This window comes from Canis lupus, chromosome 7 (genome assembly GCF_003254725.2).
Source record: "Canis lupus dingo isolate Sandy chromosome 7, ASM325472v2, whole genome shotgun sequence".
NCBI lineage: Eukaryota > Metazoa > Chordata > Mammalia > Carnivora > Canidae > Canis > Canis lupus.
Window position 1 is genome coordinate 25,545,420 of NC_064249.1, and position 66,679 is coordinate 25,612,098.

A 66,679-nucleotide genomic window follows, 5' to 3' on the forward strand; every position below is an offset into this window, starting at 1 on the left:
TCCAAGGGATCCCTGGGTGGCGCAGCGGTTTGGCGCCTGCCTTTGGCCCAGGGCGCGATCCTGGAGACCCGGGATCGAATCCCACGTCGGGCTCCCGGTGCATGGAGCCTGCTTCTCCCTCTCTCTGCCTGTGTCTCTGCCTCTCTCTCTCTCTGTAACTATCATAAATAAATAAAAATTAAAAAAAAAGATTTAGTATCCAAAATATACAAGGAAGTTGTACAACTCAACACCCCCAAAAAACAAATAATCCAATTAAAAAATGGGCAGAAGACATGAGCAGACATTTCTCCAAAGAAAATAGATGGCCAAAAAAAAAAAAAAAAAAAAAAACACATGAAAAGATGGGCAACATCACTTATCATCAGAGAAATGCAAATAACAAGCACAATGAATATCACCTCACACCTATCAGAATGAACAGCACAATCAACACACAAGAAAATCAACAACACAAGAAACAACAGGTGTTGGCAAAGATGTGGAAAAGCAGGAGTCCTCTTTTACTGTTGGTAGGATTGCAAACTGGGGCAGCCACTCCAGAGAATAGTATGGAGGTTCCTCAGGGAGTTAAAAAAAGAATTGCCCTTTGATCCAGTAATTAATTGCACTCCTGGGTATTTACCCAAAAATAAAAAAACACTAAATCAAGGGGATACATGCACACCTATGTTTATTGCAACATTATTTATAATAGCCAAACTATGAAAGCAGCCCAAGTGTCCACTGATTGATGAATGGATAAAGAAGATGTGGTATAATATATATATATATATATATATATATATATATATATATATATAATGGAATATTAGTCAACTCTAAAAAAGAATGAAATCTTGCCATTTGCAACAACGTGATGGAGCTAGACAGTATAATACTAAGCAAAATAAGTCAGGCAGAGAAAGACACATACTGTATGATTTCACTCATATGTAGAATTTAAGAAACAAAACAAAGGATCAAAGGAAAAAAAAAAGAGAGAGAGAGACAAACCAAGAAACAGACTCCTAATTGTAAAGAACAAACTAATTGTTACCAGAAGGGAGGGTTGGGATGGGTGAACTAGGTGATGGGGATTAAGGAACGCATTTGTGATGAACACCAGGTGATGCATGGAAGTGTTGAATCACTATATTGTATACCTGAAACTAATGTAACACTAAATGTTAATTGTTCTGGAATTAAGATTAAAAAAAGAATTTGCTATTTTGTTTGTAATAAATTAAACATTATGAATGATGAGGAGAGCAAGTAAATCCAGAATAATCTTTCCAAAAGCAAAGATTATCTCTATGAGAAATGAGATACTATGCAAAATAATAAATAATAAAAATCATCAACACTATAGATGAGAAGCTTTATTCATCACCTCGTTCAGTGACTTCAAAACTTTTTAAAGGAAAGCTAATCTCTGTTTCTGTTTTTGCTTTTTAAATGAAGCATCATGTCAAAGCTAAATAGAAAGTTAAAAGCAAAGCTATTTTGATTGAAGTGGAGTGGGACCCTCTTGTTTCCTCTTCCCCTCCTCTGCGGGAATTGAGAACTCTTCAGAATTTGAACTACTATTCTAATATAACCCATCATCATACAGATAAAATATGATCATGCTAGTTTTATCTTACTATATCAGATGCCCTTCTAAAATAGTACAGGCAAGAAAAAAATCCAGTTAGGCAGGAACAGAACTAAGAAGTAATACATTTTATAAGCATGTAGTACTTACACATACACACACGTGATATAGACACACCTGCAGAAAGATAGCGCATGCGTATCAACAAAGTAACAAACATGCGTATATATATCCAAATGCCACCTGTGCAGGTGGGGTCACTTTGACCCTTATGGAAAATTGCATGTGCTTTCAAGACTTTTATTGATTTCTAAGCTTGTGTTTTCATAGTTGTCTCTATTTCAAAGTTCGTGCTTCAATGGGATTAGCTAGACTTATCAACTGTTGCACTGTCTAGCCGATACCACCCCTCCTTCCTACCATGTAACACCAGATATGAGACTCGGCCCTAAGACATAACAAATAATCCACTTCATTTGATTTTTTTAAGAGTTTTAAATTTTATTTATGAGAGACAGAGAGAGGCAGAGACATAGGCAGAAGGAGAGGCAGGTTCCATGCAGGGAGGCCGATATGGTACTTGATTCTGGGACTCCAGGATCATATCTTGAGCCGAAGGCAGACGCTAAACCACTGAGCCACCCAGCTGTCCTAATCCACTTCATTTAAAATGTTTTTATCTAATTGTAGTATTACAAGTCCTGAAATGACAGGCTTAATTTTATTCTGCCAAATACATCGTTTTTATAGTTTGAACTTTATGTTTTAAATGTTTAATATTTCCTCCTTAATATGTAAACACTTGTATGATCAGTGGAAGAAAGAGTGGCTTCAACAGGATCTATAAAAAGATTAGTGCACAGACATAATTTTGAAATGACGAATGACCACTTCCAGTTCTGGAAAACTTGCAATGATTTATCAAGACAAATTTTGCCCTGTCTATTCCAAGGAGGGAGGGAGAGAGAGAGAGAGAGAGAGAGAGAGAGAGAGAGAGAGAGAGAGAGATGATTAAAACTGTTGTGGAATAGAAGGGGATAAACCTAAAAGCAGAGACATAAAAGAGAGGACTGTAAGATAGCCTTACCACAAATGAGTGGAATGGTGAAGACCTGGACATGGAAAGCATGGGCAGGTCTGTGTGTGTCCTAGAACATGGGATCAAAGGAGAGAAGAGATGGAGATGCCACCACTGTGAGCTGATAAGTGAGATGTGAGAATGTGGTGGGAGAGGGCAGACAGGAGAGTGATGATATAAAAGGGGAAGTCATAAGGAAATGGAAAGATTTTTATCTTTGACTTTTCATGTTCTGTTTTGGGGATGGCTACATGTCTTTTATTTTCAGACTTGCCAAAATTAGAAATATGTATTAGTTTTCTATTGCTGGTCACAAACTTAATGACTTAAAACAACACAATTTCATTATTTTATAATGCTGTATGTCAGAAGTCTGATATGGATCTCACTAGGCTATAAAATCAAGGTATCAGCAGGACTGTATTTCTTGAGTTCTAGGAAAGAATCCACTTCTTTGCCTTTTCCAGCTTCTAGAGGCAGCCTCCCTTCATCGGCTCATGAATCTCTTCCTCCATCTTCAAGGCCAGCAATATTATGCCTCTCTAACTTTTCTTCCATAGTCACATCCCTCTTTGTGGAAAGTTCCTATGCTTCTCAGAACTCATATGATTAAACTGGGTTCACTTGGATATTTCGTTATAATCTCTCAAAGTCCTTGATTAAATCACAACTGCAGAATTCCTTTGCCATGTTAGATATTATTTTCAGGTCATTATTCTGCCTACTACAGGATAATTCCCTTTCTAGCCTACTCTAGATCTTTTAATCAAAATGAAACAAGGACACTAATATAAGCCAAAGGAATTCTATTCTCTATTTCTTGTAAAATTCATTGTCAAGCAATGCTCAGCTATAATCTTTGTTTCTTCTGCCCACTTAAACATGAGAGTCTCAAAATATCTGAATGGTGCAGGGTCTCAGGCCTGGCTGAGTTTCTTGGTGTCTAAAGTGTGAATTACAAAGCAGAAGTAATTGTGACTAGTAAGCAGACTTCTGTCAGCATAACCAAATTATTCTAAAAAGAGAAAGACTATTTGAACACTTTCATTTTTGCCCCAGGGAAAGCATAGTGGTCTGTAGTGCCATCCAAAGTCTTATCTCATTTTTGACCATGAGGGCCATGTTTTTTTCCTTTCTTAAATTTAAAATCAAGCAAGCATAATTAGTAGAGAAAAAGGACCTCTAATGGTAAAACTGTAAGCATTACATATTTTACGACTTAAAATGTTAAATGCTGCTTTGACATCTTTGAGCCTCAAAGGACCCCGGAAGCCTCACCATGAGTTTTCCTGCTCTTGCCAGATATGCCTCCAACCTAGTGGGAAGGTTCCTAACTGGTTAGTTCCCATATCAGCCAGATCTGCCGCAACTTACCTAGTCCTCAACCTAATGGGCTTTACCTTCCTGCCAGTTCATACAATTTTTCAAACAAGCAAATCATATTCTCCCACAGGAACCAGGGATCATCCCGCTCTCTCATTATTCCAAAACCTGCCTCCCGTAGTCTCTGCTGGTTCACTCTGCTCCTGAGTGCTATCCCCATGTGGCCCTGTGTGGTATGTGGTATATGCTCTCTCCTGGGCTGTGAGTATATGTGACTAAAACACTGCTGCCAATCTCATCTGTCCAGTGTCAGGTTCTGTCATTTTGTCTACTTAGAGTGGGAAACTCCTCCTTCATCAATGGTATAAATAGGAAGTGATCAGAGCATGTTAGCTTTTCTTGTTGCAAAATATTTGGTCTATGAACGAAAAAGAGATACGTGAATGCTTCAGGTCCTTTAATAAGAATCATAGGTCTAGTCTTCCTCATTGGAAAGGGAGAAAAGGTCAATATATGATGCTATTATGTATCCCTGGGATTTTTCTAGGGGGTTCCAGTAACACTGCTGAAATGTGGCAGAGGATAGAACACAAAATTGGTTTCACATGCAGCTCACTAGCTTCTTTGGGTGCGTCATGACCTTTCAGACACCAAATTAATAGACGCTGGAATGTGTTGAGGGGGAAGAGGTTCTTGGCAAGACAAGGTTGCATTCCATCTTATTTTCTCATGAAAGCATTTTGTTTTGACTTTTGTAGAAATAGGAAATATGTAATAGTAAGATCTGAACTTAGATTGATATCCAGAATATAAAAAGAACTACAAATCAAGAAGACAGAAAATTTAATAGAAAAAATAGATAAAGATGAGGCTAGGTAATTGACAGAAAGGAAAATCCTGGTGGTTAATAAATATTTAAAGAGATACCAATTCTCACCAATAATCAAGGAAATGCAAGTTAAAATAACAATACTTCTTTATGCTCATCATCTGGCAAAAAATGGAAAGTCAGATAATATCAAAGGCTGGTAAAGATGTGGGAGAAACCTCATGAACTGTTTGTTGTGAGCATTATAAACTGGTGTAGCTAACTCCAGATCACAATCTGACATATAATAGTGAAATTAAGCATGCCCATACCTATGACTAGCACTGTTGCTTCCAGGCATATAACCCAGAGATAAAAGTCCTCAAGAGATGTTTATGAGGGTGCTCACCCAAGTGGTATGTATGGTAGCAAAGAATTGGAAGCAAACTACATGACCATTGATTTTCAAGGCAGTGGACAAATAAAATGTGATGTGAAGATCAGATTCTCAGCATTAGCCAAACACAATAGTTTAGATTTACATTTAGCAATACTGTTAGGTCTAAAAAACAGAATATTGAATAAAAACTAACCCAAGAAACAGGATGACACTTATGCAATCCTTTTTATTTAAATTAAACCAAACACAAAACATGCCATATGCTTTAAAAATACATATATCTTTAAGTAATTGTGTGAAAAAAATGGATTAGAAAGAGAGTGTCTGGCTATAGAACAGGGGAAGGAAATGGAATTATGAATGGGGGACAAAGATGAAAAAAATAATAGATTAAGATACCACAAATGAAGGGACCCAACTCTAACTGATAATAATAGTATACCACAAATGGGAGCTATGATTAACTTGGTTCTGTGTACCTGATTCCAAAGAAATAGGAAGGAGGAAGAAAGGGAGGAAGGAAGGAGGGAGGAAGGTAAGGAGGAAGGGATGAAGGAAAGGGGGAGAGAGGATAAAAGGAAGGGAGGAAGGGGGAGAATGTGTATTGGGTGAAGATTATGGAACCCTGGCTTGTGGAGAGTGCATTTCCAACCCCTGAGCCCATTCTCTTTGTAGGCACTTTGGACTCCCAGTGAGGACAAATAGATAAGAAGGCACCCTGGGCTAGTAGACAGGAATTTGGAATGCAAGACAAGAGATGTGCACTTTTCTTTCATCTTTATCACAAGCTGGTTGAATAATCTTTGGTAGGTCACAGATACCTCTGTGAAATGGACCTGCTCTGTGTACCCTGCAGGATCCTTGTGAGGATGAAGTTAGGGGAAAGTGTGGCAGAAAATATCAGCTTTGCATAAATATCAGATGACGTATCTGTTGCAAGACTTGGGGTAGACAAATGATTCTAGTCAAGAAAAGGAGAGTAGAACTAAGTTTCCTATGCCCTGAACTTGCCTGGCCCTTTGATCTCCTGGAAAAGTGAGCGGACAAAAACCAAATCTAAGGGAGATTCTTTCTTTCAAAAAAAATTACAGGGGCGCCTGGGTGGCTCAGTCGGTTAAGTAGCTAACTTGATTTCAGTTCATGTCATGGTCTCAGGGTCCTGGGACTGAGCCCTGCACTCAGTAGAGAGTCTGCTTCAGGATTCTTTCTCCCTCTGCCCCTCCCCCTGCTTTCTCTCTCTCTCTCTTTCTCTCTCTCTCAAATAAATATTTTTAAGAAATCACAGTATATTTTTATATTTGTTTGATTTTATTATTACTTATTGTTATTAACTTATTATTGTGCCTAATTTATAGATTAAATTTTACTGTAGGTATGTATGTATAGGGAAAAGTCATAGTAAATATAGGATTTGGTACTATCTGCAATTTCAGGCACTGGGGGTCTTGGAACATATTTCCTGTGGAATAAGGCAGGGTAGACTACTCTAGTTTGGTACTGTTATGATCTCCCCCAAACCTCTAAATATTCTCCTTTTATTTCTTGTTTTACTGATTCTCTTAGTTTGACCTTGGTCACATTATTATAATTAGAAATGTCCCTGGATCTGATTGTCTCCAGGTGTTTCTTTGTTAGCCTATTGGATTGGATTCTCATATCTTATGGTTGGAAAATATTAGAGAGAATATTATGTACCAACTTTCAGCGATATGACAAACTTTTAATTCTCTGATCTCTCAGAAGTTAGAAAAAATTAATAAAAATCCACAGAGGTAAAGAAGATGCCTTTTGCTGCAAGAACTATGAGTCCTTTTCTACTGGATGCTGAGAATGATTCTCAGAAATCCTTAGGACCCCAGGAAAGCTCCTCTGCTCTAGGCCTGTGGACAATTCAAGTGCCAAGAAACTTTAAGGGATATTCTCTTAACTGCCCTCCCACACTGGTTTATTTCCTCCCCCCTTTCCTTTGAAGTTAATGCTGTTAATTTTGGGTGTCAACAGCTAGATCTTTTGGGTCAGCTTATCTCTGTTTGGCTACCCATGAGGGCATATTTGACTACTGAGCAAATTTGGTCAGGAATTAGTTTCCAGGAATGGATCACTGATGAAGGAAAGAAGAGGATATTGCATTTCCTGAGTGCCAAGAATTGATATTGGAGACATCATTTAATTATGCAATAGTCCAGTGATGTAGTGATCATTGCCTTCATTGGAGAGAAAAATGACAAGCTCAGGGAGACTTGAAATGTTTTCAGTGGACACACAGTGTCACACACAAAGTGACAGAATTGTGCATCTGACTGATGACAAAGCCATTATTCTGTGCCATACTCCTATGAGGTCTTGGAGATCATCTAGCACATTTCTTTTCCCCAAACACCTCCCCTGCATTTTCAGATGAGAAAACTGAGGTCCTCAGAGATAGCCTGTGTTGACGTAGGTCATATGGTAGTTAAAAGCAAAACTAGGTTTGGAACTTGGGTGCGTTGGACCCCACTATTTGCCACTTTGTCCTTCCATAGTTACAAAATTAGATTATATATAATATAGTTTACAAAATTAGATTATATATAATATGGTCAAAAATCATGTGATACTGTCTTTGCTTGCAGATATTTCTTAATGTTTTTCTTTCCAGCTTTTCTGCCTCCTGTTTCACCACCACAGCCTGCCGTATGCCCTCTTTTGGGAAATATCTGCTGCTGTATAGAGAGAACTTCAGGAGGTACATGTGGCTGGAAATTTCTAGGCATCCAACCTAGAAATATGAAGAAACTAATGACCAGAAGCTGGATTTGAAGGTACATAAGGAAGGCATTTCTTACAAAGTAATCCATGGATGGAATTATTCTCCAGGTAGGTGATGAGCCTTTGTTGAAGCTGAGACTGAAACACTTGGTAGGAACACTTAAAGGTGACTCAAATACAAATAAAAAGTGGAGGATAGACATTTAGCCAGAGATTGAATCAACATGGCTTTTAATTTGCCTACTTTGAGCTTAAATTATGTAGGAAAGGAATGGCTCTTCAGTAGAAAAAAATAAATGTATCAACAGCACCTACAAGTCCCAAGGAACTACTCTGCATTTTATTTTTTTTATTTTTATTTTTTAATTTTTATTTATTTATGATAGTCACAGAGAGAGAGAGAGGCGCAGAGACACAGGCAGAGGGAGAAGCAGGCTCCATGCACCGGGAGCCTGACGTGGGATTCGATCCTGGGTCTCCAGGATCGCGCCCTGGGCCAAAGGCAGGCGCCAAACCACTGCGCCACCCAGGGATCCCTACTCTGCATTTTATGTAAATCTTGTTTCCTTTAAAAGGGCTTCGAAGTACTAACAGGCAATGGATGATTGTTCTTTGCCTCTTAACCCAAGGAGGTAGACACTGCTACAGTAGAGGAGGCCTGAAGTTATCCATCTCATTCTTCCTTTCCCCCTTACTCCCGGCTCTTATTTCAGGATCACATGAGACTTATGTAAAAATCTGCTGGCCTCCCTAATCAGGGAAAACAGTTGAGTTACAAGTTCTTGGGGGGTGGAAGCTGCTCTTGAGCAGAAGAGAATATGTGGGTGATCTGGGAAACAGAATGTGGGTATGAGACAAATCATTCATTTTCAGGAAGGATGGAATAATTATTAGAGAGCAAGGTACATGGATGAAAGCATGCAGAAGAAGGATCAACATAGAAAGCTCTGTGGCCAGGCCCTGGGTTGGAAGAGGGACATAGGATGGAGATAGCTGTACACATTCAGGAAAGGCAACTTACTGGGAGGGAGATAATCAATGTTTGGCCTTTGTACCTGGGGACTGCCTGGTAGGGCTGCATATGGCCCAAAGTAAGTCTGTAATATGCATCAGATTTCAGCAGATTGGTTCTGAAATTACTGATTAAAGTTAAGCCTCTGAATAGCCCTTTGTGGAGGGGTGGTGGTAGAGTTGATGGATGTGGGTGAATTCCAATGATGTATATCACAGGAAAAAGTTCTTTCTGGACATGAAATGATATGATTCTCTGACTATAAAAGTTAAAAAGCAAGCAAGAGTATTGAAGCCCTCTACTAGCCCTGTTCTAGTCAAAGAAATAAGTACAATCTCATCCCTACTTTTGTATTCATTCTGTATTCTTTTCAATAATAACGTTTCTCAAAAAGATGGCTTTTGCTGGTCAGTTTTGACTCTCAAAGTCCCAAGGGCTGGAACAAATTCTCGTTCATCCATGTCTCATAAATTATACCTAGAAATTCTGTTCAATAAAAGGTCCTTCTACAGGCTTCCTCTATAGTCCAATCTGGAAAAGCTTTCTTCACTTTTAATCAGACACCCTTAAAGCCACTTTTCCTAGATTGCTGTTTTCAGTAAAGATGGAGTATAATTTTATTTTCTGAAGATATTTTGAGATTTTTTATCCTCACAGCCTATTCCATAGAGATAAATTAAGTGCACCTCTATTTTCTGAGCATAATAGAAGGACACAAACTTTGCATGTGAGATAGACCTGATTTTAAATCCTAGTTCCACTACTTAATGGCCATGTTTCTGACTCAAAAATGCTCTACTTGCTGTTTCTTCTCTCCATATCATTGACTGGATCTCTTTTTTATATCATGTAGGTATCTGTTTATCCCCATTGCTTCCTACCCTGTTTAGTTTTATTCATAGTTTTTATAATACATAAATATTACTTGTTTGTTTGATTTTTTTGTTTGTTTTCTTTTATTGTCTGTTCCTCCACCAAAATAATATCTGCCATAGAGCACACACTCAATAAATATTTATTAAATAGATGACTAAATGAGTGAATTAGTGACCTTGGGCAATTTAGTAATTTTCTCCAAGCCTCAGTCTCTTTTTCCTATTAAACAAAGGTTATTAAATCTCACTCAAAGGATTGCAGTGAAGATTAGATGACATAATGCAACATACCTAGCAGTGTCACCTCAAATGTATTCAGGACTTCTTATTTTTTTCTTTCCCTAGTGAAAAATCATTTCCTTATAATGTTTACCTAATGGATACCTAAGGATCTATACCACTGAGAGATAATTACCTTGATATCTGATGATCAAAGGACAAAACAAAAAACAAAAAAATGCAACACTCAAAAATCTCAGTGCTTTCGGTGGGTTATCTGACAATAGGAAGAAACATGAAAATCGACAAGAACATTTTGTAAGACATGGGCTCTGGGAGAGAAAATCTTGGAATCTTTGGTTTTCTCATTTCCTTCTGTTGTGACTAAGACACTATTGGCACAGGGAAGTTAGGTTACTTGCCAGGTAACTAGTAGCAGAGCTGGCTCTGGAACCTACATGCTTGAGACTTGATTTGTGCTCCTGCCTCCTACACTTCACTTTCCTCTAAATGTGAATTGGTTCAAACTAGTTTCAGAGTTTAGAGACTCTGCAGATGGAAAATGTTAATCATTTTGGTTTCAGATTCTTGGCTGATTCCAGCTTTCTAACTCTTTAGTTATAAACATGTTCTTAACTTTCATCATAATAAGCACCTTAATAACAATGAAGATTAGGAGATTATTTTCTCTGTTATTGAATTAGGTGACCTCTTCAAAATTTGCTTTGTTTGTAGGACCTAAAATCATATTGTATAAAGTAATTGAAAGAAGTCATATAAGAATAAAGGAAACACATGCAAAATGGAAATAACAGAATATAATGCTGGAAATAAGATCAAGCTTAGTATCAAATCAGATATTGGCAGTCGGAAATCAGTAAATGATGTGAAATGATGCAATAAAGCTATGAACACATTCTGAAACTGTGGTAGAAAAGAAGTTCAATAATAAAGTATGATTTAAGATCTCACTTTCCTTTTTTTAGAAATAGGCAATCCTCTATGATATTTGATTTGTCTACAATAAAAGCTTTAAAGCTTTCAAATAATTAGACATGCTTTGTGCTAAATTAGCTTTACAGAAATATTGAAAATGAAGTATACATTAGACAATCACAGTTTCCATCTAGCTTATTCTGGGTAGAATCAGAATAGATACGTTTTAAAAACTTAGTTCCTAAAAAATGAGCTAAATTTGTTTCTAACGGGCTCCTAATAACTTTGCTGGTTCAGGTTAAATTTTGATGAGGCTTAGTCATTAGTGGCTTCCCTCTCACATGCCCCATCATGCCCTTACTTTGCCCTCCTCTCTCACATCTCCCTCCTTTCACATCCCCCCTTAATTCTTTCTTCACCTCTCCCATGACATTCCTTCCCATTCCCATAGTTTTCTTACTACCCTTCTCTGTCCATCTTTCTTTCCTTTTATTGGCCCAAGCTAATTTGAAGAAATCATAAACAAAGATCTTAATTTCTTGAAAAACTGCATAGGCAAGACTTTCAATTTAAAAAATGCTATAATTTTTATCAGAGGTGGTGATCTTAAGTACAAGTTGTAGTATATTGCATCAATGGCACCAATTCTTCCCTATAACCACATTCTTCGACATATGATTGTGAAATTCTACCCTTTGAAAAAGTAGAGGTGTATTTCCCCACTCTTCAACTTTGTTTTAGCCATATGACTTGCTTTGGCCAATAGAATGAGGCTGATGATATATCATTTTCAAGCCTGGTGCCTAAGGGGTCTTGCCTAAGTCTGTTTTGCCTCCTTGCACCTCTATCATTGCAATGAGACGAAAATGCCAAGACTCCTCTGTGGGTTTCAGAAAGAGAATGAGGGACACATGATGTAGAATTACCTACCCAAGGAAACTTTCAGGCAGCCAACCTCCAGCTGACACACAAATTCATGAGCTAAATAAATACCAACATTATGTACCACTGATATTTGGTGGCTGGTTTACCTATTGCTACAATAACCTTGTGTTATTGTAGCAATAGGAAATTGAAATACTATCTAACTTAATGTCTTGCATTTTGAATATGTGGAGATTGAGGCCCAGAGAAGTTAAAGTTAAAAACTAGTTAAGGACAGATCTGGAACCAGGACCCAGAATTTCGCACAGATGGATCTATAGTTGTCCAATAAACCATGTCTTGTTGTGAAGTTCATTTGCGTGTGCCTAAAACTCCTAATACCCTTCTGCTTAACTTCTATTAATACCTCTTTATTGTTTACTTCTTTACCTATGTGACTCTATCATTTCAGAAAACAGTTGGGTTAACTTGATTATTCAATGTATAATAAAAGGCAGAAACAGAAGGCAGTATTATTAAGGCTTATCAGTCTTGCTGTGGTATATATGTATATGAACATATGTGTGTGTTTGTGGTGGAGAGTTATGAAAACTTATCATAGCTACTATTGGCTGAGCAATTATTATAATTAAACCAAAAACCATGCATTGTGCTAAGTGCTTTTTAAAATTCAAGTATAATTAACATACTGTTTTAAATTAGTTTGTGGTGTACAATATAATGATTTAACAATTTTATACATTACTCAAGTGTTCATCACAATAAGTATACTCTTTTTTTCCTTTTACCTAAATTCAATTATCCAATATATGGTACCATCATTAGTTTCAGGTGTAAAGTTCAGTTATTCATCAATTGCATATAACATCCAATGCTCATCACATGACCCAGTTTCCCCATCCCCTACTCACCTCCCTTCCAGCAACCCTCAGTTTGTTTCCTATAGCTAAGAGTCTCTCTTAGTTTGTCTCCCTCTCTGATTTCTTCCCATTCAGTTTTCCCTCCCTTCCCCTATGATCCTCTGTGCTGTGTCATATATTCTACATATGAGTGAAACCATACGTAATTATCTTTCTCTGATTGACTTATTTCACTCAGTATAATGTCCTCCAGTTCCATCCATGTTGAGGTAAATGATACGATTTCATTCTTTTTGATGGCTATAAGTATACTCTTAATCTCATTGACCTGTTTCACCCATCTCCCAACCCACCTCTCCTCTGGTAACCACTAGTTTGTTCTTTATAGTTAAGAGTCTATTGTTGGGGAGCCTGGGTGGCTCAGCGGTTTAGCGCTGCCTTCAGTCCAGGGCATGATCCTGGAGACCCAGGATGGAGTCCCATGTCGGGCTCCCTGCATGGAGCCTGCTTCTCCCTCTGCCTGTGTCTCTGCCTCTCTCTCTCTCTGTGTGTCTCTCATGAGTAAATAAATAAAATCTTTTTAAAAAAGAGTATGTTTTTTATCTCTTTTTTTCTTTGTTCACTTGTTTTGTTTCTTAAATTCCACATATGAGTGAAATCATGTAGTATTTGCCTTTCTCTGATTTACTTACTTCACTTAGCATTATACTCTCTAGATCCATCCATGTTGTTGCAAACGGCAAGATTTAATTCTTTAATGGCTAATATTCCATTGCGTGTGTGTGTGTATATATATATATATACATACACAGGCATATGTACATACACATATATGTGTATATATTTTTATACATATATATCTCACAACTCCTTTGTCTGTTCATCTATGTGGACACTTGGGGTGCTTCCATATCTTGTCTATGGTAAATAATGCTGCAATAAACATCAGGGGGTATATATCTTTTTGAATTAGTGTTTTCATGTTTTGGGGCTAAATACCCAGTGGTGGAATATTCATGATCTCATTTGGTCTATACCAAGGGTTAGCAAACTATGGCCTTCAGCCAACTGTTGTCTGTTGTTTTTATAAAAAGTTTTATAGGAACATAATCATGTTTATTTGTTATTTACTGCCTATGGCTACTTCTGTGGTGCACTGGCAAAGTTGAGTAGGTGCAGCAAGGACAGGATGGCTTGCAAAGTTGAAAATATTACTACCTGGCCCTTTACAGAAAAAGTTTGCTGATACCTGGTCTTACAGTAGTAGTTTTCAAGTGCCATCTGTAGATCCTGGGGTGCCTTAAGTAGTCTGTGAGGTCAAAACTATTTCATGACAATACTGTCACAAGTTTGCCTTTTTCACTTTCACACAATGCCTGGCGTTTGCACTGATGGTGGATAAAACTGCTGTCACTTTTGTATCAGTTAAGGCAATGGTGCCACTCTGTAATAGTCACCACATTCTTTAAGCACTCACTGAAAACAAAAAAGTCAGTTTCACACAAGAATGTCCGTTGAGGCAGCAAAAATGAATTTTATTGAATTGTGACTCTTTCAGTATCCATCTTTTTAATATTTTGAATGATGACATGGAAAGTGTAGTAGGACCTTGTGCTACATACTAAAATATGGTAGTATATTGTATAATTGAATTAGGAGTTCAGTAGCTTTTTTTTCATGAAACAGAATTTTTACTGGAGAAGAAACAGACTGAGAAACAGTTTTTTTGATTTTTAGGATTTGAGTATTTGGCAGAAATGAGCCTGTTACTTCAAGAAAAATATTTGGCAATATTTTTTGCCAATGATAAAATCCAAGCTTTCAAGTTAAAGTAAATTTTGGAAAACTTGCATACCACTTTGAGAGTGATTGCTTACAAATACTTAAAGACTCTTCTGATGACCACAGCTGTGATATGAATGAATGCAATTTTTTTTCCTGGCTGTTGAATAATTTAATGGGTCAGTGTTAGGAATATCTATGTAATTCCGTGAGCCAGTATTTAAATGATCAATGAATTATGTTACAAATTTATGGATGGTAAAAGATTCTTTCAAAATGCAAGACATTCCAATGTATCTTAAAGTTTCAGTATAAATTCATTGACATAATTTTTATTTACATGCAACTAACTTTTAAGAAACTACCACTTGTTAAGTTCTGGTATGTAATTAAATGATGATATCCACAATATTCTGAAAAGAATATAAAAACACTCCTCTCTTTTCCAACTACACATTTGTAGTTGATTAGGTTTTCTTCATATACATCTACCAAAACAGTGTATCACAGCAGATTGAATGCAACAGGTAATGTGAATCCAGTTGCTTTTCATTAAGATAGATATTTTTTAAAAAAGTAAATTGTTCTCATTAATTTTTTGAAAATACATTTTTCCTATAAAATTTTTTTATTGGTGTTAACATGCAATAGGGTTAATTTTTAAATGAATAAATATTAAAAATATTCTCAGTTTTAATTTTTGCTGTAGTTAAATATTGATAGATATAGCATATGTAAATAAAAGCTCTTAAGGATCCTCAATAATTTTTAAGGGTATAAATAGGTTCTGAGTTAAGAAGAATTGAGGGGATCCCTGGGTGGCTCAGTGGTTTAGTGCCTGCCTTCGGCCCAAGGCATGATCCTGGAGTCCCGGGATCAGGTCCTGCATCGGGTTCCCTGCATGGAGCCTGCTTCTCCCTCTGCCTGTGTCTCTGCTTCTCTCTCTCTCTCTCTCTCATGAATAAATAAATAAAATCTAAAAACAAATCTGAGAATTGCTGGTCTCTATATACTCTATGATATGGGTATAATTATTATCCCGATTTCATGGATGATGAAACTAAGGCTAAGAGATATTAAATAACTTGCCCAAATTCAAATATCATGTGATACAGCTGATTCAAACTGCAGCAGAATGATTCTAGAACTTAGACCTGTCGCCACTAAAAGTGCCTCCCAGCATTTCTGGATTTAGAAAGCTCAGAAAAATTAAGACAGTCTCTCTACCCTCCTTTCCCCACTTAGAACAGACCTCTTCTGGGGTGTCTTGGTGGCTCAGCTGGTTAAGTGACCAACTCTTGGTTTTGGCTCAGGTCACAATCTCAGGGTCATGAGATTGAGCCCTGGGTGGGCTCTGTGCTCAGCAGAGTCTGCTTGAAATTCTCTCCCTTTTTCTCTCTATCTCTACTTGCTCTGTCTTCTCTAAAATAAACAAACAACAAATAAATACATAAAATCTTTAAAAAAAACCAACCCACTGATGGGGGCACTTGATGGGATGAGCACTGTGTGTTATGCTATATGTTGGCAAATTGAACTCCAATAAAAAATAAATAAATAAATAGATAGATAGATAGATAGATAGATTAAAAAAAAGAAAAAAACAACCCAGATCCTTCCTATGCCCATTTTTTATTCTATTCATCTTACCTTTTTCTAAATTCTAAAGACATGAGCCAACTTTACTAAGCTGCACTTAGTAAAGTTAGGTAGAACATAGCCCAGAGAAAGAGATTGTGAAGAGTGGACAACCACAGACCTACCTTGGTGAGGCTTTTTACTTTCTACCATTTAGGAAGAGGAGAGAAGATCTAAGACAGAACTTGGCAGCTTGGGGAAGTTTGGCTCAGTTGGCCAGGGTAGGTGGCAGGAAGATTTGACTCAACAACTAGCTTTTATCCTGTTCCATGTTCTCAGTTCAGGAGTATTCCAGAGATGGTGCTTCCATATCCTGGCCATGGCAGACACTGAGAATCACTTAGAACCCTCTTTCTCATTGCGGTTAATGACAGCCTAAAGGCCTGGCCCTCTCAAGGCCAGGTCCACTACAGTCACTCTATAAAGGATATGGCATATATTATGAAACTTTATACTATTCCTGGCATTATGTTGTACCTATAACCCCATCTGTACAACAGGTGTGAGTCTCTTGAGCACAGAGCCCATCACCAACATCTGTGTGACTCATTCCTAGCACTAGAAAAGCAAGTCCTGGCATTTCTGTGGAATTTTCACTGGTTTCATTAATTAGGAAAGATCTGTATATTTTTATTCTTATACATATGAAATAGAACTCTCCTTTATTATCCATGCCCTATAAACAGATATGGGCTCTGGAGTCAGATTACCTGGGTGTGATTCTCTAGTGGTATTGTGAGGATTAGATGACTTAATATAAATGAAAGACAATTAACAGTACACAGCTTATAGTAATGTCCAGTGAATATTAGCTATAATAATAATTATCATTATACAGTGGCAAAGTTCCTATTTAGGAAAATGTAAATTATTTAAAATGAGGAATTTCACTCTAACAGCAAGGGGATTAGATATCCTGAATTATCTTCCAGTTGAAAACAACAACAACAAAAAAAGGAAAGAATATAAAGAATATTTTTAAAAAATGCATCTCTGAGCCAGCAAGAAAGGAAGACATCCACAGAGGTTGAAAACTCAGTGAAAGTGGGAACCTTGAGGGCAAATGCACATCCAAGCAGATTTCATTTGGGGTTATCTAATAAATCTTGATGACCTTGATGTTTTGTTTCAATGGGTGCACAGGACTTAGGAAACAAGCAAGGGATAAAGCCTAAAGTTGGACTAACGTGGACATCTCATAAGAAACTCACAAAGCTGGGACACTAGAGAGTTATGGTCTTAGTTTAAGGGTAAACTCAAATATTTCCCATAGAATGGGACAACAAGGAAACTTGTCTGGTTTGACTTTAGTTTGAGGAGAGGAAGAAAAATCTCCCCTGAGAATTTATAACCACAAGTCAGTCCTCTCTGGGGTTTGGACATGAATGGAAAGTCTGAGCTGCAAAAAGAAATGGTGAGCAATTATGTGATTACATATGTGGTTAGATTAAGAACAGACATTGACTGTATAAAATAATAACAGGGATAATACCTACATGGTAGAACAAATCAAAACAGAACAGAATCAAAATACCAGAGAGCTACAGCATTAAAGTCAGGGAGTTACATTGATTAAAGTCAAAACATTTAAGATCTGTGTAGTGCTTAAGAGGAGGGTAAAAATATGAAACTTTGAGTTTGTTTAGTATGCATGGGAAAAAGTTCAGGCTAACCACTAAAATAATAGGTAACAAATTCTCCTTTTCCTGAACACTTTTTGAAAATCTCAGGTATGATTATTTGGCACTTAAGTAGCATTATCCAAGGCCCTGCAGGTAGGTTGTAAAGAGAAAGAAAAGCTTTTACAACATAAAATAATTACTAATGAGTTGGCTAATAATGAAATTAGTCCCCACATAAATACCCTTATCCATCTTTTCTAAGTCTATGGTTGTGAACATTCAAATGCAAAGTAAATTGAGTGATGAATAAAACTGCAAATCTTGCAAGAGAGTCAAGATATTAAGGAGTCTGGGAAAGTAAAATTGGAGAATCATACATAAAACTTTTGAGAAAGGAGGCTCTGGGCAGGTTCAGATCAGTTAACTGAAGAAGAGGGGATCAACAAAGATGGTAGCATGATCAGATGATTCAAAAGAGAATGATTTTGATTCACAAAGATTAAAAGAGCCCTTGAGAAAACAGGATGGATCTCTCTTTAATTGTATTGATTATAGAAAAGCCTAAGATACTGAAAAAGGGATTCCAAAATACAGTGACTTGAGATAGAAATTTATGTCTCTCTCATATAACAGTCTAGCTCAAAATACAGTGACTTGAGATAGAAATTTATGTCTCTCTCATATAACAGTCTAGCTCTATAAGGTCAGTTGGGGTGCACACTTCTTGTATCTTATTGCTCTGTGTTATTATAGGGAGTGATTGCTTACCTGTATAGTCAGAGGTAAATCATGTGGCATATCCATGTTTCAGTTAAAAGAAAGGGAAAAGAGGAAGTCTAGAACAAGCAATTTCCTTTTAAGCAAGTGATATATGTCTATATCACTTCCCCTCATGTTTCATTGGCGAGAACTAAATCTCATGGCCACAATTGCTAATGAAGCTGAGAAACAGTCTCTGCCTGGATGGCAAAGGGCCTAGCATAACAGGAGAATAGATTTGTGGGACTGCTAGTAATCTGTCCCTTTGTAAAATCAACTCTGTGATCATGTTCTGAAAAAAAGATGAAGTTGTGTTATACTATCTGTATGGTGATGTATGACAATTAGGTCTGATAAATTATGCCCATCCAAATCAATACTTGATTCATTTTTTTAACTTAAAAACCACCATATCATTATTATTCATATTTTGTAAGTCAGATAAAATGAACTTATTTTAAAAATAAATAAGCAAAGCTTATTAGACTCAGTTCTTAATAATTTTTGTTTTGTCTTTATTTTCTAGCAAAATGACTAGAAAACTCTTATTTCTCTTCTACATCTATAGTTGATATCATTCTTGATCCATGATCTCTGTGTTTAAGGATTGAAACAAACCTAATTTCTCTGTTCCTATTTTTAACCTCCATGTATTTTGGTCCAAACAGTGGCAATTTAATTTCACTTCAATAGTTCCTCTTTTCATTCTGGTTGCACCTAAATCCCAGCACCCAGAAATTATTTGGGTTCTGTCTAACCTGGCATTTGCTGGGACAGCCATCATCTGTCTAGGCCTCCCTTAAGAAACTACTTCAAACACATACATGGCGCTGAGAAACACTACAGCCTTCTCCCTTTACTAGTGAATTTTGGCACATTGCTAAAAATTCTGGCTCAAGAATGAGGTCAAGGGGTGCCTGTGTGGCTCAGTGGTTGAGCGTCTGCCTTGGCCCAGCACCTGGGATTGAGTTTTGCATTAGGCTTCGCACACGGAGCCTGCTTCTCCTTCTTCCTATGTCGCTTCCTCTCCCTCTGTATCTATTGTGAATAAATAAAATCTTAAAAAAAAAAAAGAAGAGGTCATGCATGCACACATGTTAGAGAAAGAGAAGTCAGTTTAAAAGACTGGCTCAAAGTGAGGAGGAAAAGAGTTAATGAGTAAATGGAAATCTGGGGGTTATTTATTATTTTTCATTTTCAATGAATTTTTTAGAGATGTATATGTATAAGAAAGAGTGACTTCTGTTTCTCCTGGGGTCTCTTCTTTCAACATTGGGATCAGGGGTAAAGATTTCTGTAAACATTCAATCCAGTGGTATTTGGCCCATCGCTTACCACATGACTGTAGCCTCCTAGTTGCTGTGGAATTTCAAAGGGAGAAAGAACCATGGCTCTGAAAGTCATCTAGAGTCTCCTTGTTAAAAAAAAAAAAAAAAAATGACAGCCAGAACAGACAGGAAGCAGAACTGTACTAATAATGCACAGTGGCGGAAGTAAAGCACAACTCTGAAGAAGGCTAGTTTTATAGATAGAGAGGAAGGGCAGATGATTATAAGATGAAGGAACAGTGTGGCCAATTAATTGAAAAAAGGCTGCAAAGAGCATGGTGAGCAAAGGGTCTTGGGACAGGGAGGACAGGTCTAGCTGGAGCCGAGGTTTAAGTGGGAAAGTTTGCTTCATGGCTAAGCTCTCTCCCCAGCTACTTATGCTGCACAGCTGCAAGCCCTTTCCTGTATTTAATTGTATTCACCGTGTTTAATTGTGTTAATCTTTCTATTTTTTTAAAGATTTTATTTATTTATTCATGAGAGACACACAGAGAGAGAGGCAGAGACCCGGGCAGAGGGAGAAGCAGGTTCCATGCAGGGAGCCTGATGTGGATCTCGGGACTCCAGGATCACGCCTTGGGCCGAAGGCAGACACTCAACTGTTGAGCCACCCCGGCATCTCTGTGTTACTCTTTCTGTAGTCCTACTAGCTCTGTAGCCAGCAGACCTGAGTTTGAATTCTGACTCCAATACTTACTGGTGTGTGAGTTGAGGAAGTTACCTCTTTGAACCTCTGTCTCCTCATTGCCTTGCAGGTTTTTGATGACTGTAATAAGCAACTATATATAAAGAACCCCTGGAGTTTTCAGATACTCAATAAGAGCAGTGGTCATCATTATGACCTATCACTGTGGTGATGAGTGCTGGGACCAGGGTGGTAGTATGGGGCAGAAAAAGATGAAGTGTAGCTTCAGACAGTCCTGAGTTCACACACCAGCTACATCACTTTCTAGAATTCCCATGCTACCGGGAATAAATGAGATCATGAACATGAGGTGCTCCACATAGGCCTGGTAGGTCACAGTGCTTTTAAAGATGTTTACTTCCTCCCCCATCACTTATCTGCCTTTCTTTCTTTGTTCCTTAGCATGAGTCTTCCACTCATCCAGTTTCGTGTTTGTGCATAGACTACGACAATGGACACAGATAAGGGTGGTCACTTCTTGGCTTGTCTGGATAGTGTTAGCATGTATTGTTGACACAATATTATTTTGAGTAGTCTTGAATAGTCTTCCCTTTCGCTCACAAAGTGTCCTAGTTTGAAAATTAATCACCCTAGTACTACCTCCGGCTTTCTGCCCTCCCGTCCTGCATTCTAGCCATAATCACAGGCTGCCTTTTCTGAAGGGGAAATCACCTGGGGCCTTTGGGCTGGGGCATATCCCTCCAGAGTGGCTGCAGAGCTGAAAGGCATCTCCCCAGGCAACCCCCTTATGTGTATCTCCCCAGGATTACCTGGCCAGCTCTCTATTTTCTGCCATTGTGTCTTCTTTCCACTGGAGCTCTTACTGAGATAAGACAGACATACAATAGAGTTTCCTCCTGCCCTTTCCTGTTTGTTTCCAGGCAACACAGTTTTTCTGGTTGTCTGGTTGTCTACAATATGTTTGAGAATAGGAAGAAGGGGGATCAAAATAATGTACAGGAGGAAATCACAACTCAACATTGGAATGACATTAGAAATGCCCCTAACCTCCATAAGCATGTGAAAGTTGGCCTTTCTTAGCCCTCCTCACTGATTCATCCCTTCCAGTGAACTTCTGAAATCCACCTTGGTCTAGTCTTCCTATCTCAATTTTTTTATTGTTGGGACTTTATGCAATAGTTTCCCCACTATTTTCTGTAGCAATTTATTTTTGGAACTTATTGGGTGCCCATTTTCTAGAATGTGGGCAAGCAAAGAAATGGACTGAAAAGAAAGAAATTCCTGACAGTTTTTTCCCCTCTGAAAAGTCTCATTCCCTGAGAAATCCTCATCTAATCAGAATGGAACTCCAGATACAGATAAAATAAGTCTAAATGCTTACTGAAAACCATGTTCCAGGTGCTTTAGGAGCATTATCTCTCTGACATCTCATAGCGACCCTGTTAAGTTATAATACTCTTTCCCATCTTTGTTATACAATCATTATATTCCTTACCACATTTATGAATAAGGAAACCAAGGCTTAATAAGGTTAATTTGCCCAATTGCTTCAGTAATTCTTCCATTATTACTGAAAAGGTTGAAGCAAGCGGGAATTAAGACTCAGGTAGCCTGTCTCCAAAGACCCCTGCTCTTAATCCTTATACTAGACTGACTCCCCAGACTGCAGGAACTAGAGACTCCATCCCAGATTTGTGGCTAGGATCCAACCTGGAAAGAGCCTGCCTGGCAAGGGACTGAATTTAGCGTGGAATAGGCCCTACACTTCTGAGAAAAGGCTTGACACTCTGGCCATTTCTACTTTGTCTCTCTGTGGTCTTGCTTTGCCTTGCTTTCTCTGACGGCTTTTCATACCAGGGTTAATGATCATATCCCCATTTTACCTTTAAAAGTATTGAAAAGGCATCATTTGGTGACTGCTCAGAAGAGTCACCTTTTCCCTAGCCCCTTGCCCACTTCGGTTGACACTAATTTTGCACTGCTATATTTTCTTACCAGATGGAGTGCCATGCAGGAGAAGGGGCAATATCACAAAGGCATTCTGATGTTAAGGTGTACAACAGGATGGTGGAGGAGGCTGCTGCACCTCGGTGGGCTCAGGAGAGGAATTTTCCAGGCATTTAAGCTAAATCTCTCAAGTTTGCTAATTTTGGATCAGTTCTTCCTGTAAGGTCGGCGTGGGGGAAATGCTCTTGATTACTCTTCACTTTTGGCTTTCCAGGATCAAGATTTTTACTGCCTGATTATATCGTGTGTGGTTTTTTTCTTTTCTTTCTTTTTTTTTTTTTTTTCACTGAGACAACTAACTTTCCCTGATTAAGGCTGGGACTTTTTCTCTTTGGTCATTTCAGACCCTTTCAGTGGAGTTTTTATATCTTGTCTTTTGCCTCTGATGTTTCCTTTACTCAAACAGGATTTATTTCAAGTCTTACTTGCTTCTCCCCAACCCTAATTTTTAGATGTCAGAGAATATCCAGCATAGGCATTTGGGTTCTCATTCTGGATGCAGTCTTAACAATGAGAAACAAAACTGAAGGCCAATTGGAGGGAGAACATATACCTCCTAGATGTGTTCTTTTAGTATGAATACTCCAGGATCATAATGCTATAATATTCCTAGTTTTGAAATGACCAACTATAACGTTAGCTAACACTTACCAAACATTTATTATATGTTATGTCATGCAAATTGCCTATCTTGCTGCACTTTGCTCTTACTCAAACTTTGAGCAGAAAACTTTCCAATTTCAAGAGGACAAAAATCAAGGCTTAGAGAACTTAAGGGCCTTGGCAAAGGGTCACACAACTAGCAAAAATTGGTTGTGGGGTTAGGATTCAGCCATCTTAACCTCTACACTGTTGTGTAAAAGAAAATATCACATAGAGTGAGTCAGCCAAATGACCTTAGCCTTGTTACATAACCTCTTTGTGTTTTAGTTTTCTCATCTGTAAAGTGGGAAGAATAAAACGATTCTTGGAGTCATCTGAAGCATCTCTGTGGTGTTTAAGTGAGGAGCTGTCCAAAACAGATCTTTTGATTTGCAACTGTCTCTCCAATCTACTTCTCTGCAGTCTTCCTCTTTTTTTTTAAATTTTTTTTTAAATTTATGATAGTCACAGAGAGAGATAGAGAGAGAGAGAGAGGCAGAGACACAGGCAGAGGGAGAAGCAGGCTCCATGCAGGGAGCCCGACATGGGACTCCATCCTGGGTCTCCAGGATCGTGCCCTGGGCCAAAGGCAGGCGCTAAACCACTGTGCCACCCAGGGATCCCTGCAGTCTTCCTCTTAACTCAGCCAATGGCACCACTACATAATGACTCTGTTATGTTGTCCAGAAATCATCTTTGTTTTCTTGAGTTCCTTTGCTTGCCATATTTAATCCAGCAAGTCTTATTGCTTGACCTCCAAAATACATTCCAAATCTGATCATGTCAAAATCTTTACTGCCACAACCCTAGTAGTCAAGGTACTTCACATCTTGCCAGGATTATTGTGTCTTACTGCTTTTTTAAGTTGTTAGTATTAATTCATCTCCCATGCAAATAGAAAAAGAAAACAAATAAAACTTTCTCCCTTTTTTTTCCTTAAGAAGTAACTAAAAGACCAATGAAAAATATTTTTTTACTAACCATGCAATAACAGAATCCCACATTTTACACATTATGAAAGAGCTTTAATATAATGTAAAGGTTAGAGGTGGGGAGAGCTAGGAAGCATCAAAGGTAGTTTTTTTTTGTGTTTTAGGGGAATTTTGTTCCCCATATCTGGGCCAAGAACAGAAGACGAGATCTTAGTAACTAGAAAGAGGGAGATTGAGAGTATCAGGGAAGAGGGAGCTACTGTGTATAAAGAGCTTTAGAATGTTTTCATCAATGGGCATTGAGCTGGCCCTTCTCTTGCCACCTGAAAACTGACATAAAGTGGCAAGGGCACTTGAGATAAATATACTGGATTCTTGGGTGCTGTCAGTAGACATTTGTAGTACCTATGGAGGGGACCTCACCAACAGCTAATAGGAACAGGGATCTACAGAGATCAGTTTGGAATGTCAAGGTGATTAGACCATGCAAAGGGCCTGAATATTCAGGAGGAACAATGGTTCAAAGAGAGAACTGCTGACAAAGATGAAAAGCATCAATCTGGACTGATTTGTGGGGCATCTGAGCTCTCTCTGGAATGCCCAGAAATACTTGGGATCATACTGTGGAATGTGATAGGGTCAGGCTACCACATGGATTAAGATCTGTCTAGCCCAACACTCTCTAGTTGTGAAATATCACAATGTAATCTAAAACTTTTTAGTGGCCACATAAAAAAAGCAGATAAAAACAGGTGAAATTAGTTGTAATAAGGTTGTATTTAACCTCATAGATCCAAAATATTATCATTTCAATATGTGGCACTAGTCTAGTGGTATGCTGGTAAAACAGTTCTTTCTGGAAAAAAAAAAAAGCCCCAATTTGTAGTATTTGCCGATTTCGATGATGTTAATACCCTTACTATGGTCAGTTTTAAGTTACAATAATGATAACTAATAATGACAACTAACAATTATTGAATGCTACCATGTATCAAAGTTTCTCTCTGTCTTTCAGCACTGTACTTTTTTTGTCCTTTTTTGTTAAGGAAACAGAATTTCTATAAGGAGAAGAAAGCAACCCCATTTCAAGTTGTCTCTTAATTCTGATACGACTTTATTTTAGTTATTTGTAAATCTCTTCATACTGTAGTGTTTTCTCCTTTTTATTAATGACAGCTGCATATCCTAATTACAAGGTTATTATCTATCTATCTATCTATCTATCTATCTATCTATCTATCTATCATCTATCATCTACCGATTGAGCATAGGTGACTAAATGAAGGCTGGGACATTAAATAACTTGTCCAATAGGAAGTAACAAAGCTTTTATTTGCATATAGGTCTTTTGACTTTTGCCTGGACTCTCAAGAATAAAAGCAAAGTGGGATCAAAGAATGGCGAGGAATCATGGAGCAAGAAGGGTAGAAAGATAGAATAGTAGAATTCCCCCCCCCCCAAATTAGAATAAACTATAGCCCTCAATCGAATTGAATTTAGTCCCTATACTGAGCATAGCCATGGACTGATGCTGGGGGGACCAGAGGCATATGACATTGGCTAGTGTCTGTACCCTCTTCCCCATGGGGTGACAGGCACATTTATGCAGAATCTGGGTAGACTGTAATTGGTGCTAAAAGAAGAGCCTAATCTAGCTTCCCCAGACTGAGCCTAGTGCAGAGGGAAGATGCTGTGGTACACCACATTGGACCAGAGTGATTTGGGGAAACTGGAGCCTGAGGAATTCCTAGCAGAGCATCCTTTGAGACTTTTGGGTCAGTGATGAAACAGGAAGTTGACATCTAGGATCCAAGTTTAACCAAGAGAAGTTGAGAAGTTTGAGGTCATATAGGAAGGAAAGGAGTAGGAACTGCAGAAAGCACCAAGGAACACAGCAGAAAGTAGGAAGGAGAGGCCTTGAGGAATTCCCTAAACCAACTTGCATAAAGTTACAGGGTTTTTTGTGTGTGTGTGTGATTTTTGCAGAAAGGACATACCCCTAGGACTTATTATAGTAGTGGGAGGTGGAAATGAGTGAACAAACCATACTGTGGTATTGAGGGTAAGGAAGGTAAGGGAAAACTATCTTCAAAAAGAGAGAGACTGCTAATCAAACCTAAGCTTTAAGAAGTGTAATGAACTTATATGTCAGTGAAAGAATAAACACTAAAATACCCTTACAGATTTAAAGAAAAATCATACTACAACATTTGTTGAAGGCCTACCCTGTCTAGACACGTTGCTCAGTGTTTTCTATAGATTCTTTTACTCTAGCTCCAAATGAGAAGTACATTCAAGAGAAGAGTTTCCTAGAAGTACACTGAAGGTGACAGGATAAAACCCTTGTTATCATAGAGTGCATGTATCTGAAGGTAGAAACAAGAGAAAGTTTGAAAAACAATGCTCCCTTGGTATAATTTGTATAATTTCCAGCTGTCTCAGTCCGTTCGGGCTGACATAATAGAATGCTACAGACTGGGTGCTTAAACAATGGAAATTTATTGTTTCACAGTTTAGAGGCCAAAAGGCCATGATCAAGGAATCAACATGGTCAGGTTCTGATGAGATCTCTCTTCCTGTCTTGTGGCTGACTTCTCACTGTACCCTTCACTTGGCAGGGAGAAAGACAGAGAAAGCAAGCTCTCTAGTGCTTCTTATAAAGGCACTTATCCTCCAGACAGGGCTCCAACCTTCATGATCTAATTACCCTCCAAATACCATCATATGGGGGTTAGGACTTCAACAGCTAATTGTGGGGAGACACAAGCTTTCAGGCTATACCATCAGCTATGAAAGATTTGGTATGGTTAAACAAACCCAGATGATCTTGGTTTAAATCCCAACACTGTGTGGTTAAGTTACTCTGAGATTCTGGTTCCTCATCTTAAAGATGTGGTTAGTAATAACTATTCACAGTGTTCCCAGAAGGACTGAATGAAGGGAGGATTTGTTCCTGGCACACAGAAGACGTACAAGAAACATAAGCATGTATTCTATTCACCAATGATTTGGGAAAAAATCAGATCCAGTTGATAAGTTATTTTGTTACTGAATTAGTGGCTATGTGAATTTGGTAATGTTAACATCTGCTTAGATATACTGATTGCTTACTAGGTGCCTGGGCCAGACACAGAGCTTGTATTTTCATTTTAAAAATGAATAGTATTGAAGTGCCTGGGTGGCACAGTTGGGTGGCACAGTTGGTTAAAAATCCAACTCTTGGTTTTGGCTTGGTTTGTGAGATTGAGTCCTACATCAGGCTCTGTGCTTAGTGCAGTGTCTGCTTGAGTTTCTCTCTTCTTTTCCCGCTGCCCCTCCCCTCTGCTCTCTCTAATAATAAATAAATCTTTTAAAAAATAAGGAGTATCACATAGAACTTAAGAACAGGCTTCAGAATAAAAGGATCTGGATTCAAATCCCATATCATAGGTTACTGTGTGACCTTGGACAAGTTAGTTCATCTCACTAAGCCTGTTCTCTCAATTATAAAATGGGTAGAAAAATAGTACTCTCCTCATAGATTAGTTGCTGGGCAATGGAGAGGAGTTTCAGGCAGGACAGTAAGCAAATGCAATATTTAGAGAGTGAGTACTGTATTGCTTCATTCATGCTCAATTATGGAAATGGATTTGTCAACCTCAGCACTATTGACATTTTAAACCGTGAATTTTTTGTTGTAGTGAGGGCTTTTCTACACTTTGTGGGATGTTTAGCAGCATCCTTGTGCTCTATCCAGCAGATAACCTGTAACACCTACCCCAAATCCAGACAACCAAAAATATCTCCAGATGTGACCAAAAAAACGACTCCTGGGGGAGCCCAATCGCCCTCTTTGGGAATCGCTGGTTTATCTGAATTCCAATTTATATCCAATTAAATATATGTTGGAACGAGGACGGAATATCTTATGTAATCTGGATTTGCTTTTGGAATGATTATTTTTGAAAGAAAAATTATCTTTTGGGTGTAAATAAAGATTCTGTATATGACAGTGGTTTTATGAGTATCTGTACTCAAGACATCTAATTTTTCACTTTAAAGAGCTAAAGTGGTTTTTTTGTCTATAGTTATATTTCAGTAAAGTTGATTTTTTAAAAAAGAAAGCTGCCTACATTGTTATCAAAAGATCTTATAAACTTTTATATATTCTTGTCAGTGCCACATGTTTTACATACACAACTTAAAAAGTAATGTTGTGTCTAGAGGTTTTCTGTTCATAATGGTGAATTACTTCCTGGGCATATTTCCACAGAGAGAAAATTTTCTGTGGCTGTTTTTGTGCCATTAAGTTTTAGAATCTATCATTATGCTTTAAGATAACTGCCAATGTTCAACTCAAGATAAAGGAAACGTGGCAAATTTGAAGAATGAAGGGGAAAATCAGCATCAGAAGAAAAGGGGTTGACAAAATGAGGGTCTAATAAATCTGAAACCCAAATGAAATATCACTAGAAGAGTTCACATTTGCATTTGAAATAATGGTGTACATCCGGTTTCGATGAAAAGTACACATTTCAGGTTTGCTAATCTTTCACATCTAAGACCAAAGTCCACTATCAGGAAACTTCTGTATTTAATAGTGCCATTTTCAGTTTTGTTTAGACTGTCATTCTTTTTGATCCTGAAAATAGCACACTTCAGATCTACTGCAAGCAAATTCTATTTCGTTTGGTAAATCTTCATAGAAGAGGATTTAGCCCTGAGAGTTAGTGCAATACAAGGCTCTTATCCTTAGGATCATGCAACATCATGGAGGAGCCTGAAATAGATTTAAATTGTTATTAGACAAGAGAGCCCATGATAAAAAAAATCTTGACACAGTGATGGAAACAACTGTATTCTTCTGGGAGGCCCAGGGAAGTCTCCTTATCATAGAAATGTAATAGTGAAAGAGACTTTAAGTGGTTGTCTGGGGAGATTCACAAATCTGGCTCTTATTGAAAGTTTTAGAAATACAGATTCATAAGGCATTATTCCAAACTTCTCAAATCAGTATTTCGAGAGTGAAGGGATCGGGAATCTGAATTTTTCAAGAACTATTCTCATGATTCTGATGATCAACTAGACTTCCGGAACTACTGTTCATACAGACTCCCCGACTTGGTACTAGTGTTCCCGGAACAAGATTACTCAGGGTTTGTTTAGCTTTTTTTTGGAACACTGCAAGCTCATTGTCTCATAAGACAGTCAGCCCTTCAGGGAAAATGTGTACGTAGTGTGTAGACCTTTATTGTCAGAGATGGAGGGTAAGGATATTTGACATACAGCAACTATCAGAAATCATCAGGAAACAGAGGGAGATAGGTTTGGAGTGGAAATGGGAAACCTGAGGTCCCATTACAGAGTGACTCAAATATCAAGCTAATGAATTTCAGCTGCATCCTCTGAGATGGGGGACCCCATGACAGGATTTTGGTCATCATTGGGTTTAAAGAGCCCGCTGAAGCAGAATACACTGGAGATCAAAGAGATTGGAAGTAGGCAGAGAAGCTGGAAGTTTCATTCAGGAGTTCAAGTGAGGACTAGTAAGGACTTGGATCAGAAACAGTAAGAAAGGCAAAGTGGAGGAAAGTATGAGCCATGTTGCAGGAATAGCCCTACAAAGCTTTACCGAATGGGGTCAAGGAAGAGTCAAAGCTGATTCTGGGGTTTAGAGATCCTGGATCGCTGAAACCTTAACCAGGATGAGGACATTAGGATCAAGAGCAGGTTGAGAAGGCAGATGGCAAGTCAGGCTTTTGACATTTGAAATGCTTTTGTTTCCATCACCAACTATCTTAATCTGTCACCTGTCCTAGGAGAGAACTTAGTTATGACTCCCTTTGTATGCTCAGAGGTTGGCATAGAATAGGCCCTCAAAACATTTGGTGAGTTAATAGCCACTGTAAATATCTTCTCTTCTCTGCTTCAGTTTAAAACATTAATTCTCACTTAAATAAGTGCAAACTCCTGAGACCACCCCAGCTCATACTGCTGTCTTTTTGTAAATTAGAACAAGGGGCCCTCTCTGAATTTATGAATTAAAGAAGGGGGCTTTTATCTGGGTGGATGTGGCTCTTCGTCCACATGGGGCTTGGGAAGCCACACACACCCTGTGGGAAGATAAAGACTGCCCTTTCTGTAGGGTGAAGCCTCCCAGTCAAGGATGGAGGACACGGACAGCTCAGGGCAGACATGGGTTCAGACCACACTCTTCTCCTCAGCTGGCACAGGTCCAAATTTCTTGGAACAAAAGTCCATTTCTGCTAGCTTCTCAGCCTCTTCCCTGGCCACTCTCCTTCACAGTCCTCCTCTCCAGTCACAGAGCCCACAATGGCAACGCACAAGCAGCTTGACCTGGTTGTGTGCGTTTCCCTCATTCCCTGCCCCGGCTATTACTGCTCTTCCTTTCTCACCTGTGATTGTCCTTCCTTCCTGTCTATGATCTCTTTGAGGACTAAGAAGAACGTGTTTTGTTTACGTCATTTCCCTAGCAGCAGTATGCCGGCATCAGGCCTGTGCTTGTTGAATGGACAGATGACTTAGAAAACAATGAAAAGCCAGATTTTACCACCCCCTCCCTGAACCAAACCAACAAACCAAAACAGAACAATACAAAACAGATAACCCACACACACCAAAAAAGTTTTTTTTGGTAAGTTTTTGCTGCTTTCTAAGCGTGAGGTATTCTGTCAGTTGTCAAAGCCTTTTATTTTCCGTACTTCTCTGAAATAGCGAAATAGCTATTCATTTAGAGGTCAAAGATCTATGGGAAGATAATTGCTTAGAGTGAAGTCTGAGTCTTCCTTCCAAAGCTGGTTTGCTCTGGTATGTCTGTGTGTGTGATCTCCGTAAGAAGCTTTACAAAATGGCACAGAGATTCAGGTAATATACTTGACCTCGTTGAAAACATCAGCTTGAAGATGGAGGACTGTCCAGCTTCTTGAGATAGAATGCCATCAGTGATGTCTCAGATGGTGGTTTCACTTGTTCCAAATGCCAGACCAACTTTGAGATGCTGATATGGTCTGTCAGAAGGTCTTGCCTGGAACTTCCAGGCTAATTTATATTTATTTTTTCTGGGTATATTCCTCTGCTTCCCACAAAGAATGTGAAGGAGCTGTGAGAATGAGTTCAATAAAAAAAAGAAATCATTCATTGTATGCCATCACTCGAACTTCAACAAAAAATCACAAGTAAGCAAAATATGGTGCTTGGAGACTATGACAGGGAGGTGGGAGGTATGCCAAAGTTGTGCAGGCCTACCATTGCAGTGGTCAACTCCGTGCTCTCTTGGGATGACACAAAAATGGAAATTTATTCTGTTGTATAGTTCTCATTGTCTGTAACAAAAAACAGTAATTGTAGTTTTTCTTCATAGAAACTATGACATCAATAATGAGAAGAGATGTGGCTCAAAGGCATAAGTACATATGTTAGATCCATCCTTTTGGCAGTCATTTAAAAGTATTTTCTATGATTTCAGCATTAATAGCTTTCCCAAGATCTTTTCCAGCTAGTCTTTATTGTTTCTGATAGTATTTTAGGTTTTGACTTTTCTAGTCAGGCTTTGAAAATAAAAGGGTAAATCATTACCAATTTTAACATGTATTTATGACTATCAACTATTACACAAGCATTGGGCTCTACACACTGATTTTTCATTCATTTTTTTCCCTCCACACCCTGAATGTTACACAAACTTTACTCATAGGATTAACTAGCTAGAGATAAGTTTCAATGGAATTTGCTTTTTAATTTTGGCTTGGAGTCTATGACAAAGTGTTACCTTATCTTTCAGACAAAAACTTGAATTTCCAAAGACCAAAGTGTTCTCCAAGTGCCAGGCATAATGATTATAATGAGGGTATTAATTCATACTTTCCTTGGTTTATGCCATAATAATAAAAGTATTTTCCATTTTCCACCAACTGTTTCTCTTTGGAATATACCTCATATCTACTTCCTGTAAAATTAAGTTGTTATAGCATCTCATATTGTTGATATCAAAATAATCCCTCCTCCCTTCTTTCTTTAAACATCTGTTGAATGGCTCATGGGGAGCTTAGAGAGATCTACTGCCCCCAGAAGAAACAGAGTTCTGCCTTAAACTTCCCCTCCCCAACATCTATCTCTATGTCCTCCAGTACAGCACTGGGTTTACTATGTGTCCAGTAAATATTTGTCCATCTGGACTTGACATTATAAATCGTTTCATCATGTATTTCATTTTACCATTTATTTCAGTGCTAAAGAGTAAGTAGTGTCCATCTTTTGGTAGACTACTCTTACTTTCCAAGTTCTAAGTCCCACCCTGACCTCAATCTATTTGAAGCTATTGATTTCTTCATTCCTGTAAAAATTAGGTAAGGGGAAAAATGAAAAGTGGAAGGAAGGGGAAAAAGGAAGGATACTCTTCTGCTTCTTTTCTGTTATGTTTAAAATGAATTATTTAAATGTCTCCTAAACTTGCCTCAAGAGATCAAATGAGAAAAAGATTGTAAAGCTGCTGAGCACAGTGTCTGATGATAGTGGATGCTCAAGATACTATTTATTATAATGTAATGTACTAAAACTAGAGGATCTTCTCTCTTTATTGCTACATGATCCACCATCCTATTTTCTTCCTTTCTCGCTTTCGAGAATGGTCTGTGTGTGCTTTTACATAGATGTATATAATGTATGTGTATAAATGTATGTCTGTTTGTATAATGGTTCAAAGCTTAGTTACCCAATAAAACACAGATGAGAAATTAAGTCCAACATTTCCCTCAAATCTCTTCTATGATTTAAGACACCTCAGGGAAGGGATAGCAGAACTCCCACATCAACGGATGATGATTTTTATCTCTATCAAGTGACCCACAATTTGGTTACTGGTGCAATGAGAAATTAAGAAATTAGCACACTTGTATGACTGTCATTTCACAGTCACTCAAATCAGAACTGGAATGCCACAAAAACAACTCCCTGTTAGCCCAGAGAAAAAAAAAAGAAAGAAAGTAAAGGGGAAATTCAGATTAGTCACAAAGAAGTTCCCCCGCCTGCCTGAAGAAGCTGCAGTGTTAAAACTGAGAGAGTGCGTTCTGCTCTTTCAATTGCCTCTTATCTCAGCTCCTGGGACCTCTGTGTATTTACGATTGATTGTTTTCCCTCCATCTCCTCCTTTGTGGAGAAGAGGTCAGTCTCCCTCAGGCTTGCTCCCCTTTGCCACAGTTTTCATCTCCCTTACATCTAAACTGTGAAGATGGAAGGGGTCCAACCCCTGGACCAGAATGTGGGAAACACACCAGGGCGAAGATTCCAGAAGAACAAGGTATTGCTGGTGGCAGCCATAATTCAGGGGCTGGGTCTGCTCCTGTGTTTCACCTACATCTGCCTGCACTTCTATGCTTCTCAGGTAAGACGGATGCTCCAGTAGGCACTTTGTTTCCTCCAGCTCATGCTGATGGCAGCTCCAGCAGCTCCAGTCACTTGGAAATAATCTGATGCCAAAACTGTTCATTGCCCCTCACCTGTCCCTCAGTGATTGTAAAGTGTGGTCAAACACCCTCCTGTCTCTCCTTTCCTTCCTTCCTTTCAGTAGTGGTGGTGGTGAGGCACAGTAGAGGTAGGTAGGGCAAAGGCACTGCTTCTGGATTCTTCTTTTCTTTGCAATGCAAGAATCCTGGTATTCCTTTATGAACTCTCGCTTTGAAGCTTGGAGTCACTGATACACACTTGCTTTACTCATTCTGCTAGTGAGCATCTGATCAGGGAATTTATATAAAGAGGAAATAAGAAAGGGACCAATTCCACTTTGCCACTGTATTCATAAACCCCACAGGCGATTTGCTTTTTGAAGAATGCTGAAGGTACCAATAGTCCTTTATTTAGCTCACCTGTGTATTTTAAAGGCTGAGAGGTCTGTGTTCACATGTACTCACATGTGGCCAAATATTTACCACAACAACTTAGTCAGAGATTGTTTTCCAGTCTTTCTCTACTAGTCACAACTTACAGACATCACTTTGTCTTTCCCTACTCTGTCCAACGCATTATGTAGTGGGTGACCATCTTTCTAAATATTTCCCCCACTTAATGAAGATATTCTTTCCCTTTTTCCTTCTCGTTGTTCTGGTTCCTTCTATATTATTTTTTCTTATTTAACTTGTTATATCTACAAACACTACTAGGTCATTAAGGATGTTCTTGACTGCAGGAGATTCCACCGAAAAGAAAATAAACGTATAGTTTTCCCATGTTCCCTCGGTGGGGCTAGTCTGATAATTCTTGTTTCCTTGGCAGGTGGTTTTAGGTTAGAAAAGTCTCTCCCTGGTAAAGGTGAGACAAGAGGAACTTTAATTTCTGATGGCCATGTCAGAGACTGGGTACCTCAAATTAGACCAGGATAAGATAAGCAGAGTCCTAACCAATGCCTGGGCTTGTCTTTGTCTACAGGAAGTAGGGGTTTTTGGTGCACAGAGGCTGGTGGGAGTGTGGTTGTGATCATTGTACCGCAGAAAGGGCTCATGTTCCTAAATTCCAGAAGTATAGCTGGTGTCATATCAAGTCTGCAGGCCGATGAGCACAATGGGCCAGTCCTCTCTTTGTCCTGTCACATGTTTCCTTCTCTATGCAGAGCCCCTTCGATGAAATTAGAGTAGGAGATTAGGGGGGAGGGGTGGGGGAGGAGTAACGTGTCCATGGCAGGATGCCTAAGACAGACCGGAATCAGGCTTTTCTGAGAAGAAAACAAAGAGAATGACCAAAAATAGAACAGCTGAGTGCATTCACCAGGTACAGGAGCCCTGAGAGTGCTTTTTCAAACAACCACAGTGTTACGTATTTCCATACACTATGGGGGGATAGAAAGACAGGACAGATGGCCCCAGTCAGGGCTTAACAATTGTACTAGGGCTCTGAGCAGGAGCGAGGAAAAGGTGAAACAGATATATAGCCAACTGGTGGCGGGGCTGCCCAGGGACTGTCAATACCTAGGAGATATTGAGAAAGAGAGGAATCCTTTCTGGCAAGTCACCCAGTGACTCTGTGACAGAGCCTGGAGGGAAAGCTAAGTGCGGGTTTCCAGGATTCTAGAATTCAGTGAGCTGATCTCTGGGAGAGAATAGGTTTCTTTGATCCTGGCACAGAAATGGAAGCAAAGACATAGGAGATATGGTAGAGCTGTTTGGTTAAGAAATGTGCTCTCATATACTTGGAGCACAGAATTTTTTTGGCACAGATATTTGAAATTCTTCACTTTATATCACCTTTATTGTTTTTCTTATTTCTTAGCTAGACTGTCTTAGCTAATACAATTTCTTGTACTGTTGTAGGACCCAGAGCAGCACAGTGGGTCCTTACATTTAATCTCATGTAGTTTATTAGGGGGAAGGAGAGCATAGGTGGCTCATGTGTGTTCTCCCTGGAATTTGATCAAATGGTGATGGTGGCTCTGTGTGTGTGTGTGTGTGTGTGTGTGAGAGAGAGAGAGAGAGAGACAGAAAGAGACAAGGGTGTAGTATAGTTGTTGAAAAAAGGGACATAGACTGGTGGCCTTCTAAACTCATTGATAAGATTGTTTGGAATTTTGATTGAAGGATGGAGGCAGTGGTGATGTAAATCAAACTTCTACTTTTAGAAAAATAATATTCCAGTGATACATGTCTGAGGGGTGAAATTGAGCTGAAATGCTGATCATTTGTCCAGTTAAACTGGATCTCTTTTATTGTTGGAAAACATATTTGGAGAATAATCATGACTTTTCCTTATTTCCTAGATTTAACTTTTAGCTTTATAAAATAACTGCCTACATGCATGCCTCTGTAAAAAATATAGATATAACTATTAAACCTCATTTGACAGTGGGCTTTCCCTTCAATCAAGTTTATTTAGTAAACTTCTGTTTCTTACAACTCTGTTAAGTTGTATTTACTTATGTAAAAAGCAGAAGCTTTAGTTTTTGAGATATTAGAAAAAAAGATAGATCTTACCCACTCCTGTAACTTCCCTCTTTGGCCTTGATTTACTCATTTTAACACAAGGCAGTTGGATCACATGATCAGAAAGATCTCGTCTAGCTCAATATCCTGTGAGTATGTAGTTTATATATATTTGTAGAATGGGTATGAGGATTTGAGAAATACAAAATATAAGTAAACAGATTTTTATGTCTAAGCATATGAATTTCCTACTTCTTAAGAAGGGACTGGAGGAAATAAAATTTACACATATATTTGTAATCTGTATTTATTTATTTATTATTTATTTATTTTTAAAGATTTTATTTATTTATTCATGAGAGACAGAGAGACACACACACACACACACACACACACACACACACAGAGGTAGAGACACAGGCAGAGGGAGAAGCAGGCTCTATGCAGGGAGCCCAATGTGGGACTCAATCTTGGGATTCCAGGATCACAACCTGGGCTGAAGGCAGGTGCTAAACCCCTGAGCCACCCAGGCATCCCTGTAGTTATTTATATGTCATATATTTATATAACCTATTCTGTGTTAGCTACATGCCTTATTTAGAAAGGGGAAAGAACTGGATACCCTAGAAGAATATCCATGATACAAGTTATAAAATTGAGTGTTTCTGTCACCAAAACCAATACACATTGTTTGGATATTTATTGGGACTTCCACTTAAAGTATGAGGCTCCCAGTTGTACCTGTGGTTTCAGCTGGGAACAATGGTAGAAAGGACCTGACCTATAACTGTGAAGCTTTCGTAAATTGCATCCATGTGTTTCAGGGCTTTGGAGGCCAAGGCTCTCCCAAGATTTGCACCACCTTTACCGTAGCACTTTATATATGTGAATGAGGGGCTTTTAGTGATAATTCTTCAGCAAATCCCATGGTGAAAGATTTACATTCTTACCATTTTTACTGCTGGGAAGAACATAAGTGGAGGTACTTAGAAACTGAGTGATCTGTTCTGTACCAATGATGCCCAGAATTAGAATTCAGTTTCCTGATGAAGTTTCAGGCTATAACTTGGACTTTTATTTGTATCAATCAGGAGGAAAAAGAGGTGAAAGAGGCTTTTTTGCCTGAAAGCATCTTGTCGCAGATTAGCTCAATTTAAATGCATCCCCATATAATCTAACACACTTCTTAGAATTTCTTTTTTTTAATGACAGACCTGCAAATAAGCGATTTCTAATACATCTGAGTTTGCATTTCTGCAGTAAGCAATTCTGTGAGAATTAAAGAGAAACATCTAAAGTGTTGAACTGAACTTGTCATTATGTGTTTTCAGGTTTTCAGGGAAAGTAATAATAAAAATAATAAACAATAAAAAAAATCTGGGATGCCTGTGTGGCTCAGTGGTTGAGCGTCTGCCTTTGGCTCAGGGCTTGATCCTGGAGTCCTGCGATCGAGTCCCACATTGCGCTCCCTGCATAGAGCCTGCTTCTCCCTCTGCCTATGTCTCTGCCTCTCTCTGTGTCTCTCATAAATAAATAAATAAATAAGATCTTAAACAAACAAACACACAAACAAAAAACCCATATACAATCTTTGGATTTTTGAGCAGGTGTTAGACATAGTCTATTTACAGATAAACCCCCCAAACTCAGAGATGGTAGAAACTGGGGGAGTAGGTGATGAATGCCTCAGCCGATATTAGAAGGAGGAGTGGAAATTCTTTAAGTGGATGAGAGAGATGGTGATGTTGGACAGGGTCAGAAGGGTTCCTTAGTAGAACCGCAATTTGTTCAGAGTGGTTGAAGTTTGTTCACGGGAAAGTGGCAGAAGATGAAGCTTAAAATCTAGGCGGGGGCAGATCACAAAGGGTCTTGTGACTCATGGTAAGGGAGGACACTTTACTCCATTCTATGCAAAAGAAAATACAGGATAAATTACTAAAATTGTTGCCTCTCTAAATTTTGCTTCTCTCATGTGTGGTCTACGTATTGGCAAATACAGAAAGTGAATCAAATCTCTTACAGCACTAGGGGGCACCACAGTAAAACTAACCTTCTCAGATTTATTGTTTTGTTTTGTTTGTTGTTTGTTTTTGTTTTAAAGAGAGCCTACTGTTTTCCTGAGGAATTAAGATTAGAAAACTTTTCTCAGGAAGCCAAGTGCTGATCCATTTGTAAGAGGATGAACACTGTCGGGGGGCCTAATATTGTTTACTCTTTACAAGTAGTAATATCTTCTAAGTGAAAAATTTAGATACATGTTCTGACCCACGTACTCAAAATAGGACAGAGTAATTTGGATGGAAAACATGTGGGAAAATGCCATATACGTATACAGATACAGAAAAAAAAAAAAAAACAACAACAACACATGCATACACACAGGAGATTTGGGAAGTGAGCAGAAGGGCTCTTGGTATAGACCCAGGAGTATAACCTCCCAGTTCCTTTCCCTTGACCTCAGCTACTAGCATAGAGTAGAACCAGCCTTGCCCAGGGCTGACCACCCTGCCCTTCCAATTCTATTTCCTTTAATAGCAATTACGTTTGTGCCCTTTACTCTCAGAGAAACTGCAGTTTTCCACCCTTTTCAGGGATTCTTTATTCATGGGAAAATGAATGTTAATCTTTTGGCGATAGCTAGGTTAGAGGAGCCATGTACAATGTTATTTTTATGTTATACTTAGTGAGTTTAAGGCAACAACAGAAATACACAGTGGAAAGCTTATCCCTCTATCACAGGTGAAACTTGTAGTCCTGACATCTTATAGCTTATGTGTTTTGTTTCTAGCCACCATACTTTTGATATCCTTAACTTTTCAAGCAAAGGAATTAAAACATTTCCTTACATGAAATTATAAAACAACGTCTCAACCTTCTGGAGGAGCTGTTGGGGTGTAGGCAACAGTGTGTAGGAATCAGATGACTGGTTCCTGATCCAGCCTTCTAACTTTGTGACCTTGGGTAAATTCTGTGAAATTCCCAGGGTATCCATTTAATCATTTCCAAAACTGGAATTTGGTTTCTGTGAGGAGTGAATGTTGTGTCACAGAGCTTTGTAAATGCTGAGATTATTATTATTCATGAACATGCTTTCATAGGCATAGGACCACTAACTGTTAATTAAAATGTTTACTTTGTGGCATGTATACATGTGGACACCCACACTGTAACTCAACCTCAGAAAGCATATCATAGTTAACGTTAACCTTAACTTCATGAAGCTTGACATTGTTCCTGAAATTTTTAGGATTAAAAACAAATAAAAAACCCTTGTAATAATCCTAGCATTTTTGAACATAAATTTCTAAGTAAGAGCTCATGACTGCATTGGAGAGGAAAGGAGGAGTGAAGAGGAGAATTATGAAGGTATAAGGTGTTAGTGTCTGAAAGTGGTTCAGAGATCTAAAATGGTGTATTTAGAACACGGCCTGTCCCATCCCCTTTTCTCCTATTCAAGTTTGATATATTTCATCCAATTCTCCAATGACTTGGTTGCCAAATCAGGTAGAAAATTATGGCTAGAAAAGGCATGTTGTCTCGTTCACAATACTGGAAACATTGGGGATCTGACTAGCATAATGAAAAATTATTTTTCCATTCATCAGGACTTTCATTCTTAAATGTGCCTTAGGTGGGTTATTAATTTGGTTAAATTTGTATAACTTTGATAACATGTAAATGCTACTTAAGAACATACTCTGACAGAAAAATGGACAAGTAGATTCAACTTTAATTCTACCAACACTATGTAATAAGCACTTATGGATGGAAAACCTTCATTCCCAAACTGTTGGGGAAGTGAGGGTCCAGGGCTGGGCTTCCCTGTAGCTATAGCTAAGGCATGGGCCTAGAGAACCACAGAAACCATCAAAGATCTGGATGTAAATGACAACATTACAAGTCAGCAGCAAAACCATCAAAAGGGCAGATAAAAAACCTGTTGGGTTATGAAATAAGTTGTAAAACACACATTTTACAGTTTAGGAATACAAAATATATTTTGAATTACTTGTGTGTTGGGTGCTTAATGTTTTTAGCTTCCAACACCCTGAGAGTTCTTAACCTCGCCCTGCATCTGGTATGAGGAAGACTAGGAACTCTAAGCTCTTTTGGGGGGGGACAATTGAGGGGTATTACTCCTGCTGTTACTTGCAATAACAGCCCCTCCTTTTTGCAGATCTTTTCCCTACTTTTGTCCTTTGTAATTCACTACAACTTTAGAGGAAATTAGATGGAGATTTGTTCAGTTTCGCAACTGAAATTTGAGGCATGAGAGACTTACCTAGGTTTATGTAGAAAAGTCAGGGTTAGAAATTAAGACTGGGTCTAAATTCTAGTCCTGTCTTTTTCTGTTACCCTTGGCCTTGACTCTATGACCCTAAGCTTTAAAAATTTTGTATGGCTGTTATAAAATTTATTTCCATTTTTGACATTAGTTGTTTATGAAGAAAAATTGAAGGAAAGATTTATGACCTGGTATTGAGGAGGAATATTCTTTTTCAGAAGAGAGTTAAATCTACTTATGCAAATATTGATGACATAATGAATGTTAATCAATGAATTAATAGTTGCATAATACCTTATAGATTATTTTTATAAGATGGATTATTATGTGTTGTATATTTATAGACAAGAAAGGACCTCAAATTGAGCACTATCTCATTATTTCTTTTCTCTGAGCCTATTTTCTCTCTTTTATTTTTATTTGTTGTAAATAATAAGGAGATTAGACTACATAATCTCCCTGGGCCTTTCTCATTCCATCACACTCTGATTCAAAGACTTACTTTAATGTGATACCATGATTTGCCCACTCTTTGGAAATGGCTATTCAACTATGTATTAGCTATTTAGGGCTGCCATAATAAATTACCTAAAACTACGTGTTTTAAAACAACAGAAATTTGTTCTCTCACAGTTCTGGAGGATAGATCCCTCTGAAGGCTCTAGAGAAAAATTATTCCTGTCCTTTTTCTGGCTTTTGGTGGCCTCCAGCCAGTTCCTTGGCTCATAGTTGCATTACTCCAAGCTCTGCCTCCATCTTTGCCTGATCATCTCCCTATGTATATCATTGTGTCCTCTCTTCTTGCTTTAAGGACACCAGTCATATCAGATTTAGCTCCCACCCTAATCTAGTTTGTCTCATGTTAACTCAACTAATTACATCTGTAAAGACCCAAATGAAGTCACTTTCTGAGGTTTGAGGTAGACATGAATGGGGCAGGGTGGCACTTATTTAACACACTACAAACTTACTTGTATTCACTTACTTGTTTAACAATATCTACGGAGGGGTGCCTGGGTGACTCAGTTGGTCAAGTGTCTGCATTTGACTCAGGTCATGATCCTGGAGTCCCTGCTCAATGGAAAGCCTGCTTTTCCCTACCTGTCTGTGCCCCTACCCCCCACTTGTGCTCTCTCTCTCTCTCTTTCTCTTTCTTACTCTCAAATAAATAAATAAATAAAATCATATAAAAAATAAAATAATATCTATGGAGTACCGGTTACCTGTCAGACACTGAGAAGCAGTGGGCAGCATATGCTCTCCCTTGCCCTCCCAGAGTTTCCAACCGAGTGGGGAAACAAGACAGTTAAAGAAGCAATAACACACTGTGTGAGAAGTAATGGATAACCAAGTAGGGTATAGTAAGAAATTTCAGTAAGAAGTTTCACAGAAAGCTTCAATACCTAGTTTCTTGACTGGGATTTTAAAGCAAGCATACTTTTACATTAGGTGCTTTGTTTCTCTTCCATTCATTATCAGAAATGCTTCAGTTAGCCTTTTTTTTTTTTTAATTTGACTAGAGTTGACATACAATGTTACATTAGTTTCAGGTGTCCAACATAGTGATTCAATTTGCTATGCTTACTGCCTATCCCCATATATTACTATTACAGTATCATTGACCATATTACCTGTGATATGCTTTTTATTCCCATGACTTATTCATTTTGTAACTAGAAGTCTGTGCTTCCCACAATCCTTCACTCATTTTTTTCTATCCTCCCACATCCATCAATTTGTTCTCTGTATTTGTAGATCTGACTCTGTCTTTTTTTATTCATTTGTTTTGTTTTTTTATATTCTACTTATGAGTAAAATTATATGGTATTTGTCTTTCTCTGACTTATTTCACTTAGCATAATACCCTCTAAGTTCATCCATGTTGTTGCAAATGGCAAGATCTCATCCTTTTTTATGGCTGCATAATATTCCACTATCTACATCTATCCCTATGTCCATGCTTATGCCTCTCTCTCTCTCTGTCTCTCATCTATCTTTTACACCTTAGGAAGGCTTTACTTTAAAATTTCAGTGTCATTGTCACCACCATCATCATCCTACTGATGCTTTTTACCCATCATCAATCTCAGTACCCATCAGAATACAGGTCAAGGATTACTTAGGCCCAGAGTACAGGTTGAGGATTATTTAGGTTTATGCAAATGAGACTAAGAGCTTCACTGCACAGACAACACTAGAGATATTTTTGAGGGAGCCATTTGGGGAGGAGGCTTGCTGCTTTTATTACAGTAGAGGATTTATTGTGTTGAAAAGATCTCTGTTCAAAAGTTCTTCATATCAATCTCTTGAGATTTCTCTTTTGAATGTTGTGATTTGCCTAATCTCTGACATGGAAGAGTTTATAGGCATTGCTTACACCACAGTGTGAATAAGAACTTCTTATTCCATACTGCGTATTCCACCAACTTAACTGAAGTTAGACATCAAGATGAAGAAATTAGAAACTGAGGAAGGGAAAGGACTTGTTCTGGCTTAAGACCAGACCTAGGTGTTCCTATTCCTACACCAGTACCTTGTTTGCCCTACTGAGTTGCCCTCCCAAATCAATAGTCCTTCCTTTTTGTATAGCAAGTGAGATGGGGAATGAGTGACTTCAAATAGAAAGATATCGATTGTAATAATTTTGCTATTCTCTTTGTACTCAAGGATGAACAAGGCAATTTCAAAAAGCCTTGAGTAATGTATTGTGTTGGCTAGAGCCAGTGTCAGATATGTGATTATGGAGCCACTAGCTAAGATCTGGGCACAATCTAAGGGGCTAAGTTTCGCCTTAGCTCAGCAAACATTTATTTACTATGCCATTATGTTTGAGGCATTGTAAAATGTGTGATAATGCAGTGGGTATATTGTAAACTGACCCTTCCAGTTGCTTAGACACTAAGCTGCTATGAGGATATTATGATGGAGACTTAACTAAATCACTGAAATGAGAAAAGGAATTCTTGAAAATGATTTGGCAGATTCCTCTGTCAGGGTACTTTGAGGACAGTTAATGTGGAAAGGGAAACCCAGATGTAAGAAAACCCTTCCCTGGAGGATATAAATAATTGGTTGCATTAGGTCAATCATATAATTTTGAAGGGTGTGCTCATGTCATATGGATGCTTTTGTTCCTTCATTTAGTTTCCTTTTAGGAATCTGTTAGTTACTAAGCATTCAGGACAATGAAACCACAGTTCTTATTCTCTGAGATAGAGAGGAGAGGGCCAGTATCTTTTCTGAGGAATATCCATTACTAAGTAAATTTGGTAGGAAGAGTGGAAGTGGTTAGAGAGAGCAGGCTGCATTTAGGATACCACATGGGCTGTGTAGTAGATAGGAGAATAAACATTAAGAGAGAGATTACAGCAAAAAGGTGGTGGCAGCCATGGTGAAGGGTGGGAATGGAGAAAGAGAAAGTTTGGATGACAATTAAAATGGCTTTGATTTGTGTTCATTAAATCACAAATGACTATTCAAAGAGGTTTTCAAAGCCACACATATACATCTGTAAGAAATGTACCTTTTGGGATGAGGTTTTCTGAATAGAAGAGACCCCCCCCCCTCCCCGGGGCCAAATAACCAGGTTTTGCCCATTCTTCCCATTTTTTTTTTTCTCTGAGTGGGCTTGTGAACTTCCCTGATCACAGGTAGGCCCTTTGCAAAGAGGCTGTTTCCACTGAGTACACATTAAGTGTCCCAGAATGAGAGTCTACTTTCCCAGCCTACTGTTCTGAGTTAAGGATGAAAAATTCCATCTTTCTTTTCAGAGGCCCCTTGAAACATATCCTGACAGCTTGTGAGGTTGTGCTTTCATGATCTCTCATCTCTCCCCTATTGACACGAAGCCCAAGGCGGGGGGAAGGAGTGGTTCACATCCCAGTGAAGGTAGCATGGTGAACTGGGGAGTCTCCAACACAGATCTGTTTCCCCACCATCCAACACTGATTCACAACCCAGCTTACTCCCATGTAGGATCTTGACACTGTGGGCTGAAATCAAGTGAGGAAGGGCAAGGCCCACACAGTGAATGAAGAGCCCACTTTTTGCTTTCATATTTGATGAATGTCATTCCTTCCTGCCACAGATGCCCTTCTCTAGGACAGATGCCAAATGAGCATAAAGTTGGCAGGCTCATGGCACATCCCAATGAGTCAGAATTAGAAACTCACACTCTCCAAAGATGACCTCTTGAAATAAGCCTCACCTTTTTGAGGACATGGTACAGACTGCTAGGTAAACACTAGACATCAGATATTTCCCATCCATGTTCTTGGACAGATTAGTGCCCGAGATCCTAAGAGAGGCCAGGAAAGGACCTAATTCTGACTCTTCATTGTAGCACCTTCTTGCTGCCTACTTTGTACTTGTTCATGGGCCTGCTGCTCCTTGCCAGGACAATTGTACCCAACCAGAGCCCAGCTAAAAGTTTTGCCAAACTGTACTACACAGACAACCTTGTAGAGTTGGCTGAAGAGCTTTTTTTTCCTGGAGAGCTTTAGGATATTTTGAGATATAGCTGAACATTTTGACAACTATCTAAAACCTAATATGTTAATCCTGATCAGTATTGACGGAAATAATTCAAATTAATCTTGGACCATCAGACAAATGTTTTCATAGGTCTTTTTCCCCCCTCTTAAGATAATATAGGATAAGAGAAGGGGTATTATCAGGAACTTGGAGTTCAGCCAAACTCAAGTTAATACCTGTTTATTCGTGAGCAAGTTCTTAACAGCACTGATTCTCATTTTCCTATCTGCAAAACATGGGTAATCATTATTCACACTTACTAGGATTATTTTGAGCAGCAAATTAGGTAATGAATCTGAGAAAGAATAACTTAGTGCATGGCATGTTGTAAGTTCTTAATGAATTTTTATTCTTTTTCGTGAATACCAAGAATGGTCTCATTTCTAGACCTTTCTTCCACAGAATGTCTTTTACTTATCTGACTCCTTTCTCTCTTTCAAGGCCTCTGTCCAAGTCTTTCTTCCTTGATCTGCCAAAGCCTGCAGTCATTTTTTCTGTTCTCTGGAACCTTATGGCATACACTGTCTACTGACATTTACAACAAAGTTTTTATGTAGAGGGAGGGTTTTATTTCCTCAACTGGCATATAAGTTTGTCAAAATAGAATCATCTGTCCTATTTCTTTGTCTTCCCAGAGTTGAATCTAATGCTTGCCGTACAACAGATACACAGTAATTGTTGATGCTGTTTTCAACCACCAAATAATATGACCATCATATTATTCAATCAATTATCGAATAATTCAGTAGGAAAAACATTTCTTGTTCGCATCAAAGAAATGATTTCTTTTATACTCATGCTTTTGAAACCACTTCCTTCAATCAGGACTATACTTTTTCTGATGTGCTTGACCTACAGGATTTTGCATTTTACCTTTGAGAATTATGTGGGTTCTTCAGACTACCCAGATTGAAGAAACTTTATTCTATAGCTTGTTCTTATATGGAAACTCTTTGGGACCTTTTATATTTTCCCTTTTCTTTGAGTACTTGGAGAGGATCTGAGGATTTTGGTTTTCTTGATACTAAAAAAAACCATGTTTATTTGCATGTGGGTAAAATAAATATTTCCTGGTTGTTTTCTGATAATCTTTCTCATGAAGCCCAGATCCTTTTGTACTGCTTCCTTGGGCTACAGAGAGCCAGAGAGTGAATATTTCAGGGACTTTGGTAGTCTTATTCATTATTTTGTTAGTTCCCTCATTCTGTAGTCATATATGAAGATTGAGTAATGTTGCACAGAATAAATTAAGAACATGATATGGATCTTGTCTTCCCATGTGCATCCAAAAATAATAGTTGACATTTGTCAAATACTTACACTGTTCCAGGCCAAATACTGAAAATTCACAAAACATTATCTCATTAAATCTTCACAACAACCCTCTTAAGATATAAATTTTACTATTTCCATTTTACAGATGAAAAAACTGAAAATCATCAAAGTAGTATATCATTTACCAGGGTCACACACCTAAATAGTCTTGTAGAGCAGGTGAGACTTATATCCAATGGTGGTAGAATGGAAGTCAATAGAGTGTTTTTGTTTTTATTTTTTTACATTAGGATCCGTTCTTGGTGTTGTACATTTTATGAGTTTTAACAACTGAATAGTGGCATGTACCCATCATTACAGTATCATGAAGAATAGTCTCACTACTCTAAAACTTTTGTACTCTACCTATTCAACTCTCCCTCCTCCCTAACTCCTGGTAATCGCTGATCTTCAGCTGTCTCTGTGGTTTTGTCTTTTTCAGAGTTATATATTTAGAATCATATAGTATGTAGCCTCTTCATATTGTATCACTTAGTAATATGCAATTAAGATTCTTCCATCTTTTTTCATGGCTTGATAGCTTCATTTCTTTTTGGCACTGAGTGATAGTTTAATGGCTAGATGTATCACAGTTTGTTTATCCATTCACTTACTGAAGAGCATCTTAGCTGCTTCCAAGTTTTGGGAATAATGAACAAAACTGCTATAAACATCCATGTGAATAAAGTGACTTTAAATACTTGCTATGGGAGTGCAGAAGCCAAAAATCAGAGATTTGATTTAGGCCTTGAAGGTGGTGATTTTATGATGAGTAGACACAGATAGAGGGACACTCTCGGCAAAGAGAACAAAAGAAGCAAGTATTTTTCAAATGCTTGCCAGGCTAACTGCTGGGTGTGTTCACATGCTATCTTACTTAACCTTCACAGTCGTCTGGAATATCCCAATAGTAATATTATGCCTTATTTTCATAGAGATGAAAACTAATGCTCAGCAACAGTATGTAATATTTCTAGATTGTTTTTTCTGGGACATAAAGGTGCTGGGTACAGCTCTTGGAGGCTCTCCTCCAGAGGAGGGGAGTGAGTCCACACACTTCCACGTACTTTAAGATTTCTTTTTTTGAATCCCGGGTGCTGGCCAGAGATAAAACACAGGAGAACTGAGGAATAGGGCATGCTAATGGTCAGGCACAGATGGTTGAAAGTAAAGATCTGATGAAAGCCAAGGACAGACAGAGAAAAGGAGATTGCTCACTTTTCTGTTAGGGCCTCCTGAACAGTGGCCATTAGTTCCCCCCCTGGGGATGAGAGAGTGGAGTGATGCCATCTTCCACCCCCCACCACCCTCCAGCATGGTTGGACTTTAACATGAAATATCACCTCTACTGGCGGGGGCTGGAGTCATACCAAACTCCATTCCCCTGTGCCTCATAACGGCATCTTTATTAAAGCAGGTCTGACTGTGAGCCAGCACAGCAAGTTTCTCCCTCAGAAGACCCTCCCCCACCCCCACGTGTACCAAGTCTTCCGGTTATAGAGTGCTCCAAAGCATCAGCTTCAGTTCTGGTGGAAATAGGAATAGGTTCTTTACCTTTATTTTCTTTTTATTAAAAGAGGACCCTTTGCATGGAAAAGAGAGACCAAAAACTGGAAAGGAACAGAGACAATCTATATGAATAATGACTTTACAGGTAATACAGTGGCACTAAATTCATATCAATAATTACTCTGAATGTAAAATTGAGTCTGTTCAGACCATCTGCTCTAATCAAAAGACATAGGGTATCAGAAGGATAAAAAAGACCCATCAATACTCTGCTTACAAGAGACTCATTTTATACCCAAAGATGCCTCAAGATTGAAAGTGGAGGTGGTGGTAAAGAACCATCTACCATGTCAAAAGAAAGCTAGAGTAGCGATACTTAGACAAACTAGATTTTAAAACAAAGACTGTAATAAGAGATGAAGAAGGATATTGTATTACAATAGAAGGATCTATCTAAAAAGGAGATCTAACAATTGTAAATATTTATGACCCCACTTGGGAGCAGCTAAATATGTAAATCAATTAATAACAAGCTTAAAGTAACTCATTGATAATAATACAATAATAGGGGACTTTAACACCCTATTCACTGTAATAGACAGATTATCTAAGCAGAATATCAACAAAGAAACAATGGCTTTGAATGACACAGTGGATCAGATGGACTTAACAGATATATTTAGAGCATTTCATCCTAAAGCAGCAGAAACACATTCTTTTCAAGTGCATATGGAACATTGTCCAGAATAGATCACATACCAGGTCACAAATCAAGCTTCAACCATTACAAAAAATTGAGATCATTCCATGCATATTTTCAGACCACAACACTGAAACTTGAGGTCAACTGCAAGGAAAAATTGGAAAGACCACCAATACATGGAGGTTAAAGAACATCCTACAAAGAATGAATGGGTTAACCAGGAAATTAAAGAAGAAATAAAAAAATAAAAGGAAGCAAATGAAATTGAAAATATGACAGGCCAAACCTTTGGGATGCAGCAAAGGCAGTCCTAAAAGGGAAGTATATACCAATACAGACCTTCCACAAGAAGGAAGAAAAGTCTCAAATATACAACCTACCCTTACACGAAAAGGAGCTGGAAAAAGAACAGCAAATAAAGCCTAAAACCAGCAGAAGAAGGGAAATAATTAAGATTAGAGTAGAAATAAATGATATGGAAAACTTAAAAACTGTAGAACAAATCAACAAAAGTAGGAGTTTGTTCTTTGAAAGAATTAACAAAATTGATAACCCCCAGCCAGACTTCTCAAAAAGAAAAGAGAAAGGACCCAAGTAAATAAAATCATTAATGAAAGAGGAGAGATCATAACAACACCAAAGAAAAAAAGACAATTATAAGAGAATATTATGAGCAATTATATGCCAACAAATTGGGCAATCTGGAAGAAATATAAAAATTCCTAGAAACATATAAACTAACAAAACTGAGCCAGGAAGATAGACTATGTGAACAGACCATTAACCAATAAGAAATTGAATAAGTAATTGAAAATCTTCCTAGACAAACAAGAGTCCAGAGCTAGATGGCTTCCCAGGGGACTTCTACCTATTTAAAGAAGAATTCCTACCTATTCTTCTACAGCTGTTCCAAAAACAAAAGTGGAAGGAAATCTTCCAAACTCATTTATGAGGACAGTATTACCTTGATTCCAGAATCAGAAAAGACCCTACTAAAAATGGAGAATTACAGATCAATATTTCTGATGAACATGGATGCAAAAGTTCTCAAGATACTAGCTAGTCAAATCCAACAGTACATTAAAAGGATTATTTACTGTTATCAAGTGGGATTTATTCCTGGACTGTAGAGATGGTTCAATATCCACAAATCAATCAACATGATACACCACATTAATAAAAGAAAGGATACAAACCATATAATCCTCTCAATAAATGCAGAAAAAGCATTAGACAGAATACAGCATCCTTTCTTGATAAAAACCCTCAAGAAAGAAGGAATAGAAGGAACATACCTCAACATCATAAATATATACAAAAGACCCACAGTTAATATCACCCTCAATGAGGAAAAACCAAGAGCTTTTCTCCTAAGGTCAGGAAGATGATAAGGATGTTTGCTTTCACCACTGTTGTTCAATGTAGTACTAGAAGTCCTAGCTTCAGCAGTCAGACAACAAAAAGAACTAAAAGATATCCAAATCAGCGAGAAGAAAGTCAAACTTTCACTCTTCACAGATGACATGATACTCTATGTAGAAAACCTAAAAGACTCCATCAAAAAAATTGCTACAACTGATACAGGAATTCAGCAAAATTGCAGAATATAAAATCAATGCACAGAAATCTGTTGCATTACTATACACCAATAATGAAGCAATAGAAAGAGAAATCAAGGAACCAATAACATTTTCAATTGCATCAAAAATTGTAAGATACCTAGGGATGATAGGAATGAACCTAACCAAGGAGATAAAAGATCTGTACACTGAAAACAATAGGACACTTATGAAATAAATTGAGGAAAACACAAAGAAATGGAAAAACATTCCATGCTCTTGGGTTGGAAGAACAAATATTGTTAAAATGTCTATATTGCCCAAAACAATCTACACATTCAATGCAATCTTTATCAAAATAACACCAGCATTTTTCACAGAGCTATAATAAACAATTCTAAAATTTGTGTGGAACAAGAAAAGATCCCAAATATCCAAAGTAATGTTGAAAAAGAAAACCAAAGCAGGAGGCATCACAATTTTAGACTTCAAGTTGTATTAGAAAACTGTAATCATCAAGACAGTATGGCACTGACACAAAAACAGATACATAGATCAATGGAAAAGAATATAGAACCCAGAAATGGACCCACAACTAAAAGGTCAACTAATCTTTGACAAAGTGTGAAAAATATCCAATGAAAAAAGGATCTTCAACAAATGGTGTTGGGTAAACTGGACAGTGACATAAACAAGAATGAAACAGGACCACTCTGTTACACCATACATAAAAATAAATTCAAAATGGATGGAAGACCTAAATGTAAGACAGGAAAGCATCAAAATCTAGAGGAGAAAACAGGCAGCAACCTCTTTGACCTCAACCACAGCAACTTCTTACTAGACATGTCTCCAAAGGCAAGGGAAACAAAGGCAAAAATGAACTATTGGTACTTCATTAGGATAAAAGCTTCTGTACAGTGAAGGAAACAATCAACAAAACTAAAAGGCAACCTATGAAATGGGAGAAGATATTTGCAAATGGCATATTGGATAAAAAGCTAGTATCCAGAATCTATAAAGAACTCATCAAAATCAGCACCCCAAAAATAAATAATCCAGTCAAGAAATGGGCAGAAGACATGAACAGACATTTCTCCAAAGACATACAAATGGCCAACAGATACATTAAAAAATGCTCAACATTACTTATCATCATGCAAATAAAATCAAAACCATAATGATTTATCACCCCACACCTGTCAGAATGGCTAAAAATGAACAACTCAGAAAACAACAGATGTTGGGGAGGATACAGAGAAAGAGGAATTCTTTTCCACAGATGGTGGGAATGCAAACTGATACAGCCACTCTGGAAAACAATATGGAGGTTCCTCAAAAAGTTAAAAATAGAACTACTCTATGACCCAGCAATTGCACTACTAGGTATTTACCTAAAGGATAAAAAAATGCTGATTCAAAGGGGCACATGCACCCCAATGTTTATAGCAGCACTATCAACAGTATAGCCAAATTATGGGAAGAATCCAAATGTCCATCAACCAATGAATAAAGATGTGATATATATATATATATATATATATATATGTATATATATATATGTGTGTGTGTGTGTATATATATATACACATATATATATATGGAATATTACTCAGCCATCAAAATGAATGAAAATTGCCATTTGCAACAATGTGGATGGAACCAGAGGGTATTATACTAAGTGAAATAAGTCAGTGAGAGAAATACAAATATCATCTGATTTTAGTCATATGTGGAATTTAAGAAACCAAACAGATGGACATGGGGGAAGGGAAGGAAAAATAAAATAAGATAAAGACAGAGAGGGAGGCAAACCATAAGAGACTCTTAATTATAGGGAACAAACTGAGGGTTACTGGAGGGAAGCTAGGTAGGAAGATGGATTAAGTGGGTGATGGGCATTAAGGAGGGTGCTTACTGGGATAAGCAACTGGGTATTATATGTAAGTGATGAATCACTAAATTCTACTGAAATCAATACTACACTATATGTTAACTAATTTGAATTTTAAAAAAAGATCATACATAGTACTGTTTTGTATATTAAAAAAAGAAATAATATACAATGTTTTCAAGCTGCACAAGTCATAGTTTGAACTGAATCTGACTCCCAAGTCTATGATCTCTGTCTTGTCTTCCAAGCTTTAGTCAAGGGCAAAAAGATTAGAGAAAACAGTTAGCTAGCATAAGACACAGACAGGATATATGTGGCAATAAAACTTGACCACGAGGTTGGAGCCAAGCTATGGAAGGTCTTGAATTGGACACTGTGGTAGTGTGTGTGGGGTGGGGTAGTGAGCATGAAGTAATCAAATATGGAGGATGAAGGGAAAAGTTATGCAAGGGCAGGAAGCAAGAAAAAGGAAGGAATATCTTATTTTATTTCACAACATTGTGTGGATTTGATGGTATTGATGCTAGTAAGAGACTTCTGAGAATATGTAAAAGTCTAATACTGAGCACTCTTTAGGAGTAGGAACAGGAAGCCTAAGTCTGGAGTTCTGTTAGATCGGCCCTAGAGAGAAAGTCATATGTTGCTTTCTTTGCTGCCTCTCAGCACTGCAGTCTCAGAGAATGTCCTCTTGGTTACTACCACCCCTACTTCACCAGAGTACCTGAAAACATTCAGAAATTTCTTTGATTTGTACAGAACTTTTAGAGATTCTGCAGTCAGTCAAATTAAATCATGAGAGCTTTTAGATTTGAGAGTGAGATGGAACTTTGGATAAAGAGGCTTTGTGTTTTTCTCTTTTATTAAAATGGACTTAAAATTCCAACTTTTAAAACTCAAATCTTGGACAGTTAATGCTGGAAGGGATGCCTGTGATCTTCTAGTAATTATTTTTTAGATTTTATTTATTTCTTCATGAGAGATACACAGAGAGAGGCAGAAACATAGGCAGAGGGAGAAGCAGTCTCCCCCACAGGGAACCTAATACAGGACTCAATCCCAGGACCCCGAGATCACAACCTGAGCCAAAGGCAGATGCTCAACCACTGAGGCACCCAGGCATCTTGATTTTCTGGTAATTTTTAAAGATGATTAAACTGATTTCTAGGGAAGTTATGAAACTTGCCCAAGATGATGTTGAACCTGCCTGATGTTGAACATGACATTAAAACGAAGGTGGCCATGTGCTGAGCCCTATGCTGTTTATGCTACTGCACAGGCTTTTTGTGATTTTAATAACATGGCCACTCATGCTGGCACCAACCGAATGGAGAGCAGTGGGGGCATTTATTCACCTAGGGGATTATTGTGATAGTGTAACATGCCCTCTGAGGCCCTCTTCCTTAAGCACAAAGGACACTAATTCAGCCCTCACAAACAGTTCATATAGGGGAGAGAACCAAAGACTCTCAAGTCATCCAAGTCAACACCTCTACCATGTACTCACCACTGAGGTAATATTGCCTCTGAGGTCTACCCACTGTCAGGCCAAAAGACTCTTCCTTCCTCTGCTGCCTGTTCTTTTCAGATTGGTAAGGCTTGTGACTTGACTTAGAAGAGAAGTAGGGGATTCCTCATCTGTGTGGGCAGTCCCCAGTGGAATCCACTTGACTGCAGCTGAGTGTGCCAGGAGAGTAGGAAGCAGGGATTCCACACCCCAGGGTATGAAAATAAATCCTTCTCCAAATCTTTGATCAGGATGTCTCACTAAAAATAACCTGTGAGAAAAATTTTGTTCTTGGCAGGAGCAATCGGTGGTGCTTTTTGTTTTGGTTTTTGATTCTAAATTCCTTTTTTAATGGGTAACATGAGCATATGGTAAGAAATTTTTAAAATATGAAAAAGTAGGGCAGTCCCGGTGGCGCAGTGGTTTAGTGTTGCCTGCAGCCCGGGGTGTGATCCTGCACCCCTGGGATCGAGTCCCACGTGGGGCTCCCTGCATAGAGCCTGCTTCTCCCTCTGCCTGTGTCTCTGCCTCTCTCTCTCTCTCTCTCTCTGTGTCTCTCATGAATAAATAAATAAAATCTTAATAAAATAAAATAAAATATGAAAAAGTAAACCATGAAAAGAAAGTATCCCCAATTCTGGGCTCAGGCTTCCGATTGCATTTTCCAGAGGCAACGTTTTGACCTGTTTTCTGAGTATTCCTTCAGATATATTGAATGCCCATGCATGTTTTTTAAATGGTAATATACTTTATACGTGATTTTTCTCTTTGTTGTTTTTTTCCCACTTTATATATTTTGGAGTTTGCTCCATATTGAACTGCTTTGTTCTTTTACCCATCAAATTTCTACCAATATTTTATCAGGCTTCCTTTCTTCATTGTTTTACTTCTCTCTTGCTGTTGAGTACTTCCTTGATCCAAGGTAGGTTTTTGAAGTCATTAAACAAAAGAGAAAGAAACAGTGTTAGAAATATATACACTCAAATCTACAGAACTCTGAAGGATTAGACCAGTTTCTCTTGAGCATATGACCTGATAATGGTACAATCTTACTCCTGCATTGCAGTGAAAGAACAAGCAGCCAGGAAGCTTCCAGGATTCACCTCTAGTTCATTCTGAGAGTTTGTGACCATGATGGATTGATTGGTTATAGCCTTCTTCATGAGGGGATCTCTGTGACTGAATGGATTTCTTAAGATCACTATTAAATGCTCCGTCATCCAAAATGGAAAGTGGGGCTCAGAGAACCAAAGCAATATGCCGGGAAGAGTTTGGCAGAAGTGAGGACAGATCTTGGATGCTGGCATGACAGAGTAGAATACTCTTAGCTTATCTTAGGAGATGTTCCAGAAAATCAAGGAGGCGGTTAAGAAGTTTGGATCTAATCTTCATAGAAAACATGAAGTCTTTTGTCAAGCTATTCCTCCTATACTCCTGCATTTCTGCTTCATAAAATATGACTTGTCAATTTCATTTGCTCAGTTTTTTTTCCTAAAAATATATCCTTTTTCCTCCTTCAGGTGCCGCCTCAGTATCCTCCAATTCAAAGTATCAGAGTACAATTTACCAGTAAGTATTGCTCAATTGATTCATGTTTTTAAAAGAATCTTTGTTCTTGTTTCTTAATTTCTTCCAGAAAACAGAATCACTCCCTACCATTTGGGAAGCAAATCCTGCAATTCCATGCTGTTTTCATTAAGTACAAAGAAGGTGTATAAAGAAGAAAAGGGAGTAGTTAGTTACCAAATATGTGCTTGTCACTGTATTAATCACTTTCTTAACCCTTTCTTAACCCTCCCAGGAACCCTGAGTAGGAATTATTCTCACTTTCTTTTTTTTTTTGGTAAGAAAACTAAGGCTTTACTTTTTTTTACAAGGCTGTCTGACTGTATGACACATCATTTCCCACTAAATCAGTTATAGAACAAGATTTTGTCTTAACGAGAGTTGAGAGGGTCCCAAATATGAAGGCAAGGTGATCCTCTAACTACCAGGATAGTGTTATTCAGGTACATTATTAATATTAGGATGATCACCAATAGTTTCTATATGGATATTCATTTGTTTATCAAATTCTTCTGAGCCTGAAAGGAAGTTTATCGTACCTTCCATAAATGGCCCTCATTTTCAATTCCCCTGGGTCTGGTGCAAAGTAAGAATTAACTTAATTATACCCAGTAGTGAGGACCTGTTCTTTCCTATCACTAAGGGATACGGGCCAGAGTGGGGAATCTGAGATGTGGTTCCTTGGCCATTCAGAATGATACTGTGGCTGAGGCAGAAATAAAAGAAATTTAGTCTTTTTGCCTTACACCTGCAATTGCCCTACACAAAGCTACCAAAGACATCAATCTGTGTCCTCCTCCATTCCTCAATTTTTTCCTCCTGTAGTAGCAACTCTTCCCAAGGCATTTTTTCAAGAAAAACTAGCAGTAAGAAGGTAAAATGGAGAAGCAGGTCTGTGTTCTTGAGCTCTCCCACCTGCATCTTACTGAGCAGAACCAAGCACATAGACATTCTGTGTATAACAGCATTATTAAATTTATGTGACTTTGCTAAAGGCAAAGGCTAGTAGTAAATGCTGTTGAGAAGTCCAGTGTCCAGGGCATATGAAAAATTTGCATTTCACGGTCAGGTGGTGAGAGGCTAGGGAAGCATTAATAAGCAATTGCTTTGTGTGAAGGTGGTATGGTGTGACCCTGGCAAGGGGCACTCCTGCTATCCTTTGCCTAATCTATCCATTAAAAAAGAAAGGAAGCACTGAAGTTACCAATCCCTCCTGATTTTGAAAAATCAGGGAAAGCTCAAAGTTCCATTTCCTGCCCCTGGTCTGTTGTGACAACTGCAAATTGCTAAAACTTCTGTTTTTGAATCCCAACCCCATCTGAAACTCTCTTGGCCACTAGTATTGGCTTTGCCTCTTCTTCCATTCCACAGGTAAAGCAGACTCCAACCCTCATGTAGAAATGCAACTTTCTCTTTCATTCTTTTCTAAATCTCTCCCTATCCCTTTCTCTTCACATATTTTTAGATATATTGGAAGGTTGCCGAATGCCGTCCTAAGGAATCACTTTTTTTTCTTCTTGCCCTCGTCTCCTTTAGGGTGTGAGAATGAGAAAGGTTGCATCATCACATCCCCAAGCAAGGATGAAACTATGAAGGTGCAAGACAACTCAATCATCATTAACTGTGATGGGTTTTATCTCATCTCCCTGAAGGGTTACTTCTCTGAGGAGCTCAGCCTCAGCCTTTATTACCGAAAGGGTCGGGGACCCCTCTTCTCTCTGAGCAAGGTCACATCTGTTGACTCCATTGGAGTGGCCTATCTGGCTTTCAAGGACAAAGTCTACTTTAATGTGACCACTCACAGTACCTCCTACAAAGACATCCAGGTGAATGGTGGGGAATTGATTCTCATTCATCAAAATCCTGGTGGCTTCTGTGCCTACTGAGGACCTGAGGGCTGCACCTAAGCCAAGCACCAGCATGAACACTGAACTGGGCTTGGACAGGACTCTGATTCTTCCTTGGGAGTGGAGAAGTTGTCCTAACTAGCCCCCACATATGGCCACACGGGATGTGACCAGAAGCAGATCCCCCAACTCAGGGATATTTAAAACTTATTTTACACCAATTAATTTTATTTATCCTCATGTCTTCTAAGTCACCTATCCCTCATCCCTCATGGTTGCCTCAAGCCTACTAGACACCTCTACAAAAATGAGAAAATAGGTGCTTCTTCCTTAAAGCACATTATTTCTATTAGTCAGGAAATTGTCAGAATAACCTTTCTTTTGAAAAAGACACTTGACTACCATTTGCTGGAAATTTGACATCTGGCTTTGTCAAAATGAAGAGGACCAAGGAAGGGGCTATGAATCTGCCAAAGGTGGTGTGGACTAACCCTTGGCAGCCAAAGCTGTCTCTCCAAGATGAAATTAGTTGCTGTTTGCATAGTGCCTAAATACCTCTCTCATTTGGTGGAGGAAAATCTTGAAAATAGCTGTCAGGACTTGAAGACAGCAAGCTAAGGAGTACTCTGTGCTCTGGGCTTTTTTTCTTTACTACTTTGCTTGCTTTCCCAGCCTCTAATGTTCTTAACAGAAATTTCCCTTCAAAGAATCATTCTGGGGATGTGATGCTGTGAAAAATCTAATCAGTCATTTTAGAAAAACTGAGAGAGATTTTTCCAAGTTGGGAAAGTGAGATAATTTATCATGAGGGTTATCTTTATCGCATAGGAGAGCAGTAAAACTAGACATCTCAGGGTAAAAGTCAGTAAGAATTTAAATAGTCTGGGAAGGAAAACACGTTTTTGCCACCGTTAGGCAAAGCAACACATGCACATGTGTGCATTTTCTCACTTAATGCTGAGATACACACACAGCCCTATTTCTTGTACATGTATACCACATTGCTAGTTTAAAAAATGAAGCAATTCTGTTCTTGAATGCAACTTTATGTTGAGACACTGAGAAGTTATTATATTATATGAAAAATGACATCTGTCTAGAAACACTGTAATATTGCATATGATTTAATACTGATAAAGACTAGAATGACCAATAATTAGCAATACCAATGAGAAAAAAATATCCCTTTATTTTTAGTTTAAATATCCCTCTTGATGCATCAGGCTTATGGCACTGTAGACAAATTTCCAGATGATTTGTAAATTCTCAAATTTTTGATAAATTTTTTAACTGGCAAATGGATTTCCTCCCATTCTAAATAGAGTGCATAACATAACATAGACTATTTATGGATAATTCTGTGTTATCACAGTGATGTATTGTGCTGCAGTATAGTGATACCTTCAGGATCTCCAGAAAGGGGGTAAATAGTTTGCCCCTGCACTAAATGGTCTCAATTACGTTTGGATTTTTTTTCTATGTATTTAACACAGTTTCCACTTCCTCTTAAGTGTTTATTTATCTCCAACTATATTCCTGCCCCTTTATTTTCATCTCTTATGGAAAGAAGCTAAACAAAGATTCATCATGAAAAGAAGCTAAATAGGAGAAATTGTGCAAAAGAGTGACAAGCTCTGAGTGGCTGGCAAGGCACTCACATAATAATAATCATGATCATGATCATAATCATAGATAAACATTAATGGAGGGTCTGCTTTGGGCCAGGCTTTGGGCTAAATGCTTTACATGAATTGTTCTGAGCAAGATATTTTGTGATATTTGTCTTGACCATTCAGAGGATTTAAATTGTGTGTGTGTGTGTGTGTGTGTGTGTGTGTATTTCTTTGTTATTGACTATGGTCTGCAAAGTTGAAGCTATTCAATGGGTGATATCTAATAAGTAAATGTTTGTGACTATAGATAATATTTAAGAAAATATGTATTTACTTTTTAAACTTTGGAATTTCTAATTATACTTCTCCCGAACATGTACATTCCAGGCCTATGTATGCATAGTTGTTCTGTGGGTTGTCTGTTTTTGTTGTTATGATCCTTCTTCACAGATGCCTACTCCTTTTGGGTACACATGGTTTGCTCTTCCCATGCTTGCCTCTTTTGGCCATGCAGGGATTTTGTTGTTGTTGTTGTTATGCACCAGCTTCACTTCCCACCCCCCACTTCCATCCATCAAAATATACATGTCCCTTTTAAGTCATTCCTCCAGAAAGATAATTAAACATTCTCCAGACACAACAAAGTTTTGTAGAAAAAGAACTGAATGAGAAGTCAGAAAATTGAAAATCTAATTTGATTCAGTCAGTAACTTGCTAAGTGACCTTAGGCAAGTAATTTCCCATTTTTGAATCCTGCTTTCCTCTCTTGTTAAGAGATTTTAGAATCTTATGCTCATAGTGCTGTGAATGTACATAATAAATGTCTGTGTTGCTGGTTGCCAGTTGCTCTGAGTCAAGATGTATAGCTTTCTCTCATACTGCGTGGAATTTTTTTCTTAGATAAACATCTTGCCTTAGCCTTCTGGATGGTTCCTTCAAAAGCAGTTCCAATTGTTACTTAGTAACTTTCTATTTAGAGGATAACATAAGGGAGTCTGATCTTTATCCAAATCATAATTTGTTCTTAAGCTTACTGGGCAGGTCCCCTATTTTAAGCCATGATTTTGTAGTTAGTGCTTATTCTGGCTCTCAGGAAGTATTAATATTGATATTAATAATATAGCTAATAATAATATTGATATTTACATGGAAAAAATAAAAGGTTTCAAAATTTACTACTTGTTAAAGTGCTAGAGTTTTTATTTATACTGTCTTCCTTCCCTTTTTTTTTAAGACTTATTTTTTATTTTTAGAGAAAGAGGGTGAGCAAGCAGGGGGTGGCGGAGTTCAGAGGGAAAGAATCTCAAGCAGACTCCCCACTAAGCTCAGAGTCCATTGTGAGGCTCAAACTCATGACCCTGAGATCCTGACATGAGCCAAAATCAAGGGTCATACACACATGGAAGGCATCCCTTCCTTTCATTGCTCTGATCAGCTGATTCCCTGATGAGGGAAGGATGGAGCAAGTATTCTGGTTTCCAATCTGCCTTCAATTTTAGCCATTAGAACTATGCCCAGGGGGTAGTCAAGCTGCCAAACTCCATCTCTGCTTTTGAAAAGACATTTACTACAAGTCCTCAGAGCTCCTCCTCATAGTTCAAAAGATGTATTCAATACAATTCTACTATTCACTGTTCTTTTCCTCAGGAACTCTTGTTTCATTTCTAAACCTGGGATGATCTCTTTGAGTATTATGTCCCCTGTCCTTAGTAGTAATTATATCCTAAACTTTACTCTCCTTATCCGTAAAGTGGGGATATTAATATACACTCTCCGGGTTATCGTGAACACGAGAGTATCTAGTATATTGTCTGAGACATGGTTGGTCTCAATACCTAATAATTATTAATTTGCAAAAGTCACTTACTCCGCAAGGCAAAAAGTAAGTGCCAAATGAATAAAAGAATTATGAGGGCTTAGAATGGAGAGATCACTGGAAAAGAGGGAAGGGGAACATAGCCGAAGAAGAGCAGTATGTGCAAAGGCATAGGTGTAGGAATTCTCATGGTGTTTTCTGAGGACAAGGAGCTACCACTATGGATATGGCTCTCATTCACTCATTTTTTTATTTGAGGACATTCAATTTTTCCAAGATAGGAATTTGTGTTTGGCCATGGTTGTAGATAGGATTAATGAGTAGCTTGAGGATTAAATACTGAAAGCATAAAGACAAAGCTAAGAATTTTGGATCATGTCCTACAAAGGGAAACATTGAAGGTTTTTGAGTAAGAAGAATTTATCATGGTTTGGGAAAAAGTTTAAGTTTTTGTCAACATCACTTTTAATTTTGACCTAATTCATATGAGTACCTTACTTTCTTACAAAAGCTTCAAATTACTTTTACCAGAAGAAAATGAGAAAAAGAAACATTATAAGAACCACACTTTTAATACTTTTGGGAAAAGACATAGAGAGTTTCTTATTAAATTCAAAGTCAATATTTAATAAAGTCTACACTGGGTGGTTTTATTTTTAAATATTTTCTAAAATGTAGTATTTTAAGATATCAACCTGAAATGCTATGAGCACTAAAAAATAACTGATGAGGATTTCAGTCATTCTGACATATTTCTTTCTTTGTATGTGTCTTAAATATATCCCATTTCTCAAATTTTTGGCAGTGCTTTGGAATTGCCTTTATCTATCACCTGTCTATCTATCTATCTATCTATCTATCTATCTATCTATCTATCTGACTACATTTTTTCCCTGGCAGTAGCCTCATTCATGGAGTGTGTGGGGGGCCTGGAATCTCTCCCTAACATCCCTAGTAACTTAGTCATGGTGGCTGATTCAATCCATGATCCATGGGACCAAGACATAAAAGGATATTGGTAAAATTTTAAAGTAATTATTACTTAGGAGGGTTGACACATGAAGCCTATTAATTTTTTTTACCACCACTACTCCCCTCCCCCATCCAATAAAAGCTGGTCGACGGCTCATTCAATCTTGAAAGCATGAGATGTTAGGCTTTTTAGTTCTGACTGGTAACTGGGGGACAATTAAGGTAGCATTCCATCCAGAAGTAGGCTGGGAGTTGACTTAAGAAGACAATGCTAAGCATCCAGAGTATTCTAGCATTCTGCTATAGTCCTTGAGAAATCTGAAGCTATTGTGCATGGGGCACAGTTAAACGTGGTTGTGACCATCATTTTGGTTAACAGAATGGATTGATTTTGTTCATCTTTTTAGGACCCATCTGTGGGAGTAAACAGAGGGAGCAAGGGGTGAAACAGAATTTTAGCATTTGGGTTTCTTGGAGTCATATCAAAGCTTAGAAAATGCTTTTACTTTCATATACACTATTTATTGCTGATGTATACAAAAGACCTTTCATTTTCTTCCTGATTATGCTGTCTTGACCTTTGGCTTTTGAGGTTTGAGGTTAAAAGAAGAACAATAACAAAGTTTCGGCAGGAAGACTTGATATTGTAGAAATACAAGCAGGAAGTAATCTCTAAAAGGTCATTTTAGTCCAGCTATCTACTTTTATTTAGGGTGCACTATTTATTACCAAGAACATATTTCACCTTAGAGATTTTTAGGATGTGATAATCTATATCTTCAACTCATAATGACTTTTAAGAGGTAATATTCTATAATCTATGATCATTCCTTAAGGCAACTTGAACCTTTCAATTCATAAAAATCTCTTCACTATTATAAATCAAGTAATAGTCAAACAGACAACCTAAATTTGTTCTACTCCTACTCTATTCCAGGCATTCCACTAGGTATTTAGTGATACTTTCTTCCTCATTAGAAATGAAAATGAACTGTTATTCTTGATCTTCTTTTACTCTTAAACCCCCATACTTGCTGTTATCATGTCTATCATCCATTCTGCCCCTAACAGATATGTATTACCCATATGTACTTCAAAAACCTATTTAATTAATGAAAGGCACTGAGAAAGTGTGCCACATTATTTTTACATTTTTCATTAATACTATTTCTGTCCCTTTAATCATGTTCCTACTATTTTAGACTCTTAAAAATTGATGTAAAAGCACTTTTTTTCAGGTGAGTAATAAGCAATTCTCCTTACATTTACAGTCAAATTTCATTTTTATTAGAGGTCCAATACACAGCTATTTTTTTAAAAAGCAGACATTTGCAAGTCCAAAATAATTTTGCCTATGAATTTTCATTCTTGGAGTATTGAATTCATAAGGAGACCAGTGTTGAATCAGTAGATTTCTTTTATAACATCCCTTATATAATGAATAAATTTTAACCATTCATCCACAGATAAGTATTGAATTCCTACTGTGTGTTACCACGTGCCCACTGTGCTAGGTATTAGAAATATAAATACAAATATGCAATAGTTTCTTTCCACTAAGTATCGAATATAGTGTGTGGTATTTACTGGAATTGGGAGAGGCTAGAAGCCAAGATATCAGGTAAGAAACTAAGAGTTGATGACTGTAAAGGAAAAAACGGATCTGATAAATAATAAAAAATTAATCAGACCTGATTAATTGGTAAGTTGTGGGTCATAGATAAAGGGAGAAATTAATTTGTTCATTCATTAAAAATATTGTTGTTTTGAGAGTTAGGAAGAAACAACAAACAAAAACAAGAAAAGAACAAATCAGAATATTAAGAGAAAAAAAAGGCCTATCCACTTTAAATTGGGAAGAGATTCATGAGAAATATGTTTAATTCAAGATCTGAAAATTGGAAGAAACCACCTGTTTGAAACCAGAAATGTTGGGAGAGCCAATGAGTGGGGGTGAATAGTGGGAAAAGGAAGTTAAAAATACCATCCATGGCCACGTGACCAGTTTCAGAAATGAGGAATATAATAGTTATATTTCTTCCTTATTTTGATATGACTATATTAATGTATATATTAACCAATGTTTTCCTTCCATTCTCCATTCCTGTGCCATCTGTTAATGATAGTTAACTTTACATCTTATATTTTAAGTAACAGAATATCAAAGAGAAGGTGTAACTTAGCTGAAAAGCAAAGAACATCATTCATAGATGGATGAATGAATTTTGTATCTTATTTGAGGGAGAACAAGCATGTTGTACAAGGTAACAGCTGCATCATTGTGTGGAAGTATCATTTTGATATCATCTTTATTTGGAAGTAAATTATGATTAAAGGATGTCATGTGGCCAAGGAGTGAATTGTGGTGGGGTTTGTACTAGTACAAGTAAGCTAAGATAGAAGCATAATTCCTAGAATTCTTTTCTCCCTAGAGTTACAAGAAGTCTGCATGTGATTTATAAGGTGAAAATGAAGGTGCAGCCATTTCTATACTCCAAAGCCTGGTGTACAGTGCCAGGTACTGTGGCAACTCACAGTCATTGCTGTGGATCTGTCAGCTCACTGTGTTGCTGTGGGGCAACACTAGAACCCACAGCTAATATAGCTCCTTCCGGATCTTCTAAGCTTCTCCAAGTCCTGAACCAGGCATAATGTAGCTCTGTGTTAAAGGGATCTAGTTTCCCCTGCAGGTCACCAGTGTCCTCAAATTCAATGGTGCCTAGAGACAGATGTGTGTTCCAGCTTGTTTTAATGGGTTCAGTGTTCAAGAGAAAGTGACAGTAATGAGACTAGGCAAAGAAGATCCAACATGTAAAATAACAGTAGTTCTTGAAGAAGAAAGCTAATACAGAAAACAGAAGAAATGCCAAAAATATAATTAAAAGAACCTTTCTGAAATAAAAAAAGTATTTGAAACCGCATATTAAAATGCATAATGCCTAACCTTGGGAATATTGACACTGAATGACTGAATTTAAAAAATTACTGAACTTAAAAATGGTAAAGAATTCAATAAATGTCTTGGCAAAAATATCAGCGGACTTATTAACACTATTATTTTGTCTGCTATAACAAATTGCCACAAACTAATTGGCTTAAAACAACAGAAATTCATTCTTATAGTTTGAGAGACCAGAAGTCTGTAAAAAGTCTTACAGAGCTAAAATAAAAATATAAAAAGGGCTAGATCCTTCTGGAAGCTCTCAGGGAGAATCGATTTATTTGCCAGCTACTAGAGGCTATTCTCATTCCTTGGTTAATAGCCCCATATCACCTCACCTTTTCTCCCCTTGCTTCAACATCTCACATTGTTTTCTTTCTTTTCTATAGTCTTCCTCTGCCTTCCTCTCATAAGGATACTTGTGATTACATTTAGGATTTATTTGGATAATCCAGGATAATGTCCCTATCTGAGGATCTGTAACTTAATCACATCTGCACCATCCCTTTTGCCATATAAGGTAACATTCACAGGTTCCAGGTATTAGGATATGAATATCTTTGGGGAAGGGAGCATTATGCAGCCTACCACAAACACTTTAAACCAGAAGAAAACAGAAAACATTTAAAATATCCAAAAGAAAAAATAATATGAGCTAAGGATTTTATATCCAGCAAAACTGACATTCAAGTATAGTGGGCACAGATAAATTATTTTCAACTTTTAAGAACTCAGAAAATATTGTTTCCATGAGCCCTTCATAAAAATTTTATTAGAAAATGATCTCCAGACAACTACAATAACTACACAGACATTGATCTAAGGACTTGTGGTGATCACAAAACATCTGATTTTTATAAAAATAAGGCTTTAAAGGAAGAAATTATAGTATATAATGACTATATCCTCTGACAATGTAGGTATATTATAACTTTAAAATGGGTAGGGGAGAATGAGGAAGATATATTAAAATATGTTTAAGCTGTTCTTACTAATTGTATTGATGTTAGTTATATATTAGAATTGCTATTCTAAAACTGTTGTGTATGGTGTGGAATGAACTAAGTGTCTGATAATCATCAAGGCTCACCTTCAAGAAAATTCCTGCAGGGAAACTGTGAAGCCTTCTGCAGTCTGCATCTGCAACCAACTGCATGGAATAAAGCCAGTTTTCCCTCTTTTGTCTTAATCAGAAAACACCTATTTCATCTACAAGGCAAGAAATTTCCTGTATTTTATGTCATTGAGGTTTGGGGATTTTTCTTTTACAGTAAGTAGGATTGCTTAACTAAAATAATTGGAGAAAATAAGAAATTAATTATATATAGAACCACTCACAAAGCCAAGTTTAGAACCTCAGAGCATCAAGGAATCAGTTGAGAATGCTAGAGACAGGTAAAATTTTAGAGACTACACTAACATTCTAGTAGAGAAGCAGCCATATTTAAGGGAAAAGATATCATCAGCACTGCCACCAACACCACGATCATCACCATTGTCATGATTCCACAGGCAATATTGATTTTATGACTACTATTAAAACACATTTGCTATGATTAAAATTCATAAAACTATTTCAAATAGAAAAAAGGAATGAATTTGTAATATTTTAAAAATCATGGTATAAGCACTCTGATTATCCCAGTTGTAGCGTAACAACTCAAAGAGCTGAGTTAAATGCAATGTTGGCTTGCTTTGCCAAGAAGAATGAGGCTACGTGGAGATAAGTCATATTAGATACAATGGTAAGTGGACGAGATTTGTCTTTGATGCCAACAAGATTCTTGTCTTTACTCCTTCATCCTCTAGGTTTCCTTCTGGTCTCACCTTCTGTCCTTACCAAATCACACTTTTTGGCCACCATCACCTATTGCCTGGTTTTATTTAGCATCTTCCTAACAGGTTTCCTTGGCCAATAATCATGTCCCCTCCAATCATGTCTCTACCCTGCATTCAGAGGTCCTTTTGAGGGGTACCTGGGTGGTTCCATTGGCTAAAAGTCTGCCTTTGGCTTGGGTCATAATCCCAGGGTTCTGGGATAGAGCCCCACATTGAGCTCCTAGCTCAGTGGGGAGCTTACTTCTCCCTTGCCTCTGCTGCTCCCCGTTTATGTTCTTTCTCTCCTTCTCTTAAATAAATAAACATATTTTTTAAAGTGATCCATTTGAAAATACAAATTTGACCATGTCATTTCTTAACTTGAGATTCTTGGAAGACTTCATAGTCTTTAGGGTAGAGTTAAAATGGTGTGGTAAAGCAAAGATTATGACTTGCCTTTAATATATTTTTTTTCTTTCTTCCTTACTAACAGAGCCTACTTTTGTTAAAGAGAGCAATTGTGCTTAGCTAAGAAACCATATGTTCTAGTACTCCATGCATATAGATAGGAACGGTTGTATGACTAAGTTCTAGTCAATGGAATAGAAGCCAAAATTTCAAGTGTAGCATCTAGAAAAGTTTCATCAAAAAGGAACTGACTAGGGAGGAATGTAATCTGTTGTTCTTTTTATCTTCTTCCATCTCCTTGACTGGAGGAAATAGTGGCTGAAGCTGAAGTGGCCATCTTGGGACCTTAAAATGGTCTGAAGGAGAGAAGTCCCACACTAAAGATGGAAGAACTGAAAGCAAGAATGAGCTGAGATCT

The 66,679-nt window shown here is 37.9% G+C and overlaps 1 protein-coding gene across 1 annotated transcript; it reads left to right on the plus strand.

Annotated features, from left to right (window-relative positions):
• Positions 1–33,133: 33,133 nt before the first annotated feature.
• On the plus strand, positions 33,134–59,424 carry TNFSF4 (TNF superfamily member 4). Its single transcript, XM_025429687.3, has 3 exons — positions 33,134–33,455; positions 54,801–54,849; positions 56,383–59,424. The coding sequence occupies exons 1-3, from the start codon at positions 33,303–33,305 to the stop codon at positions 56,730–56,732; spliced, it is 552 nt and encodes a 183-aa protein (XP_025285472.1). The 5' UTR covers positions 33,134–33,302; the 3' UTR covers positions 56,733–59,424.
• The last annotated feature ends 7,255 nt before the right edge of the window (positions 59,425–66,679 follow it).

Bases quoted from the DNA above. Each gene is read 5' to 3' on its own strand.
- TNFSF4 (XM_025429687.3), top strand. From the start codon at position 33,303: ATGGAAGGGGTCCAACCCCTGGACCAGAATGTGGGAAACACACCAGGG. The intron at 33,456-54,800 runs GTAAGACGGATG...TTCCTCCTTCAG, and splicing joins TGCACTTCTATGCTTCTCAG to GTGCCGCCTCAGTATCCTCC. The intron at 54,850-56,382 runs GTAAGTATTGCT...CGTCTCCTTTAG, and splicing joins TATCAGAGTACAATTTACCA to GGTGTGAGAATGAGAAAGGT.